This window comes from Astyanax mexicanus, chromosome 1 (assembly GCF_023375975.1).
Source record: "Astyanax mexicanus isolate ESR-SI-001 chromosome 1, AstMex3_surface, whole genome shotgun sequence".
Taxonomy (NCBI): domain Eukaryota; kingdom Metazoa; phylum Chordata; class Actinopteri; order Characiformes; family Acestrorhamphidae; genus Astyanax; species Astyanax mexicanus.
In genome coordinates this window covers 28,939,520-29,011,608 of record NC_064408.1, presented here as the reverse complement: position 1 = coordinate 29,011,608, position 72,089 = coordinate 28,939,520, and positions in this window count along the sequence as shown.

Here is a 72,089-nt window from a genome sequence, read left to right as displayed (position 1 = left end):
ACTTTATCACCCTTAAGCAGTCCTTTCATTCTTCTGATTTTCACACTGTGTTATTTATCCAACCAAACTGCTTTTAGATGAAGGAGTGAAGCGAGTCCCTGTGTAGCTAAACAGATGGCCCCTTAAATTTAGCTTGATAGAATAAGCCTGCCTCTAGGAAAACATTTCTGATGTGCAATTTGCAAAAAACAAACATTACGTCGGGCTGGCAAATAAAGCGACAGACCCACTTTGCCAGCATAATATCTGCCTCGTCTTGGATTAAGCTTACATCTCAGGGGGTTCGGCCTTTTTTCACAAGAATAGTTCAATAAGAAAATCCGCTCGAAAGGCGACTCTTGCTGCAAAGGCAAATGGACGGAAAGCCTTGCAAATGTAAATGCCGTCTTAATGGAGTGTCTACTGTAATTCATTAGCTTCTTTGAGGGGGCTGATACGCTGCTTGGAGCTATGGACCGGTAAACAGAGGCTTGTTGATTCAGGGCCTTGGGGCATTTGGAGGGAAAATAATTGGAGAGGAAAGCTTGCTCAGAATCTTTCGGCCTTGGACAAGGCTTCACATTTCTGCAGGGGTCATCTCACCGACTTCCCAGACATGCACCTGCTAAACAACATCCGGTAAAACCACCTCCCCCAGGCAAGCCAAAAGTAGCCTATTAGACACATGCTAACACTGTTCAAAATGCCCCCTGCAACATTCGGCCTTTGTGCCATATCTGATGCTGGCTGAATCCAGACTTTTTTTTTAGAAAGTCCCTGAGAAAGGGAATTTCTAATCTAACACTCGTAAATAAATCAGGAGCGCTCCTTCTATATCCCCTTTATATAAAAGCAAACTTCAAAGAGAATGTATGATGCAGCCTATAGCTTACATATACATCTGACTCCAAATACAGTATCTACTCGCTGCTTCATCCACAGCCAGAAATATAAAAAAGCAAGAGATATACATGTGATGATGGTATCAAATGCTTCTAGCCTGGTTTCCTTACTCATCTGCCTAGGAGAGCTCCAAGTAGCTGATGCAGCACTTCGGCTACATTCACCCAGGAGATACCAGCACATTTCCTGCTGCTCTCTGATAGCTTCTAGAATTTCTAGGAATTTTTCTCTGTTGTGACACTTACAAATGCCTTCGCTTAAGAAATATTACAGTATAGCACACATATGATTTTCCCATCTATAAAAAACTATTACTAGTCAGGCCCCTCCTATTCTGGATACAAGAAATGATAAGGTTGGGCTGTTTGGGCATACAGGTTCTGTATGGCATTCTGCGGCACATTTGCCCACAGATCCTACAAACTCTTAGGTCACTGAAGCTAGCATCCCCAGACTGTCGTACACAATGGTTCCTCAGGCAGCAATTTGTTAACCCTTGTGCGATCCTAACATTCTGTTTACTCCTCTTGTCCTACAGGTCAAAAATGACCTGCCCTACCAAAGCCCCAAAATAAAGCAGCCTAATTGAATTTTGAAATCAAATTTACATTCTCCAGGATGATTTTTTTGATGGCTGGTGTAATGAACAGGAGAAGGGTGGATGGAATGAAATGTGCTGGACAGCTGAATACCCTGTTGGCCTTGAAGTCCTTCTTGCCATCATCACCTTCTCCACTGTAATTGGTGGATTCGGATCTATGTTCAGTGTTGTATCAGTAATCATTATTCACCAAGCCAGCTAGCCAAGTGTGAACAGTTTGTGCAGCACATTTGGAAACAGCATAGCATCATTCAAATGATGAGGAAAATTACAAACTAAGGGAATCCTATTAAAAACTTAGTTTTCTAAGCAGTATCTCAGTAATGTTGTACTGGACTGTGTAAAAATGTGATATTTGGTGTAACCCACACTATTTCTACACCATTAGGACTGTTGTATGAAATAGTGCTAAACCCAATGAAATCAAAAGAATGTCCTTAGACATTGTCCTTAGTGATCGTGAAGGGTGCCCAAACTTTTGCTTCAGATGTTTTTTTTTTTGTTTTTTAAAAACTGTAACTAATTAAATTAAAAACCTCCTAAACAGTCTAGGTCACCTTTTGCTCTTTTCCCTGTAAACAGAGTGCCCAAACTTTTGCGTGCCATTGTAAATTAGTCACGTCGCTCCAGCGCTGAAAACTACAGAAGCTCGTGTCAGACCTAAAAAGTCTTTACTGACTGACTGCTTTTGAGGTAATGAGGAAATTGTTTAAATCCCGTCGCGGCACAGTGTTCTTGATCTCGCTCGAATAAAAGTCGGCTCTTTCCCGCTATTCCCATTCCGAAGCCAAGTACAAAAACTGCATAAAGAGAGAAAGAAAGGACGAGGAGCAGTTCAAGCAGGAAATAATTAAGCGAATGTTACAGGGAGTCTCGTCTTCTTTTCCTCAGCTTCAGCTGAGATGGAATGAAATGCCTCTTTCACTGCTTCATTAAACTCAGTTAGAAACTGGAAGATTGGCCCGACAGGACTCGGAGCGAGGCAACCAAATCAGCATTCAGTGGAGGCTTGTTCCTAATTAAAAGCAAATTAAATGACAATAAAGTGGAATTGTTGAGGAAATAAAATAGAGCTTTGCCAGCAGAGAGATAAGGGATGTTGTGTGTGTGTGTGTGTGTGTGTGTGTTTTTTAAAGGTCTTTGAAAAATACAAACTGATTCTAAATCATTATGGCGTAGTTATCGAGACAGACCTAAGCAAGACAAATGCTTCTTGATGTAATAAAAATGACACAACAACAATTTCATAACTTTTTTGTTTTAAAATTTGGTAAAAATCTAAATTAATCGTATCAGAATTAATTATATGAAATGCAAAACATCTGATTTAAGGTGTCCTTCTGAGTTGTATATGCATGCTGCACATGAAACTGTTTCTCAGACCTATTGTATTCCACAAAGAAGAAAAAAAAGTGGAATTTAGCAGAAGTACACCTTTAAGGTGTATAGATGATCAAGGTGAAGCAAAAATGATTTACAACAGTTTGTAGTGTATAGCGTCATTAATTTGGAAAATAATATACAAGACAAATGTGCTCCGTAAACTTGCTCCACCTGCACAAAAGTTAAAAAAGACTCCTAGGTAATTGTGTCATGTTGCAAACAAGGCACCCAACAGTGACTCGCTCATTTTGTTGTGTGCATTAGCAACCCACACAGGCTGTCCCCAGGGCTGATGAAAATGTGCATTGTAACATTATTATTTCCATCGATTCTCGTCCAGAGCCAATGTCAAGACATTTAGTCTTTTATTTATTATTCTCTCCCGCCACCTCTCTCCTTCCCCTCCTGATTTCTTCCCTCAACACCAGTCGATACTGGCCTTGAAAGATGCCTGATTTTCGCTCGCTTCTTCTCCTCCTCCTCCTCCTTTTTTTTTCTCCCTTGGAACCTGTCCTTTTTCTGTGATGCGCAGCGAATTTCACCACTCTCTCCCTCTCTCCCCAAGTTTGGGTATAAATCACTTGATTTCTAATTGGGCTGTCTCAGACTCTGACATCTCTCTGCTCCTTCCCAATGTGCAAGGTGCAAGAAGTGCACTTAAAACTACACAGAGAGTTTACAGAGATGTGAAGTCGATCGATTCATTTCTGCAGGGCCTCTTCGCTAAGCAGCCTGTAATTAGCGCTGCTGTAGAAAGTGTAATCCCCTCAAATCAATTCAGACAGAAGACCTCTCTCACAAAAAAGCCGCACCTGAACTCCTGCAGTCTCAGCCGAACATAAGCATATTACAGACACCTACGTTGGGCTTTCACTCACTGTCCATTTTATGAGCTCCACCTACACTATATGCCAGAAATGTCTAGAGATCCCGTCTGCTTAGTGAATTCTTCTACGTGAAGGTGCAGCCGTTGCTGACACAGGTATTTAATCATAGACACAATCAGCTTCTCTAATCTCTATAGGAAAGCACTGAGCGTAACAAGAACCTAATGCGGAGCATTGGATTGTGAGGTATTGAGCATTGGTCTTTAGACGGTTGTGTTTGACCATAGTCTGACCATAATTTGTTTTTCAAAAAGAAGACACTGGAGATCATCAACATCCATTGGGCTCAGCAGTTGTTGTAGTTGCAGGACCAGTGGCAGTGTGTTTGTGTGTCATAGTAGTAGGGAGTTAAATACCTTATTTTTCGCACTATAAGGCACACCGTATTGATAAGCACACTATCAATGAAAGTCTATTTTCAGTTCTATTTCCATACATAAGGCACATCAGATTATAAGGTGCATTTTAAGAGACACTTTGAGGAACTTCTCATTCTGTAGGTCTCGGCGCTGGGTGTTGGCGGTGGGGGTAGCTCACTAAGTTACACAGATTTCTCTTCTGAAAACTGTTTATTTGGGTGATGTTGGTGAGGCTCGATGGTATCAATCCTAAGGACTGTCTTCACTGATTAAATATACAGACACCTTTCCTGGTAGGCTGTAAATGGTTGCCAAGCATTTACAGCATCAAAAGGAATTGAAAACATTTAATAAGAAATTGGAAATAATAGGGAATAGAATAGTAAAAAATAATCAATAAAAGACATACTAACTTTAAATAAGCATTTAATATATATATATAATTAAAATATGTATGTAAAATAGAAAATTCTAAAAGACCGAAATGGTTGCCAAGCATTTACAGCATCAAAAGGAATCAAAAAACATTTAATAAGAAATTGGAAATAATAGGGTCAAAGTCAAAGTGTTTTTTATTGTCATTTCAGCTATATACAGAGTACACAGTGAAACGAAACAACGTTCCTCCAGGGACCATGGTGCACATAAACACAGTGTAGACAGAACAATAGTGCAACAGTACAAAAGTGCAGACAGACAATACAACACAATACAGACAAAGAATAATAAATAACAAGACAGTGTGCAAATTATGCAATGTGCAAAAAGTGTGCAAAAAAGACCAGTGAGGTAGTAATTACCTCTATTACACAGTGTGCAATAGAGTCCAGTGAGGTAGTAGGGTTTTTAGTGCTTTCCATTTTCTGGGGTAAGTGGGGTAAGAGTGTGTGTGCATGTACAGAAAAACCATCAGTTCAGTCTCTGCAGTTGAGGAGTCTGATGGCTTGGGGGTAGAAGCTGTTGCAGAATCTGGTCGTGCTGGACCGGATGCTGCGGTACCTTCTTCCCGAAGGCAGGAGGGAGAACAGTTCGTGTGAGGGATGAGTGGGGTTGCTTTGCGGATGCTGCGGGTGGTGTAAATGTCCGTGATGGAGGGGAGAGAGACGCCGATGATCCTCTCAGCTGTCCTCACAATACGCTGGAGGGTCTTGCGGTCAGAGACGGTGCAGGTCCCAAACCAGGCAGTGATGCAGCTGCTCAGGATGCTCTCAATGGTCCCTCTATAGAAGAGTGTGAGGATGGGTGGAGGGAGACGGGCCTTTCTCAGCTTCCGGAGGAAGTAGAGACGCTGCTGGGCTTTCTTGGCTGTAGAGCTGGTGTTCAGGGTCCAGGTGAGGTTATCTGCTAAGTGGAAACCAAGGAACTTGGTGCTCTTAACAATCTCCACAGAGGACCCGTCGATGTTGAGTGGAGAGTGGGTGTGTTGTGCTCTCCTGAAGTCAACAACCATTTCCTTTGTCTTGTCCACATTCAGGTGAAGGTTGTTGACTGTACACCAGTCTGTCAGCCGCTGCACCTCCTCTCTGTATGCTGACTCGTCGCCTTTGGTGATGAGACCCAGCACGGTTGTATCATCGGCGAACTTGATAAAGCTGTTAGAACTGTGTTTTGCAGCACAGTCATGAGTCAGCAGGGTGAACAGCAGAGGACTCAGGACACTGCCCTGGGGGGCCCCAGTGTTCAGTGTGATGGTGCTGGAGGTGCTGCCCCCGAACCGGACTGACTGGGGTCTCCCCGTCAGAAAGTCCAGGATCCAGTTGCAGAGGGGGGTGTTGAGGCCGAGCGAGCTTAGCTTCCTGATGAGGTTCTGTGGGATGAAGGTGTTGAATGCTGAACTGAAGTCTATAAACAGCGCAGAGTGTTCCTCACATCCACTGCAGTCAGGCACAACACCTGCTCGTCCGGCTTGGGCATGGTCTTTCTCACCATCGTGTTGTTTTGTGCCTCAAACCGTGCATAAAAGTTGTTCAGGGCATCAGGGAGGGAGGCATCACGTTCACAGGACGGTGGCATTGTCCTGTAGTTGGTGATTGCCTGGATGCCCTGCCACATACGCCGCACGTCACCCGTGTCATTGAAGTGGCTGTGGATTCTCTGGGCGTGTGCGCGCTTTGCCACTCTGATAGCTCTTGACAGGTCGGCTCTCGCTTTCCTCAGGGCCACCTTGTCACCCACTCTGAAGGCGGAGTCGCGGGTCCTCAGCAGCGCACGTACCTCAGCAGTCATCCAAGGCTTCTGGTTTGGGCGTGTGGTGATGGTCTTGGAGACAGTGACATCATCAATACACTTGCTGATGTAGCCAGTGACTGATGCTGCATACTCCTCCAAATCAACAGAATCGCCTTCAGTAGCAGCCTCCCTAAACATGTCCCATGCAGTGCACTCAAAACAGTCCTGAAGGGCAGAGATGGAGCCTGCCGGCCAGGTTTTCACCTGCTTCTGAACTGGTCTGGAGCGTCTGATGAGTAATGTGTATGTTGGAGTCAGCCAAACACACATGTGGTCCGAGAAAGCGAGGTGGGGGCGGGGCTCCGCCCGGTACGCGCTGGGGATGTTTGTGTAAACAAGATCCAGCGCGCTCGCTCCTCTCGTTGCAAAGTCCACATGTTGATGGAATTTAGGGAGCACTGACTTGAGATTTGCGTGGTTGAAATCTCCGGCGATAATAAACAGTCCGTCTGGGTGTTTGTTCTGCAGATCGCTGATAGACCGATAGAGTTCACCCAGAGCCTCTTTAGCATTAGCACCAATGCTAGCGCTGGGTGGGATGTAGACAGCAGCTATTAGCACGGCGGAGAACTCCCGTACTAAATAAAAAGGTCTGCACTTGACTATCAGGAACTCCACCAGCAGAGAGCAGTGTTTGGCGACAGTCACAGCGTTGTTACACCATTCCGTGTTGATGTAAACACACACGCCTCCACCGCGGGTCTTCCCGGATAGAGCCGCGCTCCTATCCGCTCTGAACGCGGTTAGCCCGGCTAGCTGAATGGCGCTGTCCGGAATGTTGTCGTTCAGCCACGATTCCACAAAAACCAAAGCACAGCAGTCTCTGAACTCACGCTGGGTTGTTCGCTGGAGTCGGATGTAGTCCAGTTTATTGTCAAGGGAACAGACGTTTGCCAGAAAGAGCGATGGTATAGCCGGCCGGCTAGGACTAGCCTTTAGCCTCGCGCGGATCCTGGCTCTCTTTCCGCGCTTCCGCTTCTGCTCGCACCGCTTGCGATGGCACTTCCGCTGGGCTCCGGCGTCAGGAAACACCGCGGGCTGGCGGCCTGGGTCTCTTAGCATGCTAAGCTCAAGTAGCGTCTGCAGAACCTCGTCCGGTAGCGTGTTTTCTGGCTGATTTCTCCACTGTAGCAGGGTCTGGCGGTGGTAGAACATGTGCACGGGTGTTCCGATGCACATATTTGCAGGAAATAAATGGAAAAAACGACAAATAGTAACACAAAAGCACCATTTAACGGACCCGGAGCGGCTGCTGCGTGTTAACGCGCCGCCATCTTGGGTGGCGGCGCCCAAGATGGGCGGAATAGAATAGGCGGAATAGAATAGAATAGTAAAAAATAATCAATAAAAGACATACTAACTTTAAATAAGCATTTCATATATATATAAATAAAATATGTATGTAAAATAGAAAATGCTAAAAGACCGTTAAAAAACAAATTGACACATAGTAAAAGTAAAGTAAAATTATAAGAAATGATTAAATGAATAGTAATGAACTAGGAACATAAGAATTAAAATCTAAAACATTAGAATAAAAAATAAATAATGATAATAATACATAAATATAAAAAAAAAATATCCGATTAATCACAGCAAAATTATTTGATTAACTGCGATTAATCGCATTTGTTGTAAATAAAAGAATGAATGTAAGAAATGTGAAATGCAATTATATGTATATTAGTGGTTTCAGTTAAAATAATAGTATATACTTGTATGTTCGAGTGGAGATAAAGCCAATGTAGGGGGCTGGAATAAAGAATGCATGATAAATTGGATTGTAAATTTCTCAGCTTGGTTTGGTGTGTGTGTGTGTGTGTGAACGTGTGTGTGTGTGTGCGTGAGAGAGAGAGAGAGAGAGCTCTCTGACCGGGCCTGAGCTGGAAGTTCAGAGCGCACTGTTCAATCATTCAGTCAGACAACAGATAAGTGTGTTGGCCGGGGCGGGGCAGATTACGTCAGAAGTAGGGGTCAAACTTGGTGCCTTAATTAACTTGCATAAAAAAAATAGTAACACGTTACTGATTCCAAATTTAGAGCGTGCGTTAACGCTTTCAGCCCTAATAAATATATTAAAAAAATAAATTAAAAATTTTAATAAGAAGAAAAAGATAAACTAATAAATGTGATGGAGGCACAAAGGTGTTGCCCAAGTAGCTTTACTAAGCAAAGCTGTGTTTGTGGCCAAATCATTCCACAAGTCTTCTCTTTAAAAAGATATTCTTTTAGGCTTTACTGAGAAACTATTTCGTATCCATTCTATTGTAAAAATTAAGAAATACTTTAAAAACTGTACGCACATGATTTCAGCCTTGGAAACAATGCCTTTGTTCATAAAACTCCCATGGAGCATGAAATTCCTCTCATTCTACAAACACAGTTTCAAGCTCAATTATCCACTTCTTCTATATTCTAAAAGTACTCTATTGCTATGCAGATACAGACATGCAGACCAGAGTCTAACTGTTGAGTAGAACAGTGAAAAAATCTGATTCAGTAAAAGAACAACTGTGAATAATGTGCAGATCGTATTCTCTGCACATTTTGTGGAGAAAATGCCATTAATTACCCACCATCTCTCTTGAGACCACCCAGGAAGTGACCCCTCAGGAGTGACTCTTAGGTTAAGAACCCCTAGGCTACAGAATGGTTAACACAAACACTGCATGAACACATAAGCTACAGTCTCTACACCTGCAGCAAAAAGCAACAAGTTGTTTCCAATTGTGGCCTATGTTTATATGTACCTTTTTTAAAGAAGTACTCAATGACATTCTATATACAGCAATCATACAGATTTATTTTGATTGATGAAAGAGGTAAGGGTATTATTTTAAACCAAAAGAGCTCGTATAGCACTGAGAATCGAGTGCTCACTCACAGTCTGATGAGCTCTCTCTCTATCCTGATGAGGCACTGGTAAGGAGATTCTCCCATAATAGACTCATAAATTATGTTCTGAATTGGACTGAGCCTTCAAGGTCACTCATTATCTAGAAATCAGGGCCAATCTGGGAGGAAACTAGTTGTACGGATGAGCAAATGACACTCATTGGTGTTCAGACCAATTGCTGGAGTGATTCTTCAAAAGTCATTGGATAATATGGGAAACCATTACACCATTACATACGAGAGGTATGAAGTGGTATCTGAAGTGGAATTGTAATGGTTTTGGTAATGATCGTATTGTACATTCATCCAGACGTTGAACTAAATATTATTTGCTATTATAATGGGGCCCCAGATGCAAAACATATTTAAAATCTTAACTAATGTACTTTCAGAGACTTAAATAATTAGAAACAGTACATTGAAATTTTCTGTTTCAAAAAACTTAAAGACGTTTCTTACATGTAAAAATAAGAGGTTAAATGCAGGACATCAGCAGGCAGTGCTGAATTATATGGTATATGAAAACAGAGGTTTTGGTCTCTGTTTGTAAAAATATCTTTGTCCACACGAAATAACACCCAAAAACAGGGAATTTTTTAGACATTCGGAAGTTTTCTTGCCACTCCTCAGTAGGGCTGCAACTAATGATTATTTTGGGAGTGGACTAATATGATGATTTTTTTTTTTTTTTTTTTTTAAGTCGATTAGTCAACGGTAATTTCTGCCATATCCTTCATCTTTAAAAAAAATAGAAACAGCTAAACATGAGCTTTAAAATCCATTTAAATGTCTATATGTCTTTTAAATGTGTAAATTGCTAGTGTTAAATATGTAATTTGTTGTGTTTGGGCACTTTTGGAGACGCAGACTAAGTTGAGTGTAACCTGTGTGAGTGAACCATTTACCCCCATTTATCTCCCATTGCACTTCTATCCCCAGCACTTTGTGTAATGCGGTATTGTTACAATTTAACGATTATTCGACAATGAAATTTGTAGTCGACAAATTTGAATAATCGACATTGTCGATTATATCGACTAATCGTTGTAGCCCTACTTCTCAGCAACAACAGGAGGATCAGGAAAAACTGCACGCGCCGCATTTTGGTGCTTCTGCTGCGTTAGGTAATGTAACAATAACATTTAATTAAGCTGTAAACATGTTTTTAATCTGCAAATTGCAGAGAGAACAGAACCAATCCAGGCCCAGTCTATGTTTCAGGCTCATTCTGAACAGGCTAAGCTAAAGTAAACATAAAGCAGACGTGCAGACTTACTGTGTGACGCCAGTGTTTTCAGAAAGTCTTAGTTTTTCCCGTCCACACACCTCCACTGGTAGCAGGGTTTTCAAAAATCTTCACCTTGAAAGGTTTACATTTTTTTCGTGTGTACGGAAGGCCAAAACGGAGAAAAAAACCCCTCAGTTTTTAGAAATATCCAGATTCGTGTTGATGGGGCCTGAGAAAATGCCCAGATGTTCATTCATTCATTCATTAATTTATTCATTCACCGTGAATACCCGCTTTATTTGTCGGGGTAGGGGGTGGGGGGTAGTGGTGTGGTGTTGGGAGGTGGCGCTGGAGACTGTTTAATATGTTTTTGTTTAATAAATAATTCCATATGTTTTTCTTTATAGTGCGAATGACTTTAGTGTTAATCTACAATACAAAACTTGACTTGATTTGAATAAAGATAATTTTAAATAATGAAAAAAACCCACCAAATGTAAGGTGTGTCCAAACTTTTGACTGGTACTGTGTACATATACAATATAGAGACATATACATATACATAAATATATATTTTTTTTAAATGAAGAGTGCTTCCAAATTGTGATCTGGCATATCTGTTTTCTTTTTCTTTTTGCTTGTTTAAAGTAATCATTTGTGGCACAAGGAAAATAGATATTTTGGTTAAATCAGGTATTAAATTAAACAATTGAAACAATGAAAGCATCCAAAAATTACAAAAATGCAAGAAAAACGCAGAAATTCATGCCTCTTGTCTCAATATAAAACAGATCTATTGTTAAATCAGAGTGCATTCTTATGGGATGGTCTCAGCCATTTGGTCACAGCGGTCTCCCTCTCTCTTTGATACAGTTCAATGCAGAAACCGCTTCTACTCTGAATAAAAGCATCTCCAAATTCATGCTCTCACTCGGGCCAATTGACTTTCCTCCTGTGAGGTCTCTTGTCGCAGGCTCAAAAGGTTAAAGCATCTAAATGAGTTTGACCTTGGCCTTCCATTTGGATTGTCACGTCCATTAGGGATTTTTTTTTTCTCGTCCACTCGTCTGTAGAGTAAGTAAATGTCCTCAGGAGCTGGAGACTCTCCATCACTGATGACGCAGGATATTTAGCATATGAAAGTGATTGCTTGCCACTTTACAGGATCTGGAAACAAAATGGCAAACCATGTAACAACATTATAAAAATCATACACCCTCAGGTTAGTGTCGCTGCTGTGCTGGAAATGGTCCGCCATCTAGATAACAGTTCATCAGTGATGGTCCATTCTTTCTACTGATGGATCAGTAGAGAGAGTCTCAGCAATAGATTGGCTACAATCAGTGGTATATGAATGGTGTTTCTGATAAAATGGCCAATGAGTGTTGTGTACAAGGATGGTGGAAGTCATAAACAGACTCAGTGTCCCGTCAGAGATAAAATCGTGTGACCCATAGGACTAAGCCCATTTCCTTTACCCATATTCTAATCAAATGGTAGGCTTCCTTCATCTGCGTTTCATTTAATTAAGCCCATGATACCTTCTGCAACCACCCCCCCATATCCCACCACCCCGCCACCAGCCGACCGACACATAGATAAATATAACAATAACTACATATTCTCTCTCATGACTAGGGTTGCAGCGGTAACCGGTTTCACGGTATACCATGGTATTAAAATGCACGGTTATCATACCGTGTGTGTTTGCTTATTACCGGTAAAACGCAAGCCAGCGGAGAAACTCACCCGCGCATGAGCAACTCTGCTCCGCTTCAGCTACTCAGCACACAGCGGTGAGAACGGCAGAAAGTGCATCAGACTAGAGCTTAGATTCTCTGCCAGAACCAGACCTGACCCGAGGCCCGACCCGAGATCGGGTCCGTTCGGGCCGAGATTTCCCACCACATTCCTCGGGCCGGGTCGGGTTGGGCTCTAGAAAATAGTCTGAGATGTAGGCATCTGTTTTTTAATTATATATTTTATTATTAAATAAAGCTCTGGTGTGATAATCACTATGTTAATGCTAAGTAACCAATTATTATTGTTAATGAAAACGAACCAAATAACGAAAACCGAAACTTAACTAACTTAATTATAAGCGCTGTTTTCACTCCCGCAGTTCTACAGCGGGGGGTGTTGTGCCGATTCTGTCCGCGCAGCGGGAGTCGGATTGAGCAGGGAGTCGGAATCGGCATAACAGCGGCAGCACGGCTGCACCTCGCGGCCCGCGGTGTTAGTTGTAAGCGCTCGCGATAGCCGCAAAATACGACAGAAAACACTGAGAAACTGCAGAATTATGTATTGGACTAAAATGAGCACGAGGAGATAAAAGAGAACCTTTACCTGTGAGTAGCTCACATCAGAACACGCAAATCTCTCTCTCTCTCTCTCTCTCTCTCTCTCGCACGTGAACTTCTCCGCACTGTGTTTAGCTGTTCTTAAAAATAATTTTAATTAAATAATAGTTCTATGCTTCTATGTTAGTGTTAATTTACATAATTCTGATCATATTTCGCTCATTCAAACAGCCTGAAAACAGACTTGTAATCTTGTAATCAACAAGCTTGTAATCAATGTGGCCGTAAAGTCACAGCTAAAGGAGGAAATACATCAAACCTGTTCTCCCATCTCCGAGAACACCACCCCGCTGTGCAGCGCAAAGTATGTGTTCAGTTTATAATTTTAATCTGAACATAAATAAAACCTCTTTGTAGTCGTGCATAACCCATGCGGTAAGCGCCCGCAAAAGCGCTGAGTTATCCGAAATTTGGGCACGCAGGTACAGGCGTGAAGTGCGTGCTACGATGGATTCACGTGTCCGTGTAAAGGTCCTGGCCGGACTGGATGTGAAAGACGCCATTCATTTACATGCGTTCATTTTCAAATTCTGACGTGCCTGTTTTTCATATGTTGAAGGTTTTAAGTAGTGAAAGCCTTAAAATAGAAATCTCTATTGTGAGGATCATGTCAGAAATAAATCCCCTCTTTCTGCAGTATCTGGTTATATACCAGCTTTTTTTTATATATACACTCTTAATGCCCTTAAGAGTAGTGGAAAAACATGGTTTCCTTCACCTGATGGTGTAGTTTCTACAATAAATAGTTAATTGAACAAAAAAATAATAATATATGTAACAAACTGTGATACCGTGATAACCGTGATACCGCGGTATTTTCCGAGACGGTTATCATACCGTGAAAATCTCATACCGTTGCAACCCTACTCATGACTTAATTATATTAAATTAATACACATGAACAGCCCACAAATACTACAAACTACAAAAGTATACAATAGACCCAACAATAAATGCTTCATTTGCCTACAAGTACAACCCTTCAACAAAGATCACTCATTTGTATGTCTATAGTTCGCCAGAGCAGCCAAAACATTAAGTACACACAAAAACTCACCAGTCAGGTGGCCTATTATTGTGAATTAGTTTCACATTGAAGGACAGCCTTAAAAATGGCTTTTTAATATGATGTGACACAATATCTGTCTCATTTATCGTCGCAACTCCATGATAGTTATCTAACTATTGAATTAATCCAGCATGAGCTCCGTTTATGACTAAGCAACGCATAGCCCCTTCACCACAGCGCTGAGAAGGGGTTACACAGCCATGGCCCCGCCTCCCGGAGTGAAAATCATGAATCTGATTGGTTAGACTGTCCTTCGAATTTGCTAATAGATTCATTACTACACCCTTCTCAAAATCAGGAGCGGGGGCAGAAGTCATTTTTAAAAGCTTTGATTGGTTAAAACCACTGTCAGTCAGATAAGAGTCCTGTAGCAACTAAAAAAACACAGACTAATGCTTTGAATTAGTTGCTGTTTTTTATTTTGCTTAATTTATAAAATGAATTCTTACACTTACAACAGCTATCATATATATTTCCTGCTTAAATTACGTAAATATTTACATGATTTTTTTGTCACCCCTTCCCTGAAGGGTTAGAAGGGCCTCACTGCACGCCACTGCTTCTGAAGCATCAGCAGTGAGGCCCCGCACACCAATCCCACTCTCCTCCAAACTAATTCACATCTATCACACACCTATCACTTAACCAACTTCATGCCAGGGAAAACAGGGAGTCCAAAGTTCAAAGTCCGGCCCTGAGACCAAATGTGGCCCACAGGCACATCCGTATTTGTTGGTATTTGTTCCCCAATGGTGGAACAAACTACCTTCCACTACCAGATCAGGAGAATCTCTCGCTATCTTTAAGAGACTCCTGAAGACACAACTCTTCAAAGAGCACTTACTCTCCTAACACCTCTAACACACTAACTACTTCTAACCCCATTTCCTTCTTCCCCTCCTTCACTTCTCTATCCCTTTATTTCCCTTCGACCTCCTTTAAGCCCTATCTAAAAATGGGTTATCTTAATTCCTATTACTTTTGTACTTCATTATTGTAAGTCGCTTCGGACAAAAGCGTCTGCCAAATGTAATGTAATGTAATGTAATGTAAGACGCAATATCAATTAACGGGAATATTTTATACATAAGGCGCACCGGAATATAAGGAGCATTAAGCGACACTACTAAGTACACTACAAAGGATGCCTACATTGAAGTGAACAAGGGTGTTGCCAGGTTTTCCTGACATAATCAGTGTATGGATGCCCCCACAGGACAAATGCGATGTCATTATACACCACTAGCACAGTGCAGAAACGCCACGTGCTTTATGCATTATTACACACATTATTAGCCACCAATATCATGTTAAGTGTAGTTATTATTACATTAAAAGCTTAGGTGTACAGTTAATATATCAAATCAAATCAAATTTATTTGTATAGCGCTTTTTTTTTTTTTTTACAACTGATGTTGCGACAAAGCAGCTTTACAGAAACATGGTCACAGGACAAACAATCAGGCAAAACAAAAAGCTGCAGGAGGAAGAAACCTTGGGAGGACCAAGACTCACATATAAGGGGGGACCATCCTACCACTGGTCAAATGTTTTTTAAATGAATTTGAAAAAGTCTTTATACATTCACATATAGAGTATTTTAAGCAGAAAGTAAGGTGGCTGGTAATATAGGAGAAACTTCTAATTCCGCAGGTCTTGCCGCTGGAGTTGCCTAAGTAACCAAAAAGTAATTTCTAAAAAAACATTTTTTGTTTCAAAGTCAAACGAGTACTGGGTGTTAATCTGCACACATTTCTTTTATGAAAACTGTTTAAATACCCCTTAGTTTGCTCTGTTCCCTGCTGAGTATTGGATCTAGTTATCTAGCTTTTCTACAATGGGTTTCATTTGTATTTCTGTCTTTTTGTTACAGACTCTTTTTGTATTAATGACTTCTGTGTTATTGCCTTGCCCAGTTTATTGTTTGTTTAGTTGGCAACCTATTTCTGTATTTTTGTACTCCTCTTTTGCTTTCCCCTTTTGCTGTGCTGGATTTTTCATGTATGACCCTGGCTTGCTTCTCATCTCTCTCTGGTATGTTGTTGATTCTCACTGCCTTTTCAAAGTTAACCATGCCCATCCCTCATTACTCATATAGGCTTAACCACTTGGTTATTAAACTTTATGTAACTTTAAGTATCTGTGTGTGTCTACCTTACGTTTGGCTCGTGTGCCAAAGTGGCGCCAGTTCCATGTAGATTTAATAATAATAGTTTCAATAACATCATACGCACATATATGTACATACAAAAAATCACTTCACCACAACCAGAGGTGGAAAGTAACGAATTACATTTACTCACGTTACTGTAATTAAATAGATTTTATGAGTAATTTGTAATTTTTAAAGTAGTTTTTAAATTAGGTAATTTCACTTTTTCACAAGTTCATTGTAACACAAGTAATTTACTTCGCTACTTTGGTAAACTCCCCATTACTGAGTAAAAATAAATTGCTGAATAAAAAAACAAGTTATCTAAATAAAAAAAAAAAAAGAGTTTTGTTCTCCATGGTAGTGCAGCTGAACTTCTCCATATTACGGTTAGCGGGAGAGGCGCTGTGTGAATTAGCTGTGTTCGGGGGAACCGGTGTTCTGTCGAGTTATGCTACCCATCGATATGTGCTTCTTTACGGCACTGCACATGTGCCGACCAACAGTTTTTTTGTATGTTTTCATGTTTTTCATGATAATTTCTTATAAAAAGTTTTTATTGGGAACATTAAACAATCTGTTTGGATGTTAAAAAAACATGTAAATTGCAGTTAAAGCATAGCAATGGCAAGTTAAAAAAATAATAATAACCTGTAAAACTGTAAAATTACGGTTTATAGTCATCTATATCAGTGTTTCCCAACCTATGGGTCGCGACCCAACCTATGGGTCGCCAAAGATCCACGATGGGTCGCGAAGCCCTCTTGATTTTAAGGGGTTTAATTTTAATACTATATATAGTCTAGGGTAAGCAAAATTCGCCGCGCTGCGCTGCGCTCTCTCTGTCTCTCTCTCTCTCTGGCGCGCGCGCGGGCGCTCTCTCCGGCAGCGCGGAGCTAAATTCAGCGCGAGGCTGAATATAATAATATAATAATATAATAATATAATAATATAAAACTCAGTTTAGTTAAATAAATGAAAATGAGTGAGGGCCTGTAAAGTTAATCAATTATTGTCCAATATTTGGACAGGTTGAGGTTTTGGTGAGCTGTTTTACTGATTTGAAACTGAAACTGAAACTGATATTATTCTTTTTTTTGTTTGTTTGTTTTTATTTTATATAAATTATTTTTTATTCATTTTAAATAGTTGTATTATTTTATTGATCTAATTATTTTTTTCTTCATAAGATAAAAATTCCTTATGTTTTATGTATCAATTTTTCCTTTTTTACGTGTTTATTTTATTCATCTATAGTAAATGTCAGTTTTTATTTGTCATTTCTAAACCCCCCCCCCCCCCCCCCCAAACCAATTATACACTTACATCTTTTACATTTGGGGAGGGGTGGGGGGGGGGGGGTTATGATGGGTCACCAAAGCTTACAATGGTAAAAATATGGGTCCCTGAAGAAAAAGGTTGGGAACCACTGATCTATATGACCTTACATTTTTAACAGTAAAGAAAAAAATGGATCATAGAAACCTATGCCACTTGTTCTTGAAAATGTTTTATGGGTTGGTCTGAACAAATACTGCCTGAAAGGTCCAACTTATTTAATTTATGATTTGTACTTTTTTTTACTATAAATAAATAAATAAATAAATAAATAAATAAATAAAAGTAACTATGTAACTTTTACTCAAAATACATTTTACTTTTACTCGAGTAGATTTTTAGATGGGTACTTTTACTTTAACTTGAGTAGAATTTTAGCAAAGTAAAGTTACTTTTACTCAATTACATTTTTTCAGTACTTTTTCCACCTCTGACCACAACACACCAGCACATTCCTCATCCAACCTCAACCCTTTAGATCACTGACTCGATTTTTCAGCTACTTCTGACAGAAATTCAGCTTAATAAGATTTTGCTATTATTCAAATGGATCACAATTTGGCAAGACCAACTGCCAAGTGAAGGACAAGTCAGAGAACAAACACTGTAGAGCCCAAGACAAGTGCGGGAGAACTGGGAATATATTTGAGCGTTTGTGGGACACAAAGACGAGAGCTGTTTCTTTGGATGGTTTAGGGTGGCGGCATGGGATGCCATGCTCTCCACCTGAGGGTCCTACATTAATGCAGACGATTTCAGGAGCTATTTGCAGAACATTTAGTCAGACAGTTGACTCAGTGGAGCCAAAGGGCATAAATAATTTGGAGCAGAAGTCTCTGGGCTTATGGGCAGGTGGAGAGAGAGCATCGAGCAGTGCAGGATGGTTTACCTCTTGAGAGACTCCTCAATAATGGATGCCTCAGAGGCCGCTCTGGGTGGGAGAAAAAAGAAAAACAATGAAATGGGGCGAGAGAGAGAGAAACAAAGAGAAAGCTAGAGAGATGGAGAGAGAGAGAGAGAGAGAGAAAGTGAGTAAGTGTGCACTGAAGCAATGGAACTGGAGAGCCAATTAATGATCAGAGATGAAAGTCAGATTAGCAGCAGGAGAAAGAGAGAGACACACACAGCTAGAGGGAGAGAGAGAAAGACTGTGAAATTGAGAAAGTGATTGCAAAAGCCTGAGAAATGGAGAATACAGCAGAGAGATGTAGTGATACAGCAGACATGTGATACATGGATAAGGAGAAGTAACTGCTGTGGAAAAACAGAGGTGGGTAATAAGAAAAAAAAACAGATAAGGCCTCCTATTACTGAGAGAGAGAGAGAGAGAAAGAGAAAGAAAGAGAGGGAAAAATACAGAGAATCTGAGATGAGAATGCATTGCTCTGCGAGTAATCGCACAAAGCACACAATAGCACTTAATCACTGTTTAAATAGCAAAGAAGGACTCCCAACAAAAGGAACAAATGAACGATAAATGAACAAGGCCTCCAAACGTTGCCGCTGAAGATACAGTTCTCCTATTGATTGGCATCTGAAGAATTTGCTGTTACGTGCCTGTATAAATCTGTTTCTTCTAGATGAAGATTTGATCATTTAAAGAATGGATGATTAAGTATTGTATTCAACTATTATTCCACAAACTATTGTAAGTCACGCAATTTGTTAAAAAAATAATATGTGGCATTAAATACTTAAAGTGGCAGTCCATATTGTTTTGTTTCTAAACTGAAAGCAGAAGCAAGAAGAGGTAAAATATTGTAGCGAGTACAGGGGGTGGGTCCGTTATGCTGTGTGTTCGCCGCTGTGTGCCTGTGTGCGAGTGATGACAGGTGTGGGGCATCTCTCGTAGGAGTGGTTATGCAGAGTAGTGGGCACCACTCTGTATCTACCATCTGGGAGACTCAGAGCTAGTTTAGTGACCTTTGGGCTGTTTTTACACTGTGGGTTGGTTGGGTATTACGCTCCTGGCATTTGTAAATGCCATAAGTGAGACGTGCCCTGTTAAAAATAAAGAGCGTTTAGGTTGACCATGCTTCCCGAGTCGATGTCTGCATTGCGATCGCCACAATATTGTGTTTAATGGAACCAGTGTGCTAAAAAACGACCATCCCTGCTAAGCCTATTACAGTATATTCATTCTAAAAATGGGGTGTTTGGTCGCTTTTCGCAGGAGTTCTTTTGGCCACGTCACATGTCTTTACGTACTTACATCCAATATACAGCCTCTAAAAGAGGATCCGGCTCAGTTTTACTGAATGTGAGCGGCTGGTGGAGCAATGGAGACTTCAGAAGTGGAAACTCAGAGCTCAGTAGCTCATTCACTCATAGTAAAAACAAAGTGTGTAGTTGAAGTAAAATTTCTGAATGAGCACGCTCTGTCTCTCTCTCTTTCTGACTGCACATAACCTGGAATCAGATTCATCTGCTCTGAAAGAAGACTGCATCACACCCGCCCAGTTTAAAATGATTCTTCCTCATGCTCGGTCTAACTACCCATTTTCACAAGAGAGGGCCCTAAATCCCCAAATTTATGGCCATCAGCTTAACCATCCTTAAATCTTGTTTTCCCATTAATCAAGTGGGCGGGTTAAAAGAGCACTCCAGCATTTTTAACCTACACTAAAAAACTGTTTTATATAGTACTGAGAAACTCTTTATGTGCACACAAACCAAGCAGCAGTATGGGCTTAATTTATTATCTTTGGATTCTTTAAAGGTTTTTAATTAAGGGTTAATCTGCAGTTACAGTAGATGCAAGACTTACCAGCATAATATGTTGCACCCATTCTGCTTTGTGACACATGCATAGAAGTGGAGTCAAGTGAAATCAGATTTCAGTACAACACCAATTCATATTCTACTTAGTTTATTTAATGGGATAGCCTCGTTTAGCTCAATGCAATGGGACCAAATGTCTAAACAATCTATAAAAGTGTTTTTACACTAACGCTCCTGCAAACTAGTCAAACAATGGTTTAGTTGATTTTGCTCTGACAGAATTTTGGTCCTATGGTCCAAACCATAGTTCACGGGATTTTTAACACCTGCTCTTTTTGTTTGAACCAAACTAAAAACACCTGAAAGTCCAGATCAGACCGGGTAGGTGTGAAAGCACCCTTAGCCTGAAAAAAAAACTAGTATCTGCCCAAAGATTGTATTTATTCTGTTTTGTATGTACAGGTTTTCTGATGTTTAACAGCACAGTAAAACATATCATTTTTATAGTCTGTGGTATTTAACTCTAAGCCATAGACAAGGCAGATGGAGATCTTTAGGTTGAAAAATGCTGGAGTATTACTTTAAGATTAGGCATATGCGGCTTGGACTATCTTGGTACTTCTGTCCCATTATTCTGTATTCGGAATATTTGTGACTGCGCAATTCCTAACGTGTTATTACGGGTGTTGCGGCAGTGAAGTACAGGGGTGTTGCTGGACCACATGTGTAGTCACTGACCACTAATAGGCTAGGACTAGAGCAGACCTGGAATTCCATTGCTTATGCTAGAATTTTTGCTGGTGTTACTTTACCAATTTACCTTAAGCTTCATAAGGCTTGTTAATGACAACATTATGGTCATCAGATGTTTTGGGACCACATTATATTATCATGAAACACCTAGCTAGAGGATGATTTAACACAAATAGAGCATTAATAGATTGGTTACAGTAACTTACTGCACACTAATTAAAACTGGAGCTACAAATATTTTACTAGAACATGGTCAGTGGGTTTGTATATGCTGTATATCTTTATTGCAGAAAAGCACACTTTATAAATTGACCATCAGTGCTGTGATCATGTTAATTTCTGGAATTTTTCACAACTATGTGTATCTTACTACTCTGTAACCGCAGAGTAACCGAAGTTCCTTTCACAACCTTGTGCATCCTTACTGCAAAGACTGACACTTTGTAATCTGCTAGTCATGTGTGATAACAGAAATCCTTATTATATAAACCCACTGAGCCACTGATACAATGCTAACTCTCACTAGAACATGTATGGGACTCCCCATTCTATGCTAAAACTAAGATACCTCAAGAATAATGACCTGCTAATTCCCTGTTCGTCATTACATACTAATTCATTATATATACTGATTCATTATAATTTAACCAAATCATTTTATCTGAATAATTTAATCAAATAATTCAATTCAGTAATCAATTTAATTTAACCATGTAATCATGACAGCTCAAATAAAAACACTGCAACACTTTACATAATTTGAAAATGATGCCCTCTTAATTGTGTCAGTGGACCAATAGACACAATGGTTCAGCATTTTGAGTCGTGTGAGTGTAACCCTAAACCATGCTCCACATGGAATAAAGTGAAAGAACACTAGGATTAAAATAATGGGTGTGAGCATGAATATGAACAGAAATATTTAGGCTATTTAAAGACATATTAGTCTTTTTTGTGTTCAATAAAACTTTTATGTGTTTTTTTTTTGTTTATTTTTACAATGTATTGCCTTAGAGCAACATAATGCAGATAAAGAGCTATATTATGAGGGTCCCCAGGGGCCAGAACTGAGAGCCACCTTAAGCTTTGGGTGGAGTGATTGATTTATGGGAGGAGAAAATGGGATCAGGCCATAAGGACTGACTTTGAAGATAACGAACTTGATGACAATTATAGTAAAGGAGAGTGGACAATTGAATCAAACTTATGTTTGTTGAAAAAAAAAGGCTTGTTTTATCCAATTCTTTTACCTGTGTATTTACAAAAAAAACATTTTTCTTTTTTGGAACCTTTAAGCATGCTGTTGCCTTGAGGCTTCATACCAATTTCTGGTGTTTGAAGGGGTAAAGAACAAATTTTATGATTGCTATATTTACAGGGAGCCCCAATTTCCCAAACCTTATGGTGAAATATTTTTCGCCAGCAAAAATAAACTAAAAACCAGAGCCAGTGGTCTTTTTTTTCTTCCCTGCTGCAGAACATTCACATTTGGCACTTGATTTATTTGAAATGTATTTGGTCTTGGTCATTGCACCAGTGTTACAGCTCCATCAGTAAGGGTCAGTTTCTCTTCATACCACAAGAGAGCACTCATTTCCCACAGAATAATCCCAGCAGATTCTGCATACAGAGCAGAGAGAAAAAGAGAGAGAGAGAGAGAGAGAGAGAGAGAGAGAGGGGTTGAGGCGGGACGAGATGTAATGCATTTCGCTCACGTAGAAACAAATGTAGCAGAAACGAATGGGGAGAATAAGCAACATTCATGAGTTTCTCAGGAGGAGAAAGTAAATTCAAGTAGAGCTGTGAATAGCACACAGGCCAAAGCTTATAAGAGCTCATAATGTTCAAACAAGCAGAGAAGAAGAATAGATTTATTTGTACACAGCTCCCGTGTGGTGCATTGGAATGCGTTCAGCCTCATATCCTGGACCCTTAATACTCTAATCTTCATACAGTTTAAGATTAAAACTGTGTGAGCTTGTGTTGTGGAGGAATGCAGGTTCGGCCGTAAGCCTGATTGAAATTAGTGACCGTTCTGTGTTTCTCAGCTTGTCCAGAAATGCATGTGTAAAGTGTGTCCTTTAGGGGAGGCTCAAAGTGCAAATTTCACTATAAGAAAATAACGTCATTGTTAATTCATTGCTAAAGAGTTACCTTATTATACAAGATAATTTTCTTACATTTGGTTGTAGATTATCTAAACTAGTCTTTTTTTGGTCAAGTTAGTTGAAAAGCTTAGCTCATGACAAGCATTATGTATATTTTTATTTGAGTTTGGGTCAATTGTGTATCGCGCACCTTAATTATAATTTAGGGCATGTTGGTGTGTTTTTAGTATCGTGAGGGCGCAAACAATACACTATGCGCAGCTCAAAACGCACACAAAAGGCATGTAGTAATTATCTTAATTAATCATGGGTGTCTTTTGGACGTAACATTAAATAAACCAATCAGTGAGCAAGTTGTCATTCCCTTTAAGAGCCAGGTTTGCTCTGACTTTGGCGCGTTGATATATTAACAGTGCTGCACAACATGCACAGTGCTCTTGCATGGCTAAGACAGGATTGGACGGCTGACTGTTGACTGTTGTCAGGGTTTTAATCAGTCAGAGGAGCACCTGTATTTCCCACCCCCAAGATAGAAACATCCCAGAAATTTACCTGAACACACCTCAATTCCAGAACACCATAATGATCAGTGTAGATACTCTACATTCCTAAACCTTAATGCTATTTTAATTATTTTGGCGCAATGCGTAAAAATAGACTGTTGGTGGGATGTAAGATAGCAATGAGCACCACCTTGTTTGTGCTGTTTAATTTCCTTGATTGTGCTGGTCAGCTATATTGGTAATGCCGCTCAAACTGGTCAACCGGCTCGGTCATACTGGTTGACTAGGCTGGTCAATCATGCTAGTGGACATGCTAAAAGCAGAGAAGAAAAATATATTAATTTGTACACAGCTCCTGTGTGGTGCTTTGGAACATATTTAGCCTCATATCCTGGACTCTTAATACTCTAATCTTAATACAGGTAACCACAAACATGTTTAAGATTCAAGCTGTGTGTGTGTGTGTGTGTGTGTGTGTTTGTATGTGTGAGCGTGTGTTTGGGCGAGTGCAGGTTCAGCCATAAGCTTGATTTATGCTCCAGATCGGAAGGCTTTCTGAACAGTTTTGGAAGATAGATGGAGGGTTTCTAATGCGGTACTATACAGTGGTAATTCATGGGACCCGAGTCTCAGGGGATGTTATTCAGGGCCCTGAGTTGCTACCATTAATCCTAGCAGTTATTTGCATGCTAACGTACATTTATACATTTTTTTTAAACTTAAAATGATAGTTCTAAAAAAAATAAAAATAAATAACAGTAGGCGTTTTCCCCCTTAACCCACATGCTGTATATCTCATCAGCCAAGATTTGTCTGGTGTCTGAAGTCTCAAAGCTTCATTAGCTTCGCACTGCAGCTATGAGCTACAAAATGTAGCTACCATATAATGGAAGCTAATAGCCTTCTAATTAGCACTGTGAAATTTGCAGGCTTAAATTATCACACTCTTGCCTCTGACTGTCAAGTTGTTAACGGATCTCGAACAGCTTTGCTTGTGTGGTTTCTGATACTGTATAATTATGTGTAAAATAATCAGGATTCAGAATTGCTAAAAGAGTAGCAGCATCCATACATTTTGTAGGTAAAAGAAAAGTGTCATAAACCATACTTTAAAAAGTTCATACTTACCTTGTTCTTCCACTCATTGTACAATTTATAAGCTCCATCTACCTTCATCAAGTTTAGCACTGTGTTATGTTTCCCATTTACTTAGTTCTTGACCAAATTTACTCAGGACTTGTCTATTTGGGACTCAACAGCATGACAGTGCTAGTGCTGGTACTGCTGTATCAGGTGCAGTGGGGTTGCTGGAGTTTTTATACACTGTGTCTGTGTCACTGCTAGTATCTAGCTATTACCCAGGAATGGTTTCATTGGAGAGATATAGGCTTAGATTGTGGGGGATGGAAGTAGCGCTGGATCACTGGGTACTAATAATCCCGCCTCACTGCTGCATTCCCAAATACACTTCTTCAAAAAGAAAGAAATCTTATAAAAGGTCAGACCTTACATAGTTTCCCTAAATATCCCATACTACACCGTGAATGGATTCATAAAATCAGTAGAGATCGTCCATTTAATTTAGGATGTATGTTACTGTGCTAGCTAGCTAGCTAAAGCTAGTCATATTAATATTACCCAGCCAGCCAATCGAAACCAGATGAATGTTAGCAGAGAGACAGCAAGCTAGCTAAACCCGGTTCTCTGGCTATGACTTAATGAGTCCTGAACTGATTATTTTCTCTGTTTAAGGTCGAAACAAGTGGGAGGTAAAGTTAGTCATGTCATAGCTCTTTAGCATAGCCTGCTTAGCTAGCTAGCCTAGTTAGTATCCTACTGTGAAGAGCCTGGTTTACAAGTATGAACACTTGCATGCTTAGCTGGACTATATTTAGCATTTAGCGTTTGTGTTAACATTAAATTTATGTCTGATTTAATATCAGATTAATGTGGACAAAAAAGTAACTTAAAACACTTTAAAAAAGAAAGAGTGTTTCATTAAGACACTGCTTGGGATGTGAACGTTGAAGAAGGAAGCTGTGCCCACGTTATTTACCTGGAGAGATGGTTGCTGCTGGCCGCAAACACACCAAAATAAGTAAAAGCTATCGCTAACAAGCTAACCTAGCACTCAGGCTGAAAAAGCTCCTCACAGCGAGCCCCCTCTCCAGTGATGCCAATTTAGCGACTTTGTCACTATATTTAGCGACTTTTCAGACCCTGCAGCGACTTTTTTTGTAAAAAAAAAAACAACTAGCGACAAATCTAGTGAGTTTTTGTGGAGACTTTTGGCGACTCTGAGATGAACACACATGTTCTTCAGTTACTGTTCTCAGCGAGCAGTGGGTGCTGCCGTGAGCCCCGTCCACAACACTCACAGTGCAGTCTTTCACAGTCAGAGCACACACACACCACTGCACCAACACACTGTAAATGAACTGTGCATGCCCAAAGCCGCCTCTGACTGACCCCGCCCCGTATTTACAGAGCAGGATGTAAATATAAATCCGTCTTCAGTGTGACACGAAAATAAGTCACTGAATTTAAGTCGCAGAGTTTCAATCACTCACCCCATTCACCGCGTAGCCTGTCACTCACCTCTTCCACAGAGTCTGCCTCTTTGTAAAAAGCTAAACATCTAGCTCATCATTGAACAATTTGTCTATAATAGGTTTGAAAATAAAGAAAAGTTAAAAAAATAAAAATAAAATAAAACAAAAAAAAAAACCCTGAAAAAAAAGGAAACAAAAAAAATGTAAAACAGTTGTGGCTAACTGCTGCTCTTATAATAACATTTAACAACATGGCAAAAAACTGATTTATGTAAGTTTTTTTGAGAAATGAGAAATGCCTATTTAAAATCAACAGAGGTTTTTCATTTTGTTAGAGTTCATTTGTAACATTTCTAACATATTTAGGGTGTTTTTTACTCACTTTTTTCTCTCCCACAGTGTTAATCCTTAACAGCTTTAAAAACATGTATCATGCAAATTAGGCGATGACATCATTTAGAGACTTCTAGTGACTTTTGGGACAGCCAGTAGCTACTTTCTTTACTGAGGAGTCGGCAACACTACCCCTCTCCTCTCTCTCTCTCTCTATTTATCTCACACACACATACTCATACGCCTGACCCATAATCTAAACATAAGTGCATTTAACAGTCAGTAAAAACAGAACATAACTGCAGAATGGCAACAGTATTTTTCTACAGTCAGTTAGCAAGCTAGCTAACACGCGGGTTTTCGAAAGAGTAAACAAAGGTGATTACCTAGGACTCCCTCGCTGCGTTGGAACTTCCAGTTTAGGAGCTTACCCCCCAGCCTCACTGTTGTTTTAACAGGGATGCGGGTCCATTGAGATGTACTGAGGAAGTGTTAGAGGCCCCTATAGATGTTTTGCTTGGTCAGCCAAAAAGTAACCTGAACCATAAACAACTCTTTTATCCATTAAAATAATACACATAGTTATAAAGCACCATTATGTAGCATTTTACCTCAAAATAGCAGATTCTAATTAATTGTGATGCTTTACTGACATGTATTAGGGAGCATAGTTATTGTTATGCAGATAATATGCGGGTAACACACCTGTGTAAAGTGCATAGTGCTGAGAAACCAGAGCCATTAATGCAAAAATTTTGTAATATTATTCAACTGCCTTATTATACATGCTCTTTCCACTTTCATTGTCAGTTCTGTATGCCTCAGCTTGTCCAGAAATGCACGTGTAAAGCGTGTCCTTTAAAATATATATATTTTATTTAAATACTGCATTTTGTAATATTTTAGGAAGAACATATAGACATATAAATGAATCATTTTCATTGTTAAAAGCAGCTTTATATCTCTATTAAAACGTTTCAGGTTGTCTAAGCTAGTCTTTTATGGGCAAGGTGGTGGAAAAGCTTCATGGTGGTTGAAGGTGTCATTTGACTAGTTTGATTAAGGTGGACATACTGGTTGATCATGCGTATTAGCAACCTTGGTCATTCTAGTCAAACAGCTTTATCATACCGGTCAATCATGCAAGTGGACCTGCTAAACCATCAGTCTCTAAAACTACAAAACTGGTCAAGACCAGCTTGAGTTTTTTTTTCTTATTAATATACATTGGCTCTGGTCTGTCGAACAGCAATGTTTTTCAAATAAAGTGTATGGAAGTAAAACAGTGTCACCAGACTTTGAAATTTAAAAGCACTTGAATTTTTAGCACTGAATTATTTTACATTGAATTATTGCATGTGATTTTTTTTGCCTCTGAATTAAACACTTTAATTTTTCAGTATATCATTTTCGCTTATTTTATTTTAATGTAAAAAAATTCAAAAGTAAAAATTCAAGTTTAAAAAATTCAATTAAAATAAATTCAGGTTGCTCAAATTCGACCTGTCAAATTCGACTGCTAAAATACAACGCTCAAAATTCGCTGTCAACATCCGGGACACACAGGATGAGCAATCGATTCAGTCTTCAATCGAGCCAACAACCAGCCAATCACATCACGCTCCGAAGATCACGTGACAGGTAGCGCCTCACGGCTCAGAGCCGCTCAACGCGAGTCACAGCCCCCTCCGCTGCTCCTCTCGAGTAGGTGAATGTAAAACAGCTGTAGTCCTGTTAGTCCTGTTAGCTGTTAGTCCTGTTTACTAGTGCATCTCAAAAGTGAAAAATATATATTTGTGTTTAATATCGTTCAGTAAACGGTCACCTTATGTTTAAAGCGACACATTTAACTTTTTTTTTATTTTAAGTTTAAACTACATATTCTAGTAAACTGGGTTAAGGTTAGGACAGTAATTCTGGTTTAATGAACTTTTAGCCAGGTACAAATGATTTGGAATATGTCACTTTACATGTAGTGTAATGTATAATTTCTGTTAAATTATGATATTCTCATGATCTTCAGATTTTCTGAGATGCATTAGTAATTGGTTTGTGCCAAAACCAATGCAATAATAATTGCAAAAATGTTTTATATAAATATAAATGAAGTAAATACTGAATCCAAACAACACCAAGTTTAACACAGTCATATTTCTTGTCTTCATTTTCTTAAACAGGATATTTTCTCGCAGAAAAAGAAAGGATAATAAAAGGTAGGTTATGCGCTACCTGTCACGTGATCTTCGGAGCGTGATGTGATTGGCTGGTTGTTGGCTCGATTGAAGACTGAATCGATTGCTCATCCTGTGTGTCCCGGATGTTGACAGCGAATTTTGAGCGTTGTATTTTAGCAGTCGAATTTGACAGGTCGAATTTGAGCAACCTGAATTTATTTTAATTGAATTTTTAAAACTTGAATTTTTGCTTTTGATTTTTTTTACATTAAAATAAAATAAGTGAAAATGATATACTGAAAAAAGTGTTTAATTCAGAGGCAAAAAAAATCACATGCAATAATTCAATGTAAAATAATTCAGTGCTAAAAATTCAAGTGCTTTTAAATTTCAAAGTCTGGTGACACTGTTTTACTTCCATAAAAGTGCCTCATATATGTTTAGCTCTGTATAGAGATTGGCTTTTGCCGTAACCCATCAGCTAGATTGACAACAAGACTGAACTGCTGTTGTGACACAAAAAAGTGCAACAGCTCATCAGCTTCCTCGCCCCAATGACTGTGAAGACAATCCCCCGAGGTCGCCGGTACACATCTCTGTCATACTCAACATCAACGCATGTGATTCATGCAGAGTGAAAGCCAACTCCATAAGCTCTTAAATGAGCCATGGTGTTTCCGAGGCTATTATTCTATCAGGCTATTCCAGTTCTTAGGATGACTGAGAGGCTGCGAGGGAGAGGATCTCTGGAAGAAGAATGCTGCCACCTAAAGGTGCAGCATATGTTTCATATTTATATATGCAGATATGTTGCATATACCACTATGGTACCTCTAGCATAGTGATACATTTAAATGTAGTGCTTTGAAGAATACTGACTCAGACTCAACTTACTATGTCTTTATTCTGACTCGACTACTAAAAGATTTGGTTTTGGCTTGGACTCGACTACTAAAAGACTCGGCCTTGACTCAGATTTGATTTCTATGTCATGGTCTTGACTTGGATTTGACTACTAGGAGTCTCATTGTTGACTCAGATTTGCCTATTAAATGTTGCAGTCTTTACTTGGATTCACTTAATAAAAGTCTTGATTCAGACTCGAATACTGAAGGTTTTGGCCTTGACTGGGACTCAACTACAAAATGTCATTGTCTTGACTTAGACTCGACTATTAAATATCTTTTAAATGTCTTTACTCTGACTCAACTTTTAAAGACTCTGTCTCGATTTGGACTCTAATCCTAAAAGTCTTGGTGTTTTTTTTGGACTAGGCTAAAAAATGTCTAGGTCTTGTCTCTAAATTGACTGCTGAAAGTCTTGGTCTTGACATCAATTAAAGTCATGGTGTTGACTCATACTCAACAATTAAAAGTCTTGGTGTTGATTCAGACTCAACAATTAAAAGTCTTGGTCTTGACTCAGACTCAAAAATTAAAAGTCTTGGTGTTGACTCAGACAACAATTAAAAGTATTGGTCCTGACTCAGACTCAGCAGTTAAAAGTCTTGGTCTTGACTCAGACTCAACAGTTAAAAGTCTTGGTCTTGACTCTGACTCAACAATTAAAAGTCTTGGTGTTGACTCTGACTCAACAATTAAAAGTCTTGGTGTTGACTCTGACTCAACAATTAAAAGTCTTGCTGTTGAATGAGACTCAACAATTAAAAGTCTTGGTCTTGACTCTGACTTGACTACTAAAAGGCTTGGTCTTGACTCAAACTTCCCAGACCATCACTGATTCTGGCAACTTCAGCTGTTTGTTACCAAAAGTTTCTGTCTTGATTTGGAATTTACTCCTGAAAGTCTTGGTGGGTTTTTTGGACTTACTGATTGTGGAAACTTCAGCTGTTTGGATTGTGTGTCTCGCCACTCTTCCTCCAGACTCTGAGACTGTGATTGCCAAATGACATGCAGTATTTACTGATGGTTGGAGGTGTTTTTGGAAGGCATATCATCTGCTGTTGGTCGTCTGTGTTAGATCGAGTCCAAAGTCAGCACAGCATCTACCAGGAAACTTTTAGAGCACTTCATGCTTACCTCTGCTGAGAAGCTTTATGGAGATGCAGATTTCATTTTCTAGCAGGATTGGCACCTGGCCACACTTTTTGCACACACTAAACATATTCAGATTTTCGCATATACTGAATTTAGGGTTTTCATGTTTAAATTTTTGGAGATGCACCTGTATAACTGTAGGTGTTTTTATTGTTATATGCTCTCTACATTAGTCTTGCTAACCTGTGGTTATGTCCGTGTCTTTGATGGGGGTTGGGGGACAGGGTCAGTTAGCCACAGTGTACCTACCACTTCAGGCTAGACTGCGCTGCTGCCGCCATCCCATGCAGAGCTGAAGAGGTAGAAGTACTTTAGCTAGCGGCAGAGCCATTATGTAACCGCCCTGCATTTCTGTTCTCAGCTGGACAGAAAGGAGGCACTCTGTCTAAATGTGAGCCTAAACAACAGCGGTGAGAAAATGCAGCGCTCTGAGCCAGGACTGTCTCTTTTATTCCCCTAGCGGATGACAAAAGATGCCACCCCCAGCACCGGGAGGAGAAAGTGAGTGAGGAACCATTTGCTTGCTCTCTCCTGTGCCTGGCGAAAAAAAAAAAAAAAAAAAAAAACTCACAGGTTAAGATTCATCCACCCATTAAATTGGTTCCCGGCACCGAATTGTTTGATTATGCAGTGGACGTGACTGGCGTATATTCTGCCACTTGCACAGAAGACGCCAGGCAGGCAGCGTGTCTCTCTCAACACTTTTTCAGCCCCATGCAGTGTGCAGTGTTCACCTTGTATTCTTAACAAAACGATCTACAATCAGAGTTAATGTTATTTTAGCTGATCGTTTTGTCTGGACTGATCTCTAGGTTGATAGAGCATCATATACTGGGGTTCAATACCCTGCCTGGCCGAGCACGTCAGACTAAAACCCACTGGAGCACGGTCTCACAATCAGAGGTTTATCAGCTTTACAAGTGCGGCATGCTGCTGCCTCATTATACGTGCAACACAACTGTAACCAAACTAGTAGAGCAGAATTTTTAACAGTAAACGCATTTCAATAAAATTACTGTATTTTTGTTACCCCAAACCATGTGCATACCTGTCAAGTCTCCCGTTTTGGCCGGGAAACTACCGTATTTTACTCCTCTTTCCCGCCGTCCTCCCGTATTAGTATTTTCCCGTAAATTTCCCGTATTATATTAAGATTAAAAAATATATATTACTGAGGAGATAGGGCACTGACCGCGCTGTGTCTCTTAACCAATCGTGGAGCCGGTTCAAGGAGAAAGTCCCGCCTTTCAGGAAAAACAGCCAATCAGCTTGCAAAGGAGAGTCAGTGGTGAAGCCCCTAGTCGCTGTGAGTTCAGGCAGCTAGTTGAAGCAGCTGATGTTAAAACAGATCTGGATATACAGCGATTTTTCTAAAAGAAAGGTAACGGTAGGCTAATCATGTAAACTGTGATGAGATTTTTCTGATAGCTGCTTAAAAATACTCGTCTCCGAAATAAAACACACAGATTTAACCTTTAAAAATAAAAAAAAATACAGCTTGTGACTCAGTTTAACAAGAAATGTGGAGAGGACCGAAATTAACTGAACTGATCAGGAGTGGAGTGATCAAAAGAAAGAAGTATTAATTAAAAATTATTCATTGTGTAGGCCCCTTAGGACTAATTTTTACTGATGGAATATATGTGGTCCATGTCCTTTTAGTAAAAGCTCATGATACTATTTTTAGGTCACCTACAGTCATTTTGCAGAATTTGTGCACCCTTTGCTAAATTTTAAATCCATTAAATAAATAAAAATATATATTATATAAAAGAGTGCATTTATCCCAAAAAAGACATGAAATCTTTTAAATATCTAGAAAAGGGTAATTAGGCAGTATTAAAAGAATGACATATGTAGGAATGTCCACAACATTTCAGATTCTGATAATCTAATTGTAGTGTGTAAGTGGTTCTCATGTGGTTATTTTAGATTTTTTGTAAACCTGTCTTAAAATGTAAGAGATACTGAACCTTCGTTGGGCTGGTGGGACGGCTTTAAGCGGACAGAGGAAAATATCCCTTATTTTTAAATCTAAAACTTGACAGGTATGCATGTGTAGCACAGATTCTGACATGGCAGTTAGTGGTTATATTCTCTGGCATGATGACTGTGCTGCAAGATTTAGATTCAGCATTAGGAGTAATGCTAAAACATGAGCCTCCTTTAGAACATTGCTGGGATCAGTCCAGCCTTTTTAATCAGTGCAATCTTTCCAAGGAAAGAATATTCAAGCTAAGATCGTCTCTTATTTTTAATATTTATCCTAGAAATCATTAAATGCTATTTAAAACCAGTGTTAGACCCCGGCTCATGCAGCTTTGCCATCAAGCTGCCAGCGCTCAGAGGGAGAAAAATTGGACCTGCTCCCTCCGGGTGGGTAGATGGTGCTCTCTCCCCTCACTCCTAGGGTGATGTCTGCAGCACAGGGCGCCTGTGAGCTGATGTATCGAAACCGAGTCGCTGCACTTTCCTCCAAACACGCTGGCTGCTCGGCAATGCTGCATCAGCAGCAGCTCGAAAAGAAGCGGTGGTTGGTTTCACATGTATTGGAGGAAGCATGTGTTAGTCTTAACCCTCCTGGTGTGTTGGGGCATTACTAGTGATAGGGGGAGTCCTATTGAGTGGGTTGGGTAATTGGCTGTGCTAAATTGGGGAGAAAATGGGAAAAATTAGAAACAAAATTATAATAAAAAACTGTTAGATTTAGTCTCCTGTTTTATGTGGCTGAATTAATCTGATGATGCATCAGTTTTATCCATGTTTTTATTGTATTGTATTTTGCTTACTGCTGTCAATATTAGCATGTTATTGCACTGGATTAATCTGAAAATTCTAATGCATATTATTTTTAAATCCAAATCAATTTTTTGTACCAATTTTGGCCCCAATATGCTGCAGTAACCAACTCCTATTACAGAGTTTGGTTAGAAGCAATGATTTAGCACTTGTTTTTTTGTGTGTTTTTAAGCATTAAGATGTAAACACAGGGTTCCCTACTGCTCATAGATTCAGAAGGTAGAGTACGTTTTATTTATTTATATAAAAATATGTAAAAAGTATGTCTAGAATGTCTAGTTCTCGTCCTGCTCTGTGTCTTTCCTGATCTATCTCTGTGTTTCTATCTTTTCCCCTGCCTGTCTGTTTTCCTAGCCATTTGCTTTTTTGCACGTGAATCTGTGTTCTCCTTGTCTCCACCCCTGTCTTCAGTGCTCCCGCCTGTGTTCATCTGTAACTTTTTTGTGTTTATTTCTTTGGTTCCATTAAATATATATACTTTGAAGTTTTTGCATTGATCTGCATTGCATCTGAATTTGCATTGATGTTTTTGGTTAATCTGGTATTTGAACATTATGCGATAAAAGTGAAAAAAATAAAATTAAGCAAATATATACTATTTTTGCATATAAATAGTATTAAATATTTATGATCTTACAATAATTGTTTTACTTTACATGAAAATATGCATTATTATTATTATTATTATTATTATTATTATTATTATTAGTGTTACGTAGGTAAAAATAACTGCAATTAATTTGAGCAAATAGTGTGACTAATTAATTCTACAATGGTAGTTTCTATTACAGTCTCTGCTACCTAGGTGATCATCTGTGTGTTTTTTTTAATCAAATTTTTATTAGGTTTATTTAATCAAAAACGAGTATGTTTAAAGCATAGACTGTATATAAGTACTTACATACAGTCTATGGTTTAAAGCTGTATATATTTAATATAGCAGTCAATGCTATGCAATCATACAGGCACTTTAATATTTAATGCTGTGTTCCCTTTAATGCTTGATTAACTTCATTGCTACTCTATAAAATGATTACACTCTAAATGGCTCTGGATAATAGCATCTGCCAAATGGCATGTAAAAAGAGGCTCATTTCTCTTTTTTTCTCTTTATAAGAGAAGGACAGCTCAGCTGTGTTTACACAGCCGACCATATGAAGTACCACCTGAGGATCTGTTTTTTGTGGAATATGCATTAATAGCTTGCAGAGCTCAACAGAGTGGGGTTCTAATTATATACAAACAGAGTGGCAAGTTGAGGAGTACTCGCGATTCTTCAAGGGCCTCTTAGGAGCATAGCCTCTGTTCTGCTAAGAAGACACTTTTTTCATCGCCGGCCAAGACACTGACTGTGAATATTTCACTGAAAATGTTACACATTATTAAAAACATTATATATTGAGTTTAATATCAACATACTCTACATACCAACCTACAAAAAACGATCTTATTAAAAACATATATTTACATTTTTTTTTCTTCTGCTTAAATAATATGTTGCTGTCATTAAATTAAAAAAAACATGGTTTTTATCCTTGGTATTTTTTTTATTTTTTAGTATATCTTCAAATCTGTTAACACATGTGACTTTAAATGATTAAATTCTATTTTACTCTATTTTCTGTGTCACTCACTCACTGTTTCTCACCTGAGCGTTCCCAAAATATGTGAGCATGCCTAATATCCAGTATATTGTAAATGATTTGCCGTTATCAGGGTTCCAAAGGTATCAGTGATAGCCTAATACACTCAGTAGCCACTGTGTTAGAAACCCTGCCTTTAAACATGCTGGTATAGACGTTGTATTATTATACTATGAATGCCATTATCAGCTGGTCATGCACTGTAACCAAAACTCTCCATGTATTACTCCACCATATACAGGTAACCAAGCAACAATGCAGCGCTACAAGCCAAACAGCGCAGCTACAAACAGAACAGCAATGGAACTATTTTACTTCACAGAGTTTTTATAGCCAAACACATCATCTCTTTTTCTTTAACTCACAATCTTTCAATAAACAGTGATAATGAAACTGTGTTATAATCTAAATAATACATGTGAGGGAGTGCTATAACGTGTAATACTGGCACTGCTGTGCTGATCCAGTGCAGTGCCAGTATTACACATTATAGCACGATCCTCTAATGTATTATTGCCTAATTCTAGCATCTTACCAGTGGTCAGTTTCTGACCACATAGGTACTGTGGGTAATTATGTGGACAGCACTGGGATATTTGGAATGCAATTAGTTTAGATCATTTTAAGCTGCAAAACCATGAGGTATTTCCCTGGGAACAGCAATAAAATGTCTATTAATAGTAAAGTGAATGGTATTGTACAAACCATGTTTTAACATCAGCTACTATATGCTATTTCCTACAATGTAACACCAGGTCTGGATTTATCTCTATGGTAAACTTCACAATATCAGATCATTCATATAAATGTAAAGCAGTAAAAAAAATCATATCCTATTCGACATTATACTGTACATATAGGAAATCACCTGTTGGCAGAATGCCCACATACTGTAGCTACATTTGTGAGCATGGTCGTTATGGTGTAGTAGGTTTAATTTAGTTCTAATGTGTGTCCTTTACTATAGACAGATGTTTGGAAACATTCGTACATCGACAAGCAATTGAAACAAAACAGTATTTAATTGTACAATATGTTGGGAATATCTACCTCTAAAGAGTGGTGAAGGGGTAAAGCTGGAGAAAAGGTCTGGAGATGGTGATGGGTGATGTGTGGATGGCGATGGGTAACTGGGAAAGGGTGTGAAGATGGTGAGAAGGATGTGTGGATGGTGTTGGGAGATTGGGGAAAGGTCTGGAGATGGTGATGGGTGATGTGTGGATGGCGATGGGTAACTGGGAAAGGGTGTGAAGATGGTGATAAGGATGTGTGGATGGTGTTGGGAGATTGGGGAAAGGTCTGGAGATGGTGATGTGTGGATGGCGATGGGTAACTGGGAAAGGGTGTGAAGATGGTGATAAGGATGTGTGGATGGTGTTGGGAGATTGGGGAAAGGTCTGGAGATGGTGATGGGTGATGTGTGGATGGCGATGGGTAACTGGGAAAGGGTGTGAAGATGGTGAGAAGGATGTGTGGATGGTGTTGGGAGATTGGGGAAAGGTCTGGAGATGGTGATGGGTGATGTGTGGATGGCGATGGGTAACTGGGAAAGGGTGTGAAGATGGTGAGAAGGATGTGTGGATGGTGTTGGGAGATTGGGGAAAGGTCTGGAGATGGTGATGGGTGATGTGTGGATGGCGATGGGTAACTGGGAAAGGGTGTGAAGATGGTGGTAAGGATGTGTGGATGATGTTGGGAGACTGGGGAAAGGTCTGGAGATGGTGATGAGTGATGTGAGGACAGTGATGGAGACATAGATCGGCAATCATTATGGCCAGAACATTTACAGACACTTTTTGTTGTATGTTTTCTTTGTGTGTTTGCTTCAGTGTACATGAGTATACAATATTTGATTAAGATCAGTGTTTGATCTGTTCTTGTAATTTCAATATACTTAAAGTACAACAAAGTTTAATCTTGTCTCAGTCTTTTAATCCAGCAGGAGAGAATAAAAAAGGAATATTAGACAAAAAACATACTTCATTAAAGAATGAAGGATTTCAGAAACAAGGTCCAAAGCATCAGTGTGTGCTTCCTGAGTCGATGCTTTGTTGCTTGTTACAAGTCCAGATTATGATCATCCTCTTAAATGTTAATAACCCTTCATTCCCAGTAAATTAAATATCCAGGAGTCTCTCCAGCAGCTCTGCAGATCAGCAGGCTGCCTCCTTCGTTCGGCTAATGACCCGAGCTTACCTATTCTCTCATTTCAGCACCGGTGGCCAAATCTGAAGTGAAGGACAGGAGTATGAGGCAGCCCTCTGCTCATCTGCTGCACTGTCTGCGAGGCCTCCTGGGTTCATTAAGTGGCAAATGGGCCTTTCAGATATCAGCCATTGTAGCACGCTCCTTCTATTCTACACTTTTCTTTTCTTTTTTTTCTCTCTTTTTTTTGGAGGCCTTCATCTCATTACAGTCACGGTGTGCTCGTTTTGGTTTCACAAAGGGGAAGGGGATTAAGGTAAGTGGAGGAAATGGCGAGTGGTAATTAAGGAAACGACAGGGATCATCCTTGCATGAGTGCATCAGCTGCCAATGGTGCATAGGTTGAGGGACCACCTTGCCCACCTTGATACCTATCTGACTGCAGAGTTTGCAGCTTTATGCAAGAAATCTGCCCTTTACAGGCCTGATATACTGCTTAATGGTGCATAGTCTACCTGACATCACATCGCTGTACATTAGGCTAAAGATCCAGCATGTCTAACTGTGAGAATCCAGGTACCTGTAGAATAGAGTTCATGGATTTTACTCCTGAAGACTCACACAGCACATATTTAATTATTCTATGCTGCAGGCTGCAACTAGGGCTGGGAAATATAGCGTAAATCATAAATATCAATATACAGTACTAGTCAAACTTTTAGACACACCTTAAATTCAGTGGTCTTTCATTGTTAAAAAATGTATGTATCATAGATTAATACGAACTAGATTAGATTAAGAGTGTGTATAAATTGTTTGTTTTCTGTCCAGTTTTATGCAGTCTTGTGTATATATACAGCTCTGGAAAAAAGAGAACATAAGAGAAAACTTAAAAATGAGTTTCTTTGATTTTACCAAATTGAAAACATCTAGAATATAACCAAGAGGAAGATGGATGATCACAAGCCATCAAACCAAACTGAACTGCTTGAATTTTTGCACCAGGAGTGGCATAAAGTTATCCAAAAGCAGTGTGTAAGACTGGTGGAGGAGAACATGCCTATATGCATGAACTGTGATTAAAAACCAGGGTTATTTCACTAAATACTGATTTATGAACTCTTAAAACTTTATGAATATGAACTTGTTTTCTTTGCATCATTTGAGGTCTAAAGCTCTGAATCTTTTTCACATTTTCTGCAAATAAGTTATCAAAATGACAATATTTTGTTTGGAATTGGGAAGAAATGTTGTCCTTAGCTTATAGAACAAAAAAACAATGTTCATTTTACTCAAACATATACCTATAAATAGCAAAATCTGAGAAACTGATTCAAAAACTAAAGTGGTCTCTTAATTTTTTCCAGAGCTGTATAATACTCAGATACACAGTTAGACATTTACTATTTAAATATACAGCATGTTGCGTATTGGTGTTACAGACACTAATATTTTAACACTATACTGCATATTAACAAGAGTAAAAGCAGTAGTGCAAAATACTGTATAATGCATTGTTATAAACTGATATTACTTACAATGCAAACCCTGGGGCAATGCCAACAATGATAAATGTGGACAAGGTTTGGCTGGATTTGTCATGCAACACCAGTAAAGCATTGTCTAACCAGTTGTGGTCAACTTTAAAGTCTGTTTTTTTTAGTATTCTGAAATAGTGTGGTACAATTAGTACAATTATATGAATGTTTAACTGGAATGGAGTTAACTTCTTTTGAACAAAGTCTTGGTTGTAAAGGGCTGAATTCAACCAGCAGAATGCTGGGTTTTAAAGAAAAGACGAATTAACCTCTAATTTAACCTCGAATCTGTTTCTTTGATGTGAAAATACCTAAAACATAGCATTGTTAATGCAACAGCACTACACATTGCATTAATTCGTAAGTACTTAAGATTTAAGTTTTAGATTAATTCAAAATCACAATTATTTACAATACTCTGAAGTACAGACCTGAGGACCTGTATAGTTCACAAATATACATCTAACACTCATTATTTCATTGCAAATCCAATGTGTCGTGATCAAGGACTCTTTGAATCCTATCTCATTTGAATAGTCGTCTACAAATATTTTTCATAGCCATGAAATCTGTGCGAATAAATCTTTGCTTTTAATTAAGTTTTCAGCACTTCATTAAAGCGTGCAGGGGATTGGAAATTGCAATATGGAGTAATAAATTCAAGCGGGGCCTAAGCAAAGCCAATGTGCTTCATTTAATTGCATAATTCATAAGGTAGCCACTGACCAGCCTCATTTGCTCACTGAAATAAAACCGAGCTGGACACAAAACAAGGCTGGGGCATTATTATTGAACAAGCCGTCGTGTGGGAAATCTTTCATATACTCTCAGGCATTGGATTTGCCAGTTGTAAAGTGCTTTATAATACACACTATAGCAGAGAACAAAGGAGAGGTTAATTGTTTGCACTTGCTTGTGGGGCAATCTCTAGCCCAATTAAGTGAGCGACAACGGCTCTTGTGACTACAGCGATGTCAGCAGCTTGGGGGTGATCCAGGGGTCTGTATTGGGCCCAATCAGAGTTTCTGTTTTGTGCCCTCATTTCCACAATGAGAGTGATTCTGTCATCAACACATCAATTTATAGAAAGTGTTGTTTTGGGCAATGTGGTGTTGATGGAGCACTCTGGAGAGGATGTGTTACATTGTCCTTGAGAATCCTTGAGAATTAAAACTGGCTCTAACTCACAAAATTCTTATATGATGCTTGTATTTATATTGCACAGTGGGTGGCGGAATTAGTGCAATAATTTTAACGTTCAAATCACCGTCTGATTAGCTGCTCTGCATAATAAAATAATGTGTCAGAAAAGCCCCCTGGGTAGAAAAAGGGATTCGTCCAAATCAGGGTAGTGCCAAGAACTCTAGCCGCCTATTTTTTTCTTTTTTTTGCGCCCACGAGAAAAGCGTGTTGGAAACGTTGTATATTTCTGGGTCTGGTCTGACTCTTATTTCTTCTGACTAATGAAATCAGTGTTCACGGGAGCAGGACGTGTGCAGGCTGCCTCTGAATGCTTACGTGACTGGATGAGATGATGCGTGTGAAATGCCACTTCAGATGACAAACGTGAGAATGATTCACACTGTCTGCAGGCCTGGGCCAACACTGCGGCAACTGCAATATCAACCTAGGGCTGGAGGTGGAGATGCCATCATGCTTCTGCAGTAGACTGTCTATAAACGTGCTGTATGTTAATGTCTATAAATATTACATCGCATACGACATTACAATCTGTCCTCCTACTGCATCATTTTCCGCTGTAATGATAATGCCTATCATTAGAGGAATCTTCTTTTCTGTGCTCTGGAACAGATCTATGAGTACAATGGTCCTTACAAACCCAGACTGCGCCGGGCACAAACAGCTGAAAAATGAGGATTGATCCAACACTTACGCCAAGTCATTGCTTCTTTTATTTTGGATGCCAGTGAACTTTTTCTCATAGAAGTTTTAGTTATCTCGCAATCGCAAAAGACTGGCATTTGCTATATGGAGTAAAACTCATATACTGGTAGGTAGGTAGGTAGGTGCTGTATCAGAGGAGCAGTACTTGATCCTGACATACTGTGTTTCATATCTCAACTCACCATGTGTAGCAAAATCTGTTTCTCAGTATCATTAGGTATTTATTATTTATTTGCTAGTTTAATCACTGGTCAGCATTCACTGCTTACCACAACACATCTTTACATGCCCACAGTGGGTGGCACGTTGGCTCAGTGGTTATAGCACTGGGGTCCTGGGTTCAAGTCCCTTCTGGGTGGAGTTTCCATGTTCTCCCTGTGTCTGTTAGGTTTCCTCCGGTTTCCATTCCAAAAACATGTGAATCAGGTCAACTGGATATTCTAAATTGCCCAGAAAACTGAAATTGAATACTCTAAAATGATCTGGTGTGTATGTGTAAGTGTGTGGTATGTAAGTTTGTGCGTGTATAAATGAGAGTATGGATTGGCACTCTGTCCTGGGTATGCTGTGCGCTATTGGCTGCCGCTTCTCACCAGTGTGTGGATGAGTGCTGAGTATAAATGGTTGTGTGTAATATGTGTAAATTGTAAATCATCCTTGGGTTCCTAGGAAGGTGCTATATAAGTGTAACTTTATTCATTCTTTCATATAAGGGAACCTTATTTCCTCTAATCCTACAGTGTTTTCAGATTATTATTTGTCATTTTTTTAAAAATATATTCTCTTTTTTATAGAGCTCCTGTAACATTGCGAATTTTCCCCACTGTGGGAATAGTAAAGGATTTTCTAATCTTATTTTAATTCCATACTAATTATCACAAAAAAAAGGAACAGTGACACTGCATGTTTTAATGAAGAAATAGTCATAGAGGAGGGATTTCAAAGCTTGTGATGCTCATTGCTGTCTTACACCCCCGCAAACACTTCATTTTTTTAAGCCTTGCAACTGCAAAGGCGCTTGAGAATATACTTACACTGATGGCCCAAGCAAAAGCAGTAGCAATGAACCGGAAGGAATGGAAGAGCGTCATGAGCAAAGTTTGCGGGCTGTAGTTTGGACACCCCTGGCTTAGGCTTTACCCAAGTTTTCTATAAAGTAATATCTCTTCTATGCATGTTTCTAAAAAAAAACTGCTTCCTACATGCAGGATGTCACCCGACCCCCCCCCCCCCCCCCCCCGTGGTGTCGGACAGGTGGTGGAGAAGTCGGGTGAAGCCTGGCTGGCGGGGGGTTGGGTAGATCATTCTGCGCGTCTTCTGCTGCCATCAGGTATCAGGCGAGCGGCAGAGTGTTAGCCCGTTAGCAACCTGAGACTGTCTGGTCAACAGGACACACTCATTAAGGCCTAATTGCAGCCAACCTTTTGCCACCTGCCCTGGGTTAGCTGTGTGATGGCTTGTAGCCCGAGACCTGGATTAAACGAAGAAAGAGAACAAGTGTGTAAGAATGAAGAAGGAAACAGTGAAAGATCAAAGGTAAAAGAATAATTCCCCCCAAACCTCTTGAAGCCACTTGTGAAAAATGGGAACCGGTTTAAAGATGTAATCTATAATTGGCTAATAACGAATAAAGAATATTAATCATCTGCAGTTTTTTTAAAACGACATTCAAAGGATATGCTGGGGATATTTCACATACGTTTGTTCTGTTTTAGGAAAACTACAAGTGGAGGTCAACAGTGTGATCACATGCGCATGGATAGTGCATAAAGTTATCCAAAAGCAGTGTGCAAGACTGGTGGAGGATGCAAGATGCCTGAAAACTGTGATTTGAAACCAGGGTTATTCCACCAAATATTGATTTCTGAACTTTTTTTTTTTTTTTGCATTATTTGAGGTCTGAAAGCTCTGCATCTTTCTTGTTATTTTAGCCATTTCTCATTTTCTGCAAATAAATTATCTAAATGAAAATATTTTTATTTGGAATTTGGGAGAAATGTTGTCTGTAGTTTATAGAATAAAACAACAATGTTCATTTACTGTAAACATATACCTATAAATAGCAAAATCAGAGAAACTGATTCAGAAACTGAAGTGGTCTCTTAATTTTTTCCAGAGCTGTATATGTAGCACCTTGGTTTCAGTGTTTTTTGTCTGGTCTTGTGTTTTTTGGTGTCAGTTAATGGCGTTTAGTTTGTGTAAGTATATTTATGCTTTAGTTCTTTGTGCTATATTTTATTTCTAGTCTTTTGTTGTAGTGTACGGTTTTGTTTCTCTGTTTGATTAATAATATGGCTGATAAAATAAAACCGACCTGCATTTGCATCCCAACTCAACCAGAACTGTATATAGAAACATTGGCTGGACATTATAGTAACACCAGCTAGCTATTTCTGTAAATCTAACATTTTTTTCAAAGGATCCAAATAAACAACCCATATTGTGTAACGACCTCTCTCAAAACTCATAAAACTAACATATCTGCTAAATAAATACTGTATACCTATTTTTAACACTCTGCAAACAAACCAAAATTAAAAGCTGTCCTTCTGGATTAGGAGTCAAGTGCTTGCCCTGGCCCCAGAGAATTTGGCCTGTGGAAGAGCCCTGTACTACTAATAGTCTCCGCTCCACTCTCTCCATATGGCAGAAAGCACCAACGGGACAAACACAATCAGGGAAATTAGTTTTGTTTGGTAAACTCTGGCCTTTTGGGCTGATTGAGGTGTGAGTGATGTACTCTAGGCCATCTGTTCATCTTCCACTTGACCCTGCCACGTTCCTGTGTTCCAGGAAGCAGCATTAGCTGAAGCAGTGAAGCCTAATAAGCACCTTAATTAACTCTTAGAACTCACAGTCATTGGCAGCGCAAATGTACACGTACGTGTATTATTAAGATGATCAAAATGACCCGGAAAATATAGTAATTCACAACATCAAAACTGAAAAAGCTTTTTGACCTGAATTAGAAATGTGTTCAGTTGAGTTCAAACTGAGTTTTTATTAAACAAGTGTTATTATATTATATTTGACAGGTCCGACCACATTGTAACACTGTATTTGTATAAGGTCTGTACTAAAACACAAGACAAGATGCATGTGAGATTCTGAGGCCTTTATTATAGAAGACATACTCGAGCAGCAGAAGCACTGCAAAAAAAATTAGACATATATGCACATATTAATCGCACTATTATGCAAACTTAAAATCCTTTAATTCTCCCATAAATCGACAGTGCACCTTATAATCTGGTGCATCTTATGTATGAAATTTACCAGTCAGTACAATACAGCATTATACAGGAGTTTTAGTTCAATTCTTCATCACTAAGACTCAAAACTGGATTGGTATTAGCATTAGTCGCTAACCAGGCTAAGTGCTAGCTTTTTTGCCATTCAGAGATGAGTATTATCGGCCTGTAGCCTGCTAGTAACCTCAGCTAGCACTGCTGGAGCAGCATTAGCATTACTCGCTAACTGCACTAAGCACTAGCTCGTTCGCCGTTTAGAGGCGAGTAAATTCAGCCTGTAGACTGCTGCTAACTCCAGCTAGCACTGCTGGAGCAGCATTATCATTACCCGTGAATGATAAGAGTGACAAGAAATGGTACAAATTTATAATAATGAACTAAGATCATAAGAATCAAAATAATAAATAAATAAAAAGAGAAGGAATAAACTCAGTCTTAAAACAGTCACAATCTTTCTAAGGGTGATTAGAAACTAAAGGTTGGTGTTGGACTGGTGGTTTGACATTTATGACCCAATTTATTTAATAATTTAAGCTTAAATATAACAATTAAGGATGGGGTCAGACGAAGGTTTGCTGTGCATGTAGTGTCTAATCAATCATTAAATTTCTGCATCATTAAAAGCAAATAGTTATGTAGCTCTGAACATGGTTATCTAACAATAAGAAGAACACTGTGCTGAGCAATACTATTGGAATGACAGAAATCATCCAGCCCTAGAGTGGAAAAGAGGCTATTGACCAAAACTGCTGTACTGCTGCTTACTTTACAACTTTACAACTGCAGGATTTAAGGTAAGCCTGCAGTACTGAGTGCTAAGAGCCTGAAGTAATCCATTTGAGAGCAATGTGGGAAGTGGTTTGACTTGGGATAATGGTGTGTATAATGAATGATATGCCCAATCGAAAATTTGTTTTCAGGCTTAGCGAAGAATCTCATGAAAGAGAAAGACATTTACCTCCTTTCAGGTGCTGTGATAAGCAAGTCCTTCCCAGGCCTCAATGTTTTGTTTGTTTTTTTAAAAACAAAAACGTATAAAGAATACAAAATAATGTGTTCTTCACAGAGACAGATAATTCTGCCACATCAGAAAACAAGGGAATCTATAAAGTAATTCGAGTCGTTGAGGAAAATGGGTCAGCCACGGCAGATTCTGATTACACTGAAGTTCTTTGCCTGGGGATTGTCAATTCAATGCCTTTAAAATGAAGTTTGCCCATTCCGACTCCAAAATCAGTTCAATAAACATTCAGGTTCTGTCCTGTTCCACGCCTCTGAGAAACAATTACTTGCTCGTCTCATAATAGTTAGTCATAGGGGCGAAAAAAAAGTACTTTACCTGGCATGCTGACATCTTCAGAGTGGGATAGAATACGCTGCACTTATTCTCTTCAGGTATTTCAACAATCGGAAAATGATAATTGTGCCACCACTGTGTGAAGCAAGGAATAATTGGTTCATTTACTCCAGAATTGCATTTAGAACTTTTAAAATGATGAAAACTAAAAACAGCATGCAATTACACATTCAAAAAACAATGTGTTAGCTTTGCAGAATAATAAAATAACACACATTTGTAAAATAAAGGTTTCAGAAAAAGTTCTACCAGGAGACTCTAATGCACGTCACTCTCTACCAATCACCGGCATCCACCTGTCTTTACAGGACCTCTACCTACACATCTTCTCTGCTTTTTAGATGCTGATTTGTTCCCCTCCTTTCTACTTAACACCTTTAGTTGGGTCCTGCTGGCTGCCCTGCTACAGTATGAACGGCAAGATCTGTGAGGGTCCTGATGTTGCAGACCTGGGTCAACAATAGGGACTTCACCAAAGACTTAAAATTTACTATAATTGTTATCTATCCTGCTGTTAATACTACCAGATTTGGCTATTCTAACTGTTCCCTTTATTATACTAGTCCATCTCAAAAAGTTAGAATACCATTGAAACGTGTTATTTTATTCTAGTAATTCAGATCAAAATGTAAAACTCATATATTATATAGATGTATTAGACACAGAGTGATCTATTTTAAGCATTTATTTATTTTATTGTTGATTATTATGGCTTACAACCAATGAAAACCCAAAAATTCTCATAATATTAGAATAGTATATAAGACAAATTGCTACCTCTGGCAGTTTCAGTAGAGTGCCAAGTTCTGCTGGAAAATGAAATCCACATCTGTTGGCAGAAGGGAGCATGAAATGCTGTTAGATTTCTGGGAAAACACTTTGAACTTAATAAAACACAGTGGATCAACACCAGCAGATGACATGTCTCTCCAAACCATCACTGATTGTGGAAACTTCACACCTAGACCTCAAGCAGTTTGGAGTGTGTGTCTCTCCACTCTTCCTCCAGATTCTGCTCGCATGATTTTCAAATGAAATGTACAATTTACTGATGGTCAGTGATGGTTTGGAGAGTCTTGTCATCTGCTGGTGTTGATCCACTGTGTTTTATCACATTCAAAATCAGTGCAGTGTTTTCCCAGAAAAATCTCTGCTGACACCTTTTATGGAGATGCAGATTTCATTTTCCAGCAAGACTTGGCACACTGCCCACACTGCCGAATGTACCAATATGTTTTATATAATATAAACATTTTCTGAGACATTTATTTTTACGTTTTAAACTTTTCAATGATATTCTATTTTTTTTTTAAAGATGCACTAGTAAGTAAATTAATCTGTCCCTGAAATGGAGGTTGTCAGCGTTGTTGTATTGCACTGCTGTGAAACGTAGTCAGATTCTGGCAGTGAGTCAGAATTTGTACTAGTACTGGCTGATGACAACAGTACTAAGCTCATGTATTCAGGCATTCTGCATGAAATTCAAACTTTTAAAACAGTTGCAACTCTCAAGTTGCATGCCCACACATCAGATACCTATCCGATCTAGGATCATGTATGGCACAAGTGCCTCAAATCTAATTTGAAAAGATTGGAATTGCTATGTCTACACAGCCCTGAAATAAAAACAAAAACAGATCAGTGTCACATTAAGACAAATTCTGATCTTTAAGTCACTTGAGCCTAGTAACCTTAAAATCTTAAAATAACACCTTTAAAATCATTTTGCTGCTACACTTGTAATTTATAACAGGGTGAATAGCATCTCTGACAAGACAAGGCAATCATAAACACCATACCTACACACTAGAGCTTAGATGGGCCCAACAATTCAAGCCAAACCACTCGCCCCATTAATAAGCTCGAGTCCAGTTTAAACCCAACGTTTTTTTTTTTGTAAGTAGAGTGTTAAAACTGACCTTTTAAACTACAATTCCACATTGTTGGTGCCTAAAAATTCCATCCCAAACCACCCTTCCCCATTATAAACCAGAGTCGGATTTAAACCCAACATTTTTTTAGTAAGTATTATGTTAAAACTGACATTTCCACGCTGTAGGTGCCTGTACTTCCTAGTTTCTGCCCTTAAAAGTAAAAAACTTAGGTTATGTTACAGATGATCAATCTTAAGCCTGATCTGACAAGACCCAAGGAAAGCGGTGAGAAATCTCTTCCCCAGTTAGGGTTGGGCACCAGGTCAGGTTGGGCACTGGGTCCGGCACTGACAGACATTCCAAACTGTAAAATGCAACCATGAGTACACTCAGAAGACACACACAGTGATTTTGTGAGAACATACAGTATATCCAGAGCAGTGGGCAGTTATCATTACTGCTTAAGGACCCAACAGTGACGGCCCACCGAACCAAACCCACAACCCTGACACTGAAGGACTGGTGCTGTAACGCTGAGCCACCACTGCCCCTCCTCTGTTGTTGCTACTCCAGTTTATAGCACTAGGTGACTCTAGTGAAGCAGCCAAGACAATCCTCACAATATTTTTTTATATTTGTATATATTTCAGTAATACACATGCTTCTTTTACTTTCTGTGACTGTTGCATGTCCTCTAGTGTGGACTGAAAGTGTAATTTAATTAGGAGTGTAGAGGGAGCCCAGGTGCAAATAATACCAATTCTCAATAGTGCTGCTTTAAGTCGTGTTTGAAATCAGAGTCAAAGACTTTAGCAATACGGCCTTGTTTTCAAATTCAGCTCAAATTCAGCTTCTGAGAAACAGCCCTTGGCTTTTCTTCTCTTATTCAAAACAATGTCTCACAGGTGGATTAATTATTTTTGGTCAGGGTGATCTTATCTCAGGTGAATAATATTCACATCAGTAGAGGTTTTTAATAGCTCTCTCTCTCTCTCTCTCTCTCTCTCTCTCTCTCTCTCTCTCTCTCTCTCTCTCTCTCACAACCGTAGAAATCTGCATAGCATAAGTATGCAGGTCTGGTGCTGGTGTTGTGCTGCTTGACCAGAATACCTTCAAACCTGTTTTTTTTTGCTGCCAGTTAATCTAGTTTTATCATTCACCCAATCACGTTTTCCTCATGCAGGTGATGATCTGTTAAACTGTGTCTTTACAGTGTATCACATAAGTGAGTACACCCCTCACACTTCTGCAGATATTTAAGTAAATCTTTTCATGGGACAGCACTGACCAAATGACACTTTGACACAATGAAATGTAGTCTGTATGCATCTTATATAACAGTGTAAATTTATTCTTCCCTCAAAATAACTCTATATACATCCATTAATGTCTAAATCACCAACAACAAAAGTGAGTAAACCCCTAAGTGAAAGTTCCTGAAGTGTCAATATTTTGTTTGGCCACCATTATTTTCCAGAACTGCCTTAATTCTCCTGGGCATGGAGTTTATCAGAGCTTCACGGTTTGCCACTGGAATGCTTTTCCACTCCTCCATGACGACTTCACGGAGATGGCCGATATTTAAGACTTTGCGCTCCTCCACCTTCCGCTTCAGGATGTCCCAAAGATGTTCTATTGAGTTTAGGTCTGGAGACATGCTTGGCCTATCTTCCAAAGACAGCACATGGACGTGACGATGAGCACATGCACTCAGCTTTTTTGGACGACCAACAGCGAGGTCTGTTCTGAGTGGACCCTGCTCTTTTAAAACGCTGGATGATATTGCCCACTGTGCTGCAGCTCAGTTTCAGGGTGTTGGCAGGCTTCTTGTAGCCTTGGCCATCTTCATGTAGCGCAACAATTTGTCTTTTAAGATCCTCAAAGAGTTATTTGCCTCGAGGTGCCATGTTGGAACTTTCAGTGACCAGTATGAGAGAGTGTGAGAGCTGTACTACAAAACTAAACACACCTGCTCCCTATGCACACCTGAGACCTAGTAACACTAACGAGTCACATGACATTTTGGAGGGAAAATGACAAGCCGTGCTCAATTTGGACATTTAGGGGTGTAGTCTCTTAGGAGTGTACTTACAATAGTTTCCCAGCGGTTTAAACATTAATGGCTCTATATTGAGTTATTTTGAGGGAAGAATAAATTTACACTGCTATATAAGATGCACACAGACTGCTTTTTATTGTGTCAATGTTTCATTTTGTCAGTGTTGTCCCATGAAAAGATATACGTAAATAACTGTAGCCATGTGAGCAGTGTACATACTTATGTGATACACTGTAGTTTAGCAATTAATGGTTGGCATTATAAATGCTTATGTTTTTTTTATGACTAAGGTGCATTACATACGCTAATGCTAATTTTAATTTTTTGTATTTCCTATCCTATACCTCACTATCGAAGATCGTCAGGAGTTTGGATTGGTTAGTTTGTGTGATGTATTTGTGTGTTTTTATTTGTTAAGTATTGTAGTGAGAACACTGACGAATGAAACATTAAGTACATATAGAAGAATTGTTAATTGTTCCAGACTGATGAAGCTGATGAAGAGGATACACTGCAGCACTACAGAATATTACAGCATGACTAATAACATAACAAATGCTATTCTTCCTTTTAGTTCAGAACGAGCCTCTTTAACATAAAAAAAATCCCGGAGACACAAATGTGACATATAAAGTGATATCAATCAGCTTAGACCAGAACTCAGACTTCATTGTCATGCTAATGTAAATCAACACATTACGAATGTTGAGCACACTTTGAACAGCTCATTACACTTAGCAACTGGGAATACCAGATACAAGGGTTTATCTTATCAACAGAGCACGTGTTGTAACATTACAGCATGTGTCTCAATACATCCTCCGCCGGGCTTTACATTAACAGTGTGCAACTTCACGATATCAACAATAATAATAATAATTCATTATTCAGAGCCTTTTGTTCTCTTTGAGAGATCCAGATAAAGATCCATCACTGCTAAGAAGGTGGCAATGGCAATTTAGGCCTTTGGAGACCAAGGCCATTATCATTTAATTACATCCAGCTCAGTATTTGCATGCTCTATCTAATCAGCCCTGTGGAATTTGTTTTTCTTTTTATTGCTTTTTTTTTTAATGTACTAAAGGGAGTAACGTCATTAGCATGAATTAGCATAAATCAAAGAGCGCATTTTCTTATATCTAATATAGGTCGAAAGCGTTGTGTTTGATTTTTATGTTCATTCTCTTGGAGAATAAAGGAAATAATTGCTGTGTGCACAAATGTATCTGACTGTAAGATATATTATGTGCTTAACAAAGCCAAGGCTGAATCTTTTCATGTTTGCTTGATGAATTAATCCATACGTATTTCCAGATTTCTTTCTGAAGCTGAGAACAGACAACACACTGCTTTCTTCTGCTGGTTATGCTCAGGTATTTTAAAAGTGTTTTAATGCTTTAAATAAAAATGAATCAAGCTTTAGACTTAAAACTGTAGAATACAAACTTGTTACTGATCATATTCTCCTATCCATATTGTATTTGTTTGTAAAAGCAATAGATGTTTTCCCAATTTGCTGCCATTGCAACATTTTGAAGCAAAACGATGACTGAAATCTTGTTTATGCATGTGAAGTTACTGCCAGATCATGCACAGTAGAGACAGGAGGCAAACCCTCCCCTGCCTTTATACTGGAACTCCACAGAGTGATTGAAATCAGAAATGAAAAAACATAATAAATCACGCAATGATAGCTTAATCAGCTCCACACTAAATTTGTAGGTGCATCAGTTTACCGTTTAAATATGACCAAAAAAAGTGCTATAAACATGTTAACTGTAAAAAAAAAAACACACACACTGAGGGAGGGATATGAACATGTTGGAGAGTTTGCAGAATTGACTAAACACAACAGGCATGAGAAAAAAAAACCTAAATGTGTCATTTAAATTTTTTTTTTAACATTTAATTTTTGCTCTATTTACTTACATAGGATTTGTCCGTGTTAAAGGATGTACTGCAGCCAGCCACTAACAAGTGTAAAGAGACTTTTTGGCCTCACTATTCAACTGCTAAAATTCAGTCAACACTTACTTACATAAACTGACATGCTAAAAGTCATGGGATGGCAGTATATGAATTGATCATAAAGTGTTTTCTCAAGGGACAGCTTTATGTTTTTATGGATGTTCCTTTTTTGAGCCTTAGTTCATCTATGTAGTTGTTCTTCTTCCCCACTTAAAGGAAATTTCACTTATTAGAAGTCTAGGACTATGGGAAAATGTTTGTCCAAAACCTCTATTGGTTTTCCAATATATTAGTATATGATATTTTGCATCGTTTGTAAACTGTGACAATAAACAATACCAGTCAAAAGACACACCTTCTCATTCAATGTCATTTTGGTATTTTTTTCCCTAAATTGTAAAGGAACGTCATCCAGATTACATAGGAACTATATAACGAATCATGTAGTCATTTAAAAAGTGTTAAACAAACCAAAATACTCTATGAAGCATTTAGGTGACTCTTATCTGGGGTATCTGGGTTTACTTGCAGTTTCTGATTAACTTATCCTGTGCAACAGAGGTAACGCTTGCTCTTCCTTTCCCAGTGTGGTCCTGATGAGAGCCAGTTTCATCATAACCTTTTTGATGATCTTTGCGACTGCACTTGAGGATTCTTTCAAAGGCATTGAAATATTTTGATTTGAGTGAGCTTCATTTCTTAAACTATTTTTTTCTTTACTTAGTTGAGTAGTTTTTGCCATAATATGGATTAGAACATTACTCAAATAAGGTTATTCCCTGTATACCAACAACTTTACCTCTTCACAACTTTACAACTGATGCTCTCAAACACATTAAAAGGCCAGAAAGTCAAGTAATTAAATCTTGACAATTTCAGCACAGCTGTTAACTGAAAGCCTGAATTCCAGGAGACTCTACCTCATAAAGCTGACTGAGAAAATCCAGCCAAGATGTGTAAATCTGTCTGTATCCAACCAAGAGGTGCCTACTTTGAAGAATCTAAAATATAAAACATATTTTGTTGAATAAATAATTCCATAATAATAATGTGTTTCTTTATAGTTTGGATGACTTTAATATTAATATACAATGCAGGACATTTTAAAATGATGAAAAAACACTCAAGTACATTCCTGTAAAGTTCATTATTTTTCTTAAATACCTATATCTTAGGATATATATCAAAGCAGCAGGTGAAGTTGGGACCTACAGAAAGTAGTTCATGGTGGTACTGCTTTTCTGCGCTGTTTCAGAGCAGTGTACCTGAGGGATTAGCTGGAGATGAAAACTCCATTTCTATGCATCCATTTGAAGTTATCTCTGTGCTGTTCCACGCGCCCGGCTCTAGCCAACAGGCCCGTGAACTGTATTTCACCCAGGGAGGTCTCTCATCATCCCCGTATAATCATTTCACATGGAGAAGGGTCTGCCCATCTCTCTCTCTCTCTCTCTCTCTCTCTCTCTCTCTCTCTCTCTCTCTCTCCCTCCATCTCTCTCTCTCTCTTTCACTCTCTCTCTCTCTCTGTTTTTCCCCCTGTGATGAAAGAACCACATCAGTTTGACGTATGTCCCGTCTGAAGCCTGACTGGGAATTTAAGTCGCCGTCATTTCTCGACAACAAATCGCGCCGGCTCCGGCCTCGGACGTAGCTTTGATGAATCCAAGTGGACTGGAAATATGGAGGCCCGGCCCGAGCCAGCCACCTGAGAGACGAATGAGGAAAAGTTTCGAGCTTTGGTGGTCCTCTTTGATGTGAAACTACCCCATTAAACTTTCAGGGATGCGAATTTATGTCGTTCCGTAGTGGACTTGGGGTAATAGAGCAGGAGAGGATAGGTGTGGATCTACATTCGCCTCTATCGCCTACACCCCCGCTGACTTATTGTGTTTCACAAGAAGGCGACTGGAAGGAAATCGATAGCCTTCTGCTTCAATCAGCCTCCATTGATTTATCATGCAGGTTGAATCTTGGCTATGCCTCACCGATCCACTCATTCATCGCAGCTCGTACGCGCCGGAGACTCGTCCATTGCTTAGGGAGGATGCAAGTATGCACGCATGCAGTCACGCTCGTTCATTGACAGTAAGGAGTGGCATCGCGGTCAATAACAAACCTCAGACTGTGTGAGGAGTCATTAGTAGGATAAGTGCGTATGTATCACTCAGTGTTCCAGGCTCAGCAGCTGCTACGTGCATTGTAACTGAGGATCTATGCTCTGCAGCTGCACTTTAATACCATATATTCAACAACTTTTCAACTTTTAACTGTGTGAACACTATACTGTATGCTTTTGATAAGAACACAGTCAGATTATGCTAGTTTTAATACTACTAAAGCAACATAAATAAAATTAAAATTGATGCCATATACTGTAAATAAAGTGCTGATCTTACATTTAAAAAAAAAAAACATTTATTCTTCTAAAACTTCTTAAACTATGATATGTTGATTAACTTCTATTTGGCCTATCTTGATCACATTTTTTTGTATTACTGTAGACAGTATACTGGTCCAAAGGTAGTTGTGATAAACAATATTATTGTCATTTTAGCATCAGTTTATGCCACAGATATAAAAATAATATAATGTATTACTTTATTTGGATGGTTCATTATAGATGCCTCTTGGATTCATGTAACATTAAATTGAGTCTAACCCTACACCTAACTTTAACCTTAACCTCAAACCAACCCTAAAACCTAACCCTATCCTAATATTAACCTAAACCTTAAACCTAATCTACAATGGACCGTCTAAGTTAAATGTTACCTAATATAATAATGCAATTACACTATGTTAAAGAGGAATTAACAATTATAATAAAAAAGAATATTCTGATTATTAAATTGGAAAAAAAAAGTTCAAATATTTTACATAAAATAATATATACAGTTGTGGTCAAAAGTTTACATACACTTGTAAAAAAACATAATGTTATGGCTGTCTTGAGTTTTCAATAAGTTCTACAACTCTTATTTTTCTGTGATAGAGTGATCGGAACACATACATGTTTGTCACAAAAAACAGTCATAAAATTTGGTTCTTTCATAAATTTATTATGGGTCTGCTGAAAATGTCACCAAATCTGCTGGGTCAAAAATATACATACAGCAACAAAATTTGTCAATTTTGGTGATGTAGCGAGTTGTGTCAATCAAATTAGCTTCATGTCATGGCCTCTTCACTTCTTGTAAGTGATTCTGATTGACTACAGCTGTTGACTTCTCATGAGCCCATTTAAATAGGGCTCATTTGACCCAGTGATTAGACTCAGCTACAAAAGCTACAATGGGAAAGTCAAAGGAACTCAGTGTGGATCTGAAAAAGCGAATTATTGACTTGAACAAGTCAGGGAAGTCACTTGGAGCCATTTCAAAGCAGCTACAGGTCCCAAGAGCAACTGTGCAGACAATTATACGCAAATATAAAGTGCATGGAACAGTTGTGTCACTGCCACGATCAGGAAGAAAACACAAGCTATCACATGCTGCCGAGAGGAGATTGGTCAGGATGGTCAAGAGTCAACCAAGAATCACCAAGAAGCAGGTCTGCAAGGATTTGGAAGCTGATGGAACACAGGTGTCAGTCTCCACAGTCAAGCGTGTTTTACATCGCCATGGACTGAGAGGCTGCCGTGCAAGAAAGAAGCCCTTGCTCCAGAAAAGGCACCTTAAGACTCGGCTGAAGTTTGCTGCTGATCACATGGACAAAGATAAAACCTTCTGGAGGAAAGTTCTCTGGTCAGACAAAACAAAAATTGAGCTGTTTGGCCACAACACCCAGCAATATGTTTGGAGGAGAAAAGGTGAGGCCTTTAATCCCAGGAACACCATGCCTACTGTCAAGCATGGTGGTGGTAGTATTATGCTCTGGGGATGTTTTGCTGCCAATGGAACTGGTTCTTTGCAGAAAGTAAATGGGATAATGAAGAAGGAGGATTACCTCCAAATTCTGCAGGAAAACTTAAAACCATCAGCCCGAAGGTTGGGTCTTGGGCGCAGTTGGGTGTTCCAACAAGACAATGACCCAAAACACACATCAAAAGTGGTAAAGGAATGGCTAAACCAGGCTAGAATTAAGGTTTTAGAATGGCCTTCCCAAAGTCCTGACTTAAACCCCATTGAGAACATGTGGACAGTGCTAAAGAAACGGGTTCATGCAAGAAAACCATCACATTTAGCTGAACTGCACCAATTCTGTCAAGAAGAGTGGTCAAACATTCGACCTGAAGCTTGCCAGGAGCTTGTGGATGGCTACCAAAAGCGCCTAGTTGCCGTGAAAATGGCCAAGGGACATGTAACCAAATACTAATGTTGCTGTATGTATATTTTTGACCCAGCAGATTTGGTGACATTTTCAGCAGACCCATAATAAATTTATGAAAGAACCAAATTTTATGACTGTTTTTTGTGACAAACATGTATGTGTTCCGATCACTCTATCACAGAAAAATAAGAGTTGTAGAACTTATTGAAAACTCAAGACAGCCATAACATTATGTTTTTTTACAAGTGTATGTAAACTTTTGACCACAACTGTATATATATATAAAGTCGACCTACTGGCTCATTCACAACAATGTTCTCTGCTCATCAAATAAACACAATGGGCAATATCAAGGCCAGCAAAAATACTGGTTAAATTGAGGCCATTGTACAAAACTGTATTGCACTGTTGTACGATAAATTGAAAATGTGATTACTAGAAGGCTTAAATTCTACGCTATCTACACTATTTTTAAATCAATACTGTATCATTTTCTAGTTTAAAGAACAGGGAAAAGCTTTTCCAGTTATAATAGAACTTGTGAAAAGCTACCAGTGCATTGAAATTGATTTTCTGCAGGCTGGTTGAAATGCTAATGCTAACTTGTTGTATTTATTATCCTATAGATCAGTGGCTAAGCTAGCAGTCATGACAGGCTAAGCACCGCAAAGATTCCCAATGTTTGTATGACGTATTTTCCTAATGCATGCAGGATATTTTAGTAAACCAAAGCATTGATTACTCACTTTTCAGAGCACTTTACTCTTTTCATTTAAGTGGTCGCTCACTGTAGATTAATTAAATATAAAGATGCCTTTTTTCTTTATCAAATAATAATATTATTTAAATATAAAGTAATATTAAAATAACATATTGCATGGTTTTGATGTAAAATGTTAAATTGATGTTAAATTAATGTCAAAGATTTGGGGATTTTGGTGTAAGATATTTTAAAATAATTCAAATGTCATTTATTTATAGCAGAAAAAAGCAGGATATTAGGAGGAAAATAGTAAAGAACTAGGAAATCTACATAATTTCCACTATTCTGTCTGTGTTGTAGTAGGTTCCTACAATAGTCCTGAAAAAATAACAAATAACTATTTCATATTTACTGCTATTTTAATATTTTACCATCAGTATTGCATATTAAACTAAGATTCACTGGTGCTTCTGAAAGAGGCTAGAAAGAGCCAGTACTTCCATTTACAAGTGCTGTGAAGAAAATCACAATGAACCATTTTACACAAAACCACTCGAATAGACTAAATAAATTGATGTAATTCCCTTTTGCTTTGCTATTTTAATACATGGGAATGGATAGAATAATAAACAACCAATAACTATAGTAACTATATGTGCATCACATATAATTATAAGGATATCATATAGTAATAAGCTAGTAGCAGCTCTTTAGCCCATAATCAGACATATAATGCATACACTGTTAACCCTAATAAGTTGAATCTACTCAAAAAAGTAGAGGTAACTCGTTGCCTCAAAAAAATTGAGTAATGGCATCTCTCAAAACTAAGATAATTGAGTTATATAGATGTGGTCTCTTCACTCAATGAAATCATTCATGTAAGTAAAGTGAACTAATAAAAACTTTATATTACTCAAATTCACAGTTGCTTTTACTTAAAAAAATAAGTTGACTCTAACCATAAGAATTATAATTAACTTGAACAATAAAGTACCATCAACTACAGATAATTAATATTTCAAGTTCTTAATACTTCACAAATGGTTTTGGAATATTTTTAATATTCAAAATTTTATTGTAAATTATTGTAAATGAACATCATTGACAAAATTTCAATTATGTAAACTTGTTTATTACCAATATGCTGATAATGCTTTGACATCAGGGAACATTTCAAACTTAATGTCAAACATTTTTCCCAATGACATCTCATAACGTGAAATAATGATGAACTAAAACATGCAGTCTCTTCAAATCAGTGCTTTTGATAAAAAAAACACATAAATCAATAAATAAATAAATAAATAAATAAATAAATACATTAATTAATAAAAAAAAAACACAAAACATTGCTTATGTCTTAAAACAAGAGACAAGAGAGTGAAAGAGAGACTGTGGGCATGCATTTTTGGTCACAAGCATACATACAACAACATACAACATACATATATATCAAGCAACAGTTAACAGTAATTCAATTCCTTCAAGGGAAAAAGGAAAGTCTTTTAGAGCATTTTTGAACAAATGAATGAAACAATGCTTGTATGTTGTGTTTGTAGTAATGTCTACAATTACAAAGAATAATGTGTAACCAAGCAAGCTTACATTTCTCTCTAGCATGTGCTATCAAGCAACCATTACTTAATGCTGATGTCTGAACATAAAATTTAAAGACTTGCCTCACTGAATGAAATTTATTTTCTATTTATTTACTGGCCTCAACTGAACAAAAACACCCCAAAGTAACATCCTGTTGTCTCCTAAATGTCTGATGGATATCCAATATAAACATAAATACAATACAACAATCAGCCAAAATAATTGTGATCAGCTTAGAGTGCAAACTATTAGGCAATTATGTAAACATAAGGAATAGGCATAGGAAGCCAGAAGGTCATGTACACCCTCACACAACCCAATTCCTGTACACCTAAACAAGCTGGTTAAGCAGTGACTGTATCTTAGGTTTGAGGATATTCTGCCCTAACAATAACAGTATGCGCTGTATGAACTCAAATGTGTACTTGAGTGATTTTGGGTAGTTCAGATGCAATGCATAAATTAGTCCAAAGAGAATGCACATTGCTTGTGGAAGGTCACAGAGGCCATTCATCACCACATTTCCTTCAAGGATGATGCAAACAGAGGAGCGGTGCAAATGAAGAGAGTTAGGGGGCTGAAGAACACCATCCTTCTCCACTACCAAAATCCCCACTGGCACATCAGCAAATGCATCATAATCGTCAGACTCCTAAACAAGGGACAAAAAGAAGTTTAGTTACTTAGTCTACCTTAGAGAAAAGAAATATTAGAATGGAGATCTCCTTATTATATCACTGAGCTAAGGCATCATCTTCATTATAAACCTCAGAAATGAGGACTGTGTGTAAGGTGCCATTCAGGCTAGTTGTTCTGGAGGTTTTTTAATTATGCAGAAATTGGCCCATTGGTATTTTGGTAGAGGTGACAGTAAATGTACCACACAATATCCATATTGAGTTCCTGGACAACCAGGTTTTGCCTTATGCTCACCATCTAACAGAGGAACATAACATTATTGTCCCTGTATTACAAGGTGACAATTTTTGGTGTTCATAGGGCTGCAAATATGACTGACTGGCATGATAGACATTCGGAGGCATTCCCACATCTGAATTGTGTTCTTGTGCATCATCCATGTCACTAGTATCATTAATAACAGACACTATTTCTGGCTTTAATGTCCTACCATCATGCTCGCCATGTTGCTTACTTCTATGCGAATTGAAAGTTGAGTAAACACTGGTTTGGAAGTGGCAACCTAGGTAAGGACAATCAATTTTCTGATTTACTTTCAGATGTCTACTTCGCAAGTGACCAATAAAATCTATTTCTGTACAAGGCTCTGAAAAGTCACAATGCTGACATTGCAACAGTGCTGGTGTGCTTTCACACTCTTGGGCAATTTTTGTTTGTGCATGAATTCTCGTTAGGTGTGCTTTCAAACTATTGATGGAATTAAATGTACAAGGACAGTGTTGGTGCAGACATGGAAAAGGAACAGTTCTTGTACAACCGCCATGTTTTAACCGTCTCAGCAACTCTCCTCTTTTTTCACAGTTAAAAGAACACAGTTTACATTTCCATAACATTGTTGTCCTCTTAATAAAAATTCAAGAAAGAAAGCGTAATCAGCAACGCAGAAACCTGACTACCATTAAAGTATTAAGAGCTTACACAATCACAAAAATTACTATTTACACCGACTCGGCTTTGTTTACATTAGCAATTCCGCTTACTCCAGCTTTCCTATGCTGATGTACTGAACTTTTCTACACTCCCACACTCCCACAGAAACACGTGTAGGATCAATGAAAATTGATATTTTGGTTTATCAATGCAAACATGAACTGAGATACGTCTATGGAGGCTAACGCAACAACAAACAAAAGTTGGTAACTTTAGCGATAGCCTAGCGTATCCGTGAAAATGCACTTGTAACACACCGTCCCATCCTACACCATCCAGCTCTATTTTACGCACGCATGACCTTTTTTATAGACAGCTAATTGGGCAAAGCCAAATTAAGAGTTAAAATGACTTACCTCCTTTCTTAAGAAGTATCTCGATGGATCCTCCTCCTTGGCAGAGGGAATGTCGGCGTCACAGTTTAGTGTGGCCAATCAGGGCAAAGATAACGCATCACATGTTGGATAAATCCCAAAACTTGGTATTTTGTGTATTTATAACTCAAAAACATTATTTATTTTAACATTCACAGCAAACAACGTGAAAACAACTTTGATTTTTGAGTACTTGTAGTAAAATGCAGAGATTCAAGTGAAGCTTACTAATAATTACGCATTTCTTTTAGTAAAGACAACGTCAGGGTTTACAGTGTATTCTTCATGCTTCTTTATTTTAATTTTACCTCATAAGCTCCCTAATTTGAAAGGCCAATTAACCAGTACCCTTTCATATCAACTCCTCCGTCACTAGAATAGCACACCTCTGCTCTCCTACAACGTTCCGAGATCCAGTAATGTACAAACACCCATCTTGGAACGCTGTGGGAGAGTTGTGCTGTTTATCAAAGGTAAGTACTTTTTATCATGTTTTACAACACTGCTTTAAACACTGTTCATAAGCCAGAGGTGGAAAGTAATTAATTACATTTACTCAAATTACTGTAATTGAGTAGATTTTAGGAGTAATTTGTAATTTTTAAAGTAGTTTTTAAAATAGGTCATTTTACTTTTACTCAAGTACATTTTGACACAATTAATTTTCTTCACTACATTGGAAAACTCCCGATTACTGAGTAAAAAATAAATGTAAAAAAAAACATGTAAATAGCAGTTAAAGCATAGCAATGGCAAGTTAAAAAATAATAATGAACTGTAAAACTATAAAAAATACAGTTTATAGTCACCTACATTACCATAAATGTTTAATAGTAAAGAAAAAAATGGATAATAGAAACCTATACCACTTGTTTTATGGGGTAGTCTGAACAAATACTGCCTGAAAGGTACAAAATATTATGTGGAATAATAGCTCATTAAAAACAATTAAATTCATGATTTGTTTTTACTTTTTTACATCAAATAATTAAAAGTAACTATGTAACTTTTACTCAAAGTACATTTTAAATTGAGTACTTTTTACTTTTACTCAAGTAGATTTTTAGATGGGTGTTTTTACTTTTACTTTAGTAGAATTTTAGCAAAGTAAAGGTACTTCTACTTAATTACAAATTCTCAGTACTTTTTCCACCTCTGTCATAAGCTAATCTGAAGGCAACATGAAGCTTTCATTTCCAGTTGTTTCCACTTTGCTGTAAATTCACTGACAGTTGGCTGTGGAATATTTAGTAGTGAGGAAATTTCACAATTTTTTTGTATCTTATCACAGTGTCAAGCTGGAATTCACTGATCTCCTGAGAGACACCCATTCTTTCACTAATGTCTGCAGGACTAGGTGTTTGTTTTATACACCTGTGGCCATGGCAGTGATTGGAACTAGAGTTCTATGGTTTGGATGGATGAGCGAATACTTTTGGCAATATTGTGTACTCCTACTCCAGCCAGATATGGATATGTGAAACATATCTGGCAGTGGTTTCTAAACAATAACTGGACAGCTAATACAATTAGCGGGGTGTTGTTATCAGTCCGACTTGCTCATCCCCTGATGTTGACACTTGATTATAATGGAAATAGCGACTCCTCATTAAAAGACGAAAGTGATGATCCTCCTCACTCACATGAATACAAATGGCGCTAGCTGGAGGAAGGTCATCTCCAATACGGCTGAGCCAAAAAACAAGTCAAAGCCTCAACTGCACTAAAACAGAAAGAGTAGAAATGACAATTGATTCCTCTAAACGTTCACCACCAACTATCACTCCTCCTACAAATCAATGGTGCCTTCAGTGCAGCTGAAGCTCTCACATACCCTCCACTGTGTCAGACATACTGAGCTGACACCCAAACAACAACTACACATGTTCTTTCTGTACCACTGGAAAAAAAAAACAGCACCAGTCAGGCTATTTAAAGCCATGTACAGGGCTGCTATTGCGTGTGAGAAGCAAAATTGGCCGTGTTAAATGAACCAAATGTTCTGGAAAATGTACAGTGTTACTGTCTTTAACTGCAGTTACAACTTCCTCCAGCACACACTGCTGATTTAGTACATAAACACTGACTCCAATGGTAGAGATTATAGAACTACATAAGGTGATTTCTAAATATATGTATAAATACTGAACTCTTTAAAAGTCTTAAATTTTGAAATCTACAATATCATTATAACCTTTAGTCACTTTAAAGTATTCAAATTCAATTAGATTGAATAAAATTCGCACTTACACAGATACAAATGTACCCCATGAGAGAAAACTTGTTGGAGCCACAGGTGAAGGAGATTCACATAAGTTCCTTATAAGTTAATTATATGTTTTCTCTCACTCAATGTTCCTAGAGCCTGCTAGAGTAGTTAAACAAGGCTTTTCTCATTCTTAGTAAATCATATGTCACTTACGTTCAGTCAACAAGTTAGCATTAGCGTTTCCTTCAAGTTTTGCCTTTGACCTTAAATTCTACCTTAAATGAGGCAGCTCGACCAGCAGTGCCAAAACAAAACCGTATTTCTAAAAAAGTTCATGTTCTATTTTTTCTCTCACTCAATGTTCCAAGAGCCTTCTAGAGTAGTTAAACAAGATGAGTCTCATTTTAGTAAATTTCCACCTTTAAAATGTATTTTAAATATTACATTTAAAGCCTTTTTTAAGCTCTTTTCTGACTCTTTTCTAACATTGTGTGAAAGTGTTTCAGAATCACAGTCAATTGCATATTTACATTGCATACATTGTTTTTGTTGTGATGATAAATGTATTAAAATTTAATGTCAACACTACTATTTTAGTAATAGTAGGTTGTGTGTTCCTTATACTAATTACAACATAACTTCTCTAAAATCTTTCATATCTGAACAATATATTTATTGCATTTCCCTTTTATTCTCAAAGCACGGCAGCATCACCCAAATGTTCATTTATTTAATTTCATCTTACTTTGTCTGCATTTTAGATAAGTAGCTATCAGTAGTTGCATTGTAACATTCAGTTTGAAGTCATTTAATTTTAGCTTGACAGTGTTGTGTCAGTAAATTGTGCATGTGAACATTATATGAATCCTGAAATTGTATTTTTACAAATTCTTTTACAGATCAAACTTAAAAAGCTAAATAGGCTGGTCAGTTTGCTAGATTTAAACAGCAAGCGCAATACTTGGAGACAGAGAGGTATTTATACATGGGAAAACAGCTGAATGGAATCAAAACTCAGGTGAGGATGATCTACCAATCAGGTGCTGATTGGCTGGATGAGACACTTGACTGAGAAGTGTATTCTGGGAGGGTGAAAAAGTCTTTAGAGGAACTGGAGGGTATGACAATTGTGAACAACTTTCACCAGAGTTTTTTACTCATTTTACTAACAAAGAAAAGTCATTCAGAGTGGTTTCATGATTATGAAATATAGAGAAACCTACCTTAAACAGTAAATAACAACTTATATATAATGATAATAGGGTTAAATTGTTTTTGCGGACAATTTCTATAATGTCCCAGGAATCTAAAAGTGTAATAATATTGATATCATGTTGTTTCTTTTTTGTTGCAGCTTTAAGGCTTCACAGAAGAAAGAGGGAAAAAAAATCTGAAGAGGCAACTGCAGTGAAGATGAGATAACAGCACAAAGCTTCATTTAACATCAGTGGTCTTTGTACTTGCAGTAGGAGCCTTGTATAAGTGTATATAGGCGGACAATCCGGCATAAAGAATTACTGCAGTGAGATGTATTGAGAAATTGCCCATTGGAGGGGAAATATTATGTCCAATTAGTTCCAAATCAGGATCTTCAGCAGCTTGGTTTGTAGTTCATGTCCCTGGGAATCATACAATCCTCATAAGCCCTGCCGCCTCTGCACTTCCCCACTTCCCACCCAGCCCCCTGAAACCTAGCCCACTACAGGCATTGTCATATATTCACTAATGATGTACTGCATGTAATTACATAACATACCATATACTGCAGTTTCAGCTACACTGTGTTCTACTGTGTGTAAAGCCTGCCTACACAACATGTGTCCTGCAGTATGTTAGAACATTGTGTACTAATTCTGAATATATTTCTGCCTGTTTATGCCTATATCTAGCTGTGAAGAATGTAACTACAATGTATGCCCTGAATAGAGCAGCAGGGGATAGTATTAAGCATGCTGGGACAATTTAAGTGCACTCTTCAAAATAAAGGAGGCATAATGTAAAAAAAAAAGTACAAGCTTTCCCCAGTAGATTTACAACAATGTTTTATTTTACATAACTGAAATCACATTAAAATAACACTGTTTTTTTTTAAAGCACGTGGAATACATTAATTATCTGCCTTTTAATAGCTTTTAGTTGGAATTTTAAAAGCATCAGTGAGTATGTGTAAAGCACAGAGCATGCTAAAAAGTACTTTTAAAACAGGCATTGTTTTTTTAAGTCTCCTTTCCGAATGGATAAATCTGCTGGTTTTATCTGGCAATATTCTCTTTTAGATCGCCAGCTCTCTTCAGTTCTATTTCTGCAGTTTTTTTGGAATAATAATGTGTAAATAAGAAGATGAATAGTGAAATTGCTTATCTGATATCTCCATGTTCGCAGTGGTTCTTGTATCAGCGCCATTAGCAGCACCACGGTTGAGTTGTTACAGCCATAAAAAGTTTCCAGGACCAAGAACATTGATGCCATTTAGTTATAATATTTTTCTTCTTTCCCATTTAGGAACACTACTACTTTTTTTTAGAAAAAGAAAAAGTATTCTTTGATTTTAAAAATATGCATTTTTATTATTATTATTATTGAGTATATTTAAGTAATATTACACAGAATTACAGTACTTGGATTTGGATATATCCCTGTGAAAAACAGTTAAAAAGTGCAAGAAAATATATCCAAGAAAATGAATGTTACAAAATGGTAATTGCCCAGCAACAAAGGTGTGCGACATGTGGAGGTGTGGGAACCGTGGGTCCACGCCATACCAGGATGCACAAACCCTATCTGCCCCAGCTGGCTTGTATTGGACTGATTAGGCAGCCAACTGGGACCGGTATAAAAACCCTGAGGCAGAACCTAAAACTGTGAAGTTACAGGACTAGAGCCCCACTAGGCTGGGCTGGTCACGGTGGCCAAGCCCCTATCCCCAGGGGTGCCGTCATAGGTGCCAGAAAATGTATGTAAAAATGTGGCAATTTTCTAGCAATGCTTCTGCCAGAACTGTTGTTTTACAAAAAGAAAATATTTTCCTTCTTGGGCCCTTATTTTTTCCAACAAACAAAATTGTCTGTAAAAACTATAATGTTCAGGCACTAGGGGTGCCAGAAAAGTCTGTAAAACATTTATCATACTGTTCTGTAATGTATGGAAAGTTTTAATTTTTACATGCATTATCTGGTGCTCCTGCCACCTAGAAGACTGTTTTTTTGCAGATATTATATTTTTTAACAGTACAAAAAGTATTAATCGCATCTGGTTCCATGAAGAAGCTTTTTTAATGAATGGATCTTAAAAAAACTGCTTTCCTTGTAAAAATAAAAAAAGATAACCTTTTGAAAAAAAATTCAAACCAGTTAAAAGTTTTTTTTCCCCCCAGAGCCATGCATCTAAGACAAGAGACATTCAGGGACCTTTATATTAAAAGTGTGGCAGTTTAAGACAGACTGCAGAAATCAGCAGCTCTAACAGCCGTCTCATACAGTTAACGCATGTCACACTGTACGGGATGATGAATGGAGGGGCAGAAGAGAGCAGGAGGAGTGGAGAGAACGAGCAGTAATTGGGGAAATGAAACAGTTTATACACTTTAGATTTAACCCTCCAATTGAACTTCAGGTATCAGACTTAAGACTTGGGCTATGTTGAGTCTTATGTCATAAAATAAGACTAAATTATGATTCTGTTGCACTTTGGGCTAAACTTTGTTTTTTTTAGCTTGGAGACAATCTGAGTTACACAAATTTCTCCTTTAAGGAAATATATATATATATCACCCTGCTTTAAATACAGGACAATAAACAATAAATATATTTATTTTGTTTCTTTCCGAGTTTGCTACCCAAAAATTTTATTAACAATTCCCACTCATTAACTAGGATTCCTTCCCAACAATGTTTGTAACCCTATGTGGCAGTTTCCTGGACAGGGATTAAATCTAGTCTTAGAATATATTTTCCTGTCTATGAAAAAACTCAATTCAAAATGTTCTGTAGTCCAATACTACACTTAATCCCTGTTTGGAAAAATGCCCCTAAATCAGCCACAATATATTTATATCAAATATCAATTTACACAGGGCTTCAGCAGACTAAGATACTTCCACTATAATCCGACGGAGGATTTTCAGTTTGAATCCTGGGTTGTGCTGCTTGTTATCAGCAGTCTGAGTCAGAGAGAGCACAATTAGCCTTCCTCTCTTTGGGTGGGTAGATGCATTCTCACAGGCATCTGTTAACTATAGAGTTGGGTTGCTGCACTTTCCTCCAAGCTTATTGGCTACCCAGTGACACAGCATTAGCGGCATTTGGAAAAATGAAGGAGTCTGAATTAGCTTGTGTCAAGAGGAAGCATATGTTAGTTTTCACCCTTTCGAGGGAAGAGGGATGGGAGATGTCCTGGTGATTTGGTTAAACAATTTACCTTCCAAATTAGGGAGAAAATGGGATAAATAAATAAAAAAAACTAAATTGTCCAGACTTACCCTGAAGGGGTGGATGAGTGTAGGACAGGAAATAAATAGTAAAAAATAAAAAGTGATTACGTTGGAAAATATATAATTTCTGGGAAGTTTAATGTCATAAAAATGTAATAAGTAGTCAAATGGTCAAATTGCACAGTATTCTGAGAATCACCCATATTTATTATATTTATAATGTATAAACCTTTGCAGCTTCTCTCTCTGTTTTTTCTTTTGTGGCAGTTTTAGTTAGACACGCTGCAAAGACATCTTTGTGTTTCCCGGAGCTCTACAAGTGTAGTATAACCTTTATTTCTAAGTTCAGAGGCACATGGCAGGGGTTTGCTCTGTTTTTAACAAGGCTTCTGTTGGCTGAAGTGTGTCCACTTACAGATTATGTCACAGGTTATCTTACACTGGAGGAGTGTGCAACAATTGCTTACAATTCATCTCCCAACAAACTCTCAAAGTTTGTCAAAAAAGCAAAATTTGGATCAAAATCACACTGTGTAATTGGCAGAGAAAAATGGTTTATTATTTGTTATGTATGTGTGAATATATGTCAATTCACACTGAAAAATTGGAGAGATAAAGTTGCTTTTAGACGTTTTACTAATTGAGTAGCCACTCTTCTAGCTGTAATCCATACTGTGGCGTGGAAGAGGAAGGAGGAATCGGGAGACTTATTGCAAGTACTCAACAGCTCAATACTGAGGTTTCCAATATAGAGCCATTCAGTTAAAAACATGATTTTTTTTCTGAACATTATCTAGACATGGCTGTAGCAGCAGTTTTGTTTAAAAACAGTACTGGGGTGGGTTTCCCGAAAGCTTCGTAACGCTAAGAACTTCGTTAACTCGTACTTAAGATTGATCGTTAATTAAAGAGTGTTTCCCAAACCCGTGCGTAACTAAAGTACTACGTAAACTCACTCGCAGATTAACGAGTGCTCTCACCCAGTCGTTATTTTTAACGAGCTTCTTTAGGGGATCTCGACTTGCAGTTCAGCACCTTAAACACCAGGGACCGCCAATTTTGAGGAAGAAAAATGATAATTTCCGTGTTTGAAGCAATTATATTACATTACTATTAATTATAATCAATTATATTACTATATAATTATTAATATTATTATATTATATTATATTACTATTAATTATAATCAATTATATTACTATATAATTATTAATATTATTATATTATATTATATTACTATTAATTATAATCAATTATATTACTATATAATTATTATTATATTATATAATTATTATATTATATTATATTATATTATATTATTTCCCGTGTCTGCGGGTGCTCCGGTTTCCTCCCACAGTCCAAAGAAATTAGTTCAGGCTAATTATATGTCGGATAAAAATTGCCCCTTAGGTGTGAGTGAATGTGTCTGTGTGTCTGTCTGCCCTGTGATGGATTGGCATCCTGTCCAGGGTGTATACTGCCTTCAGCCCGATGCCAGCTGGTATAGACTCCAGCCACCAAGCATCGACCCCCCCCCCAACCCCCACCTCCCCCCCCCCCGCGCCCCTTAACGGATAAAGCGGTTGACGAGTGAGTAAATGAGTGAATAAGTTATATTATATTATATTATATTATATTATATTATATTATATTATAATGCCAACTGTGGCTTGTAGTCTAACTGGGCAATCAAACCCACGAGTAAATTATTTAAATCCAGATTAGCGATGATAGAAGTCTTGACATTAATGCTGCAAGAAATGCAATCAGTCAATTCCTGCAGATGATGCTCACGGTCTAAGCAAAGCTGCAAAGTCACCAAGTTCATCTGGGCAAACTCTGGGGTGTGTCAGCTCGCAAATATCAGTCAAAAGTTGGACACGTCTCATTCCATGTTTTTTTTTGTTTTTACATTGTCGATTAATATTAAAACCATGAAAACTAATTGACGCAAATGGAATTAGTAGACAAAAAGGTGCATGGCTTTGACAATCCCCTGACATTAACCCAACTGGGATGGTGATTTAGGTTGAGCTGGAGCTTCACAGTATAAAGTACAAAACATATTTCTGTTGGTTTAAAATGTAATATATATATATATATATATATATATATATATATATATATATATATATATATATATATATATATATATATATATATATATATATATACACACAGGAACATATGTATTATTATATTATTTTTATAATATTAAAAATTAGAATAATAATAAATTAATATTACTATCAATATTACTGTTAATAATATTAGTATAATATCTATTAATATAATATATATTAACAATAATAGTTTTAAAAATGTAAAAAATAAGTTTAATGTTTTAAAATAGATTAGATTTTCGAGTATTTATTTAGTCATATGTATCTTTAGGAGTATAATGTTGTTAATTACAACACATTTCTACGTTTTTAGGGTGTAATAGTGAATAAATACTGCATATTGGCAGTGTTGAATCGATATTTGTGGATCGATTGAGTGCGCTGTTTCGGGGGAGGAGTCAACAAAGATGTTCTTTAAACTTGTTCGTTAATTTTCACGTTGCGAAGCTCTTTGGGAAACACTCGCAGAACTGGCTCGTTCTTTACTCACGTCATTCGTTAGTTCGTTCGTTATTCGCTAAGATTGATCGTTTTCGGGAAACCCACCCCTGACCAGTAAAACAGTCTCATCAGATTTTGACATTTAAAAGAATTTGAATTTCTATCACAGAATTATTTTACATTGAATTATTGCATGTGTTTTTTTTGTCACCTTTTAGATGGTATTTGTATAATATCACTAAAATGGTGTAGAAATCATAACTTTAATCAGAGATTTGCTCCATTGTTTGTGAACTGTAACAGTATCTTATTAGGTTAGTGTAGATATCCAGATAGACCATGCTAACCTAAATAAGTAAATAAAGCTCATCTCTATTCATTTCAGAAAGAACTTAAAATACTAACATTGGAGAAATGATTAATAAATACAGGCTAACTGTATGGAAGATAATTACTGCTGAGGAAGCTGAGATAGTACCTTAGTTAGCTAAATCATAGCTACCTAATGCTCACATTTTGTTGGTTCGATTGAAGACTGAATCAGTTTTTCATCCTATGTGTCCCGGATGTTTAATCAGAATTTTTTTTTTACCTCGTATTTTGGGCTGTTGAATGTTGAATTTTGTTTTAATTTGTTTACATTTAAAAAAAAAACAGGTCAAAATGATTTATTGAAAAATGTGTTTAATTCAGAGGCAAAAAAAAATCACATGCAATAATTCAATGCAAAATAATTCTGTTATAGAAATTGAAGTGCTTTTGAATTTCAAAATATGGTGAGACTGTTTTACTTCCATATATTAGATTATCTTAATCACTGACTTTTGACTTTTTGTGACCAATGAACACCACCTAACATCACATAATATGTTCTAAATCTGAGTTTTATACCAGTTTTGCAGTGTGTAGTAAATCAGAGTAACTATACTATACACATCATTGGAAGAGAACTCCATCATACTCGTTTCAAAAGGCTGAAGAAGAATTTTCGAGCACAGGTCTTACACTCAACCCTCAAACCCTTTTTACGGCATCAATAATTTATCTGCAGCTTTAGCCTTGAATATCCCTCTGACCTCTTTCTTTACAAAGCCCGGTTAAAGTGAGCATTCCAGCATTCTAATAGAGCAGCGATTGATCGGTTTGCTGTCGTGGCTAAAAGCATGCTGTGGCATTTATTGGAGAAGACAACGCTTTGAGCCGCTCCCCTCCAAGGCCCGGGCAGTTCAGTGGAGTGTTTTGGTGATAATTATCACCACAATCCCCTCCCATTCCCCCACAGTGCCACATCAGAAATGAAGATCATAGGAGCGTGCACAGTGGGACCCTGCTTGCTTTCCATCTACTGAAGCACATCATAAGACGCCAGCACACAATGCTGGGCTGGCCTAACCCAGTTTGAGGAGAGCTCTGCATATATTTAGCGACTTTTGATGGTGAGAAACGCATTTGAAAGTGACTTGTGATGAAATCGCATCATCGTGCCGCACACTCTATGTTAATCCATGCTTCTGATTGATCCAGAGGAAGACTGACTACTCAAGTGCTTGTTCTGTGATATGTATGCATCTGTGTTGGGGGAAGGGAAGCAATATAATCCAAACCGAACTTTAAGGGCAACAATATTTTCATTCTTTTGAGCATTACCACTTTACTGAATGCTGTTCCAGAAGATACGCATTTCATCTCAAGGCAGCGTGATCCTGAGAGAGAGGAGAGATCAGAGGTTGTGAGTTCTGAAATCCGGAAATTGCAATGAACACAAAAAGACTGCGCCGCGTCTCAGCGTCTCAACGAGTTATGAATATCACACGTTTCTCTTCTGACAATTTCCTTGATTGCATGTCTTTGTTTTGTGCCTTCCAATTTCAGGACACAAAATTAAAGTGATTGTCCAAGATTGTCCAAAGCTCTAAATGCTCATTAAGAGAAAAATTATACAGGGAGAGCATGAAGCGTGTAGCTGTCTTTGACCCGGAATCACACAGTTTAGACGCTCATTGTACTTTTAAATCAGGCTTTTTATGAAGAAAACCAAGCTCAGAATGAACAGCACTGGTATAAAACTGGTGGCTGTGGGAAAATCATCTCATTAAAGCACGTTTTACACTTCTTCTTAACAACCTTGACAATTTGGGATCTTGACTTTAATTGGCAGGTGTGTTGATGATACAGGATGCGAGGAGAAAATAAACCAAGACAAGGAACATGAGAATGTTTTTGAAGAAAAGATAGATTATGAATTATGTGTGCAGTTTTTTTTTTTTACATTTGAAAATAAACCTGATGCCACTTCACAGCAAGCAACAGGCATAAAAAAAAAATTGGCGTAAATTATTAAAACATTTGGCATGTCACTCGCAGACCTGCTCCATATCGGCATTCAATTTTCCAGATTAAGGATCCAAGTTACCCTTAAAAACTAAATAAAAAATGGACACAAATGGTTTTTTTCTTGAAAAAAAAGAGAAATAATAATTGTAACTTACTGTTACTGGTAAAACATGTTAATTATTAGGATCTAAGTAATTAATACACAATTATTAAGCAATAATACACAAGAGGGCGTGCTATAAAGTGTGATATTGGAAGATCAGTTCACCAGTATCACACTGTATAGCATGAACCTTAAGTATATTACTGCAATTATACCACAGGTCCATTATCACTGATTACTGTTAGAATTTTGGTGGGAATCTGCACCCAAGTTTTTCACTCACATGTACACCTGTACTCTGTGACGTGACAATAAAAATCTTGAATCTTGAATCTTGAATTTATGACAAAGACGATGGTAAAATGTGATTTGTTTGTGTATCAACATTTTTCAACATTTTTTTTTTATTTTATCAGGTAACCTGCAACTAAAACATAAGACTATAACAGTCACATCTTCATGAGAAAGTCAGGAGGAGAACTCCAATTTTCCGCCATGAGTTTTCACTCTTTTTTTTAGCTCAGAGTAAAGCAGATAATTATATTTATATATAATTATAATAATTATATAATTATTATTAGTAGAGAGAAATTTACCATCACTGAGCTTCACTGTTTGTAGCAGCATTTTCTCTATGAAGAGAACACAGTCAGACAGGCCAGGGGCGAGGACAGCGATGGTGAAATTAAAGTGTTCACTGTAAAAATTAAAAATTCAAAAAATATTTTTTTTGAGTTTTGAGGCCAAATA